The 72,089-nt window shown below is 45.1% G+C and overlaps 1 protein-coding gene across 4 annotated transcripts; it reads left to right on the plus strand.

The window, feature by feature from the left end:
* Positions 1–8,149: 8,149 nt before the first annotated feature.
* Positions 8,150–37,306, plus strand: LOC138304379 (sesquipedalian-1-like). Of its 4 annotated transcripts, none has more exons than XR_011205554.1 (2): positions 8,150–8,549; positions 36,728–37,306. XR_011205554.1 is itself a non-coding variant. In XM_069244373.1 (2 exons), the coding sequence occupies exon 2, from the start codon at positions 28,991–28,993 to the stop codon at positions 29,777–29,779; it is 789 nt and encodes a 262-aa protein (XP_069100474.1). In that variant the 5' UTR covers positions 8,192–8,549; positions 28,975–28,990; the 3' UTR covers positions 29,780–31,532. The 4 variants fall into 4 exon arrangements, 3 of the variants coding, with proteins under 3 accessions (XP_069100474.1, XP_069100473.1, XP_069100475.1); XM_069244373.1 differs by lacking the exon at positions 36,728–37,306 and adding an exon at positions 28,975–31,532 and having other exon boundaries at positions 8,192–8,549; XM_069244372.1 differs by lacking the exon at positions 36,728–37,306 and adding an exon at positions 28,975–31,532 and having other exon boundaries at positions 8,194–8,496.
* The last annotated feature ends 34,783 nt before the right edge of the window (positions 37,307–72,089 follow it).

Raw genomic sequence — 72,089 nt, forward strand, 5'->3', positions numbered from 1 at the left:
TTGGGCTGTGTGCATATCAAAAGCAGCACCGGACGCCACTCAGCCATCTGTTTTTAAAAAAAAATCGGTTTTATTAATTTCAAAACATATTGCTTGCAGCAGTTACAGAAACGGGTTGCTATGCATTACATTCCAATATCATTGTCCATTGATTCTGACATATGACGTTAAACAGTATTTGCATATATTACTATATGTTACATTACCCCGATTACATTTAGTGTATTACATGTGTAACATACCATATTCGCCACTCCTAATTTCTGGCTAACCCTTCTGTTAACAATTTTATTATATTCATTGATGTTCTTCCGTACATCCGTAAATATAGTGCTCGGATAGTCAAATGGAGTATCTCTCCTGCGTTATTCCCTCTTAACCCATTTTGGGTAGCTAGTCCTGTTGATTTCACAGTGTGCTTCAGATCCTCACAGAGCGATCCATTAAATATAGGACACTATGAGATTTCACCGTATCTTAGTACAGACTCAAATTAGGTTGATTATAGCTGAAGTATCTTGAGTAAGTGGGGGATGTTTATATGAAGTACGGTAATCTTGATTGCCATTTGTTTAATCACGGTGGACGATTATCATTTTTGACCTCTAATTTTGTCACTAGTGTTTCCCATGTGTCATAGCCCATGCATAACTGGCCCTTATCACGTAGGGATCGTTGTATGCGTGTTTCGATGCGCGTCCATTTTAATGTCATAGTACGCCAACTGGAAACCTTTGGTGGTCGAGATGCTTTCCATCTAATAGCAATTAGTCGTTTGTACATGATGAACGCCAAATCGGCAAACTTATGAATGTGTATGTGCTGTTTGGATCTAGGGCGTATTCCAAAGAGACAGGACTCTGGGTTGGGAGTAAATATATGTTCCATAATATCGTAAAAACGTCTGCCACTATTATTTGACATTCCCTTTGACAATGGGTTACATTCCCATACCATATGATAAAATCGGCCTGCAGAAAGCCCACATCGAGGACATACAGGGCATGATGCAGGGTACATGCGTCAGATATGATATGGGGATAGATACGTCTGGTGGACAAAGTTAAACTGTGTGTATCGAAATATAGGGTTACGGGATACCTTCTGTACCTGATGAAAAGCTTCAGTCCACATTTTGGGCGTCAGAGGCTGAGGGAGGTCTGAGATTCATCTGTGGAGTGCTGCCTCAGATTGTGGGCCTTCATTGCTCGATAGTGCTCTATATAGGGTGGTTATTACTTTTTTCGAGCCAATATCTGACAACAATGTATGAAGGGCATGAGAGTTGATGGGTTCCCTATCCCCTTGTCCCCAGGCAGTTCTAATTAAATGACAGATAGAGTGGTAGGTAATAAAGTGCCCCAGTCCCAGCAAAGTAAGGTCCATGATAGCTTTGAAGGACATCAAGATGCCATCTTCAAAGTATTCCCCTACTCTCTCCATTCCCGCTTCTACCCAGGGAACAATGGAATGAGATATGAGTGAATGTGTACCACCCAGTATTTGTCCGATCGTGATTAGGGAAGAATATGGGGGGACATATTTTCCACCCTGTGCATATCGTCGCCAGCTGGTGTGTGCTTCTTTCAGTAAAAGGTTGTCCCCTATTCGTTTTGGTGTACATTCAGATGACCATGTATATAAGGGGATAGCTTCCAATTGTGTCCGTACCCATGACGCCTCCGTATTCTCAGACATTCTCAACACATGTATCAGCCACTGTAATTGTGCTGCAGTGTAGTAAAGTTCAAAATTTGGGGCACCCAAACCCCCCTCCTGTAATGGATGCTGCAGGGTTGTGAGTGCAGCTTGGTGTCTACCTTGTCCCCATATGAGCACCAGTAGTAAGATATTTAGTTCACAAAACTCTTAGGAACAATTGAGGGCAATGCTGCAAAGTAATATAATAGCCTTGGTACAATCAGCATATTAGCTATTGCCACCCTGCCTAAGGGAGAAAGGGGCAATGAGCTCCAGAATTGGAGCGAGCCTTTCATTGAATATAGCGCGTGTCCCAGGTTGCCGTCCCTCAAGGCATCTGCCTTATGATACACTTGTATGTCCAGATATTTAAAGGTATCTAAGTATCATTCCAGTCGGTATATAGGGAGTGCCTCCCGGACAGTGGTTGGTAGTTTGACTAGGGGAAATAAGCAAGATTTGGACCAGTTTACCCGAAGGCCTGACACTGCTCCGAAAGTGTCCAATAAGGACATCAATTTGGGTAGCGTATCTCTTCCCTTTTCCAAATAAATCAGTGCGTCATCCGCGTAAAGCAATATGATATGATACGTCCCCATCCTGCAAACCCCCCATTGTATGGTTATCATGCATAGTTGAGCAGCAAGAGGTTCCATCACGAGAGTGAACAATAGGGGGGTGATAATGGGCAAAACTGTCTAGTCCCTCTGCCAGTTGGAAAACTCTCAGATATCAGTCCTCCTGTCTTTACCCTAGCAGTTGGATTGGCGTATAAAGTCTGCACCCATCTCACAAATCCCTGTCTAAACCCCATATGCTTTAATGTGGCAAATAAGAATTCCCAGCTTAGAGTGTTGAATGTTTTCTCTATGTCTAGAGACACAGCTACACTACTGTATGCCTCAGATGGAGTATCACAGAGAATGCTGAATAATCTATGTATATTCATAAACGTATTACGACCTGGTATGGAACCATTTTGGTCTTCATGTACCAAGGTATGAATTATAGACGCAAGTCTATTTACTAGCACCTTTCCCAGCACCTTACAGTCGAGGTTAGGGAGGGATAACGGTCTGTACGATGTTACATCTGTGGGTTGACGACCAGGTTTGGGGAGTACTACTATCAATGCCTCTCTTTGGGATGTCGGGAGCATCCTTCGGGCCCACGCCTCCTCAAACACAGATAGCAAGGGTTGGGAGAGGTGTGCTGAGTATGTGACATAATATTCTATTGGTAAACCATCTGTGCCAAGCGTTTTATCGCAGGCTATTTGAGCTATGGCCAAGTTAATTTCCTCCAGTCGCATGGGTTCCTCAAGTGCCTCCTTATTAGGTGAGGAGAGCTTTGTAAGTGGTGTCTCGCTTAGGAACAGTTCCAATTGTTAAGTATCGCATGTCGGTTGCGTTTGGTATAACACTGTGTAATATTCTCTGAATGCGTCATTGATGGCATCCTGGGAGGAAACCATTGTCCCAGCTGTCAATTTTATAGCCCCACTGGGGTGTGTTGCCGCTCTTCATGAATTAACCATGCCAGAAGCCGACCAGAGCTGTTGCCCTCTGCATGCAATTGTGTTAGATAATAATTGTAATGATGTCGACGTAGGCGCTGGTCTGCCTCATCATATAATTTGCATTCATCACAAAGGCTCTCATATGGCACTTTGTGATGTGCGATTTCTATTTCCAGTGCACGCATATCCCTTTCCAGTGTGATAACTTCCTTGTGTAGTGAACGGCGCACACCCCATGTGGCCGACAGACAATTACCCCTTATCACCACCTTATGAGCATCCCATTCCATGGCCCTCATTGCAGTGAAGCCAGTACTTAGTCTCAAGTGTTGTATAACATAACTGGCTAATTCCTCTCTGAAAGGGGTATCCATTAGTGCTTCACTATGCAGTCGCAAGGTGGGTATGGTGGAACGCAGTCTCCCCCATTGTATGGTGAACAGCAGCAGGGAGTGGTCAGAGACCATTCTAGCAAGATAATTTGAATGTATTATTGTAGAGCACATAGAGGAGGTTCCCCAGATCAGGTCTATTCTGGTATGGAGATCATGTATCAGTGAATAAAAAGAGTACTCCCTGTGTGTCGGGTGGCCCATACGCAACATATCATGCAATCCATTATCCCTGGCCCAAGATGTCAAAGAACTAGAAGTTCTCCTACTTATTGCTCCTTTTACTGGAGGGGATGAACGGTCCAGTACCACATCAGGAACACAGTTGTAGTCCCCTCCGCAAATGTTAGGAACCAGAGGGTCATCCAACAGGACAGGAGTAAGTGTCTTTAGGAATTCACCCTGTGCATAAGTGGGGGCATAGACCCCCCGCGATCGTTAGCGGTCTACTATCAAACTACCCTTCCACTACAACATAACGTCCCCCTATGTCTGCTTTCTGGGCTTGTTGCACATAAGGTACCCCTGGGGCAATCGATATTAGGACCCCCCTTGTGATTGCAGAGGAAGAGATGCTGTATATCTGACCCCAACGCTTCCTTAATTTCTGCAGTTCACTGTCCAGCAGGTGCGTTTCCTGTAGGATATCGGAGTGAACACCATGACGCTTAAGTAATGCGTGAATTCAATGTCTCTTGGCAGGTGTGGCCATCACTCGCACATTCCATGACAGAATGTTATAGCTCTCTATAGTGTTCAGCTTGTAGGTACCCATGTTTTATGAGAGTTTCTGGTGATATGTGTTTGGCATGTTCCCATCACTGGGGGTATGAATCTGCAGCTTTTTATAACATACATATCTGATCATTACATTGGACTGTAGCCCCCCCCCCCCAAAGTAACCTTAAACCCCAGAACTGATGGCACACGGGCACACCTCTAATCACCCCTAATACTAACCAAAGAAAATGCATACAACAATTACAAATAAGGGCTGTCCATGTGGAAACCATCCAGGGAGATGTGGCAGCTTCCATTGGGAATCTGTGCCATGGCCCTATGAAAAGGATAAATGTTAGCCAAGACAAAGCCGTCTGCAGCTCCTTCCATGTTATAAAACATACGCCGATTCAGTATGAATAACTCACTGTTAGTTACCAGCCTATACATTTTGTCCTACCTTCAGTTCATAGCCGGGGTGGCACGGTCTCCTGAAGTCCCACATTCACCTTCGTCCATTCAAGTAAAGGCCCACATGTTATGTCTGCATGGGTGCCGAGATCACTTTCAGAGGCGAGTGTGAGTTTAATAAATTTATATCTTACTATTATAAGTCATCTGCTGTTTGGTGAGTGACATCCGGGACCATAGTCATACCTGTGATCGTCATGCCAGAACTTCCCATATCGGAGTCTGAGTGGATCTGGAAGTTGTTTTGTAATGGCACGAAATAATTTTCAGTGTGGGTTGCTGTATCCTGCAATGCTTTCACACGTTCTGCAGCTGCTTGCATTTTCGTGGGTTTTACCTGTGATCTCTTCTGGGGCCATCGACGGCCAACTGGAGTTAGCCATTCCTCTCGATCCTCGCCCTCAGTTGAAGGTTGGACGATGCCTTTAGCATGCATCCATGTCCAGGCATCTGCTGGTGTAGGGAAGATATGGATGTGGTCGTCCATAGTTACTCGGAGTTTGGGAGGAAACATCAAAGCATATTTGATGTTGTGGTCCCGAAGACGTTCTCTAATTTTCAAGTAGGAATAACGTTGGCGTTGCACCTCCGCCATAAAGTCTGGATAAGCCGTTATGGAGGCCCCTTCGCAACATTCAGGACCATTGTTCTGAACATGTTGCAGTATCATGTCTCGATCTCTATAATTAAGAAAGCGTGCTATAAGCAGGCGGGGAGGCAATCCTGGGGCTGGTGGGCTTCCTTGGATCCTATGAGCCCGTTCTATAGAGAAAAATTTTGGTATTGCCCCTTTCAGCTCCGTGTTCTTGATCCATTGCTCTAGAAATAATTCTGTTTTTTGCCTTTCCACTTTTTCCAGAAATCCTATGAATCTTACATTGTTATGACGTGATCTCCCTTCAGCGTCTTCTGCTCGGTGTTGTAAAGTTTTCACTTCCAAATCTAGCCGCTTCACTTGATTCTGCAGTTCCGAAACAGTAGGATCCTTGGATTGTAAGCTTGATTCCATCACTGTTACCCTATCCGCCAGGGTACAGTGGTCAGCCCTGAGCAGGTTAACATCTTGGGAAACAGTGTCTATTCTGTTCTTCAGAGACAGCTTAGTGTTCATGGTAGCCCGTAATATCTTCTTGAATTGTCCCGAATGTGTTTGTAGGGTGGCTTCCAAGTCCTGCCAGGTCATTGGGGCCAATGTTCTCAGCGACATTTCAGGTTGAGTCTTCTTGCTCACACCGCAATGATGATCTGGCGGCTTTGGTTTTACCCATCATTTCTTTTGCACGGATCTCACTCCCAGCGTTTGTACATCCAGTCTTCACCCAGGAGTCCGGCCTTCGCAGCAACTATGCTATTGAAATGGTTCTTCTCACCACTCAACTGCCCACATCAGGTTCTGTGTTTTCTTGAAGTCCTCCAGCCTCACTTGTGGTTACAGTCAGCCTCCGGGATCGCTGTATCTGTGGTAAGTATGACTCCTATTTTTCCCTTCTTTGCAGTTCTTTTCATGCTGTCCTGATGCGACGCTGTGTGGAAGACGTGCTCACGGTGAGGGGAGAAGCACCCAGATCAGACTACACCCCTTCAGCTGGCCTGATTTTTCTGACTGGTGCGATCGGGAAGCTATTACTATGTTTGCGTCTCCTCAAGCTCCCCTCCTGGGCCTGGTTCTACTGTGCCAGCACCTGTAACGGGATCCGGTCCTCTGACGTGGTGCGCTCCGATCAGTAGGGCCCCTTAACACAGAACCCTAAGTAGGAGCAGTGAGGGGCTTCCTCCAGAACCCAGGCGCCCCTTCCCATCCATATGTCCACTCCAGTCCTCCTACACAGCTTCAGTGTACATCCGCCAGCCGCGCCTTCAGGCTTTGCCACCTGCGCTAGTCACCGCACTATTGGTGAGTGTGTTTTCCAAGGTTTCCTTTCTGTAGGTCTTCCCATATTATACCAGAGCGTTGCTATGTGGAGGGCAACAATGCAGTTTGAAAAGCAGTTCCGAAATCAAGTTGTACCTTTGTGTTTAGTTCACGTTCCCTCATGGTCGCAATCGAGGGCTATTATTTTGCGTGCCCCCTTCCATTTCCACCGTGCATTTCCGATGTATTAACGCCAGTCTGCGGGGCGGTTCCTTTCTCGCTGACTTGATCCATGCCGACCAACGGGACTCCTGGACATGGGGCTCACGAGGCCCTACAAGGGAGCAGTGGAAACCTGGTAGTTGCCGCCAGCCCAGACTTCGTCCTCGTTCCGCCACCAGCGGGGCGCCGCTGGCCCGAGAGTCAGACCAGTGCTGCTCCAGTCCGACCTCGCTATCGCTGTCTTCCCAGGCCCAGGCCTTGTTCCTCTCGCCTCTGCGCAGGCCGCATTCGCTATTTTCCCAATTCAGCAGTTCGGGTGTTTAGTATCTACCCCCGGATGCTCTGGACCACCTCTGCTCCATTTCTGCCGCTATTTAATTGCATTTGGCTGGTGGATTGGCGATATCTGGCAGGATTTTTTAAAAGGCCTGAGGCAGAGCTGTTTTCTAAGCGTCCGTCTCGGCTGCCATCTTGGCCAACCCCCTCCACCCCCCAGCCATCTGTTATCCTTGTCTTTATTGCCTAAGTCTCACCCTGCCTGCTATCACTTAACGACAGGCATTGTCATATTAACGGTCAGTAAAAGAGTTGACCCCCAGGAGCTAAAGCTACCAAACTCTCAGTTTCAAGGATGTGCATGAAATTAGCATAGCAGATTGAAATTAGGATGCTAAATAGTAACATGTCATTTTTTGCTGCAGATAGAGGAAGAAGGTATATAGAAGTGCTTTCGTTTTTTGCAGGGCCACTGGAATGATGTGGCAGGAAAGGACCAAATTATAAGGCAAGGTTGACCAATTTATGTGGCAAGAAAAGTCCGATCGGGCATTAACAATGAAATAGCTCTAACCCCCGCAAATGCTTGTTAAACTACTACAAAATAACAAAATTAGACCCCATCTTTACAGTCTCCGACCTTGCTTGTGGGCATAAAGCGGCACAATACAACGCAATCGTCGTGTAAATTTTCGAAATAATGCTTCTTGAAGTACACTCCATGTTTGACTTTCTAGCGTGCATCACTCCGGAAGGAATAGTTTGGTCAGAGAATGGTTTGTCTGGGGAAGAAAGGAGTTGACAGACTACCTTGAGCCCAACATCTGCAGCATTGCCATGCTTCTTTTAGGGTGCGCACAAGACACAGTGACCGATTTTCATTCCTTGAGTGAGCGTCCGTAAGAGAGGAAACGACTTATGCGAGCTCTTTCCATAGTCTTACCCCTTCGCTAAATGTATTCATCCATCTCATAGACCCTAAAAGTCGTACACGATCACACAGTGCGCATATAGTGACGCCAGGAGTACAGTATCCCGAGCACACAAGTTGGTTCTTACTGTGCCCCTGGAGCGGGAGGACTGCTGCACCCTTGGGTGCCTCCTCCTCCAGTCCTCCGAAGAGGGCGGGGGTGCTCACTGCCGTCCACGCCCAGCATACTGCGAGGTGGAGGCGGTCCTTGACGGAGCGCGAGGTCCGGTCTGTGCCAAGCGGCTCCACCACGCCCTGCTATCCTGCAGCGCACCTGTCCTGCCGGGCGAGGAACCCGGAACCAGCTCCACGACCGGGCACCTGAGCCGGGCCCCTCGGGAAACCAAGGGGAGGCGAATGACGCGCGTCCGAGGTACTTCAGAGGTCGGGGAAGCTTGTCCGCCTGCTGTCTGTCCCTCTGCTTTGGTAAACTTGCCCTGCTGTCCCTCTTGTACTTGGGATCGAGCTGCCGAAGGGGGAGGGTAGTATTTTGTGTTCGTGTGTGCTAACGCCTGTGTACCTAGTCCGGTGTGGACCGTGAAGCTTCTGGCGTCTGTCCTCCACCTCTGAGACAGGTGCGGAGACTGGAGCAACCTGGCGTGAGCGGGAACTCTTTTGAAAGTGAGTGGGAAGGTTGAGTTGGGTGACCGGATAACTCATAGTTACAAAGCCCGTGGGCGTGTTTGACGAGTCTTTTGTTGGCGAGGATACCTGGCGCAGGGCCAGAGTTGGACAGGGTAATATATAGCCGAGAGTCATGTGTTTCACATAATTTATAGAGCTCCTTACAGGAGTAAATTCATTTGAAATCTACCCTGCGCATGCCGTAGTTTCCAGCTTTTATTGAATAAATGGCAAACCCCTTGATTTTCAATAGCCAGCTCCCTGCCCACAGAAATTACCAGTGGGGAATTTCAAGGGTGGATCAAATCAAATCATTAATATTTATAAAGCGCGCTACTCACCCGTGCGGGTCTCAAGGCGCTAGGGAAAAGGGGGGGGGTTACTGCTGCTCGAAAAGCCAGGTTTTTAGGAGTCTCCGGAATGCGGAGTGGTCCTGAGGCTGGTGGGAAGGGAGTTCCAGGTCTTGTCTGCCAGGAAGGAGAAGGACCTCCCACCCGCCGTGGAGCGGCGGATGCGAGGGACGGCAGCGAGCGCGAGGCCAGAGGAGCGGAGGAGACGGGTGGGGGCGTAGAAGCTGAGGCGACGGTTAAGGTATTCCGGTCCCTTGTTGTGGAGGGCTTTGTGTGCGTGGGTGAGAAGTCGGAAGGTGATCCTTTTGCTGACTGGGAGCCAATGCAGGTGTCTCAGGTGAGCGAAGATATGGCTGTTGCGGGGTACGTCGAGGATGAGGCGGGCCGAGGCGTTTTGAATACGTTGCAGGTGTTTTTGGAGCTTGGCGGTGGTCCCAGCATAGAGGGTGTTGCCGTAGTCCAGGCGGCTCGTGACGAGGGCGTGGGTCACGGTTTTTCTAGTGTCGGCGGGGATCCATCGGAAGATCTTGCGGAGCAGGCGGAGGACACAGCGTTGACTTGCTTCTTCATGGTGAGAAGAGGGTCCAAGATGAAGCCAAGGTTGCGGGCCTGATCTGCGGGGGTCGGTGCGGTGCCGAGGGCCGTGGGCCACCAAGAGTCGTCCCAAGTGGACTGGGTGTTGCCGAGGATGAGGACTTCCGTTTTGTCAGAGTTCAGCTTTAGGCGGCTGAGCCTCATCCAATCTGCGACGTCCTTCATGCCCTCTTGTAGGTTGGTCTTGGCGCTGGCGGGGTCCTTGGTGAGGGAGAGTATAAGTTGGGTGTCATCGGCGTAGGAGGTGATGATGATGTCGTGCTTGCGTACGATGTCGGCGAGGGGGCTCATGTAGACATTGAAGAGTGTCGGGCTGAGCGATGAGCCTTGAGGTACGCCGCAGAGGATCTCGGTGGGGTCTGAGCGAAACGGTGGGAGGTAAACTCTTTGGGAACGGTTTGAGAGGAAGGAGGCGATCCAGTCCAGGGCCTGGCCGTGGAGCGGAGGCGGGTGATTAGGGTGCGGTGACAGACGGTGTCGAAGGCTGCCGAGAGGTCGAGGAGGATGAGGGCGACTGTTTCACCGTTGTCCATCAGGGTTCTTATGTCGTCTGTGACTGAGATGAGGGCGGTTTCAGTGCTGTGGTTGGATCGGAATCCGGTTTGTGAAGGGTCGAGCAGGTTGTTGTCTTCCAGGAAGGTGGTCAGCTGTTTGTTGACGGTCTTCTCTATTACCTTGGCAGGGAAGGGGAGGAGCAAGATGGGGCGGAAGTTTTTCAGGTCGCTCGGGTCAGCCGTAGGTTTCTTTAGTAGGGCGTTGACTTCGGCGTGTTTCCAGCATTCGGGGAAGGTAGCAGAAGAAAATGAAGAGTTGATGACGGCCTGGAGGTGCGGGGCGATGATGTCGTCCGCTTTATTGAAGATGAAGTGAGGGCAGGGGTCCGATGGGGCGCCTGAGTGGATAGAGTTCATGGTGGTTTTGGTTTCTTCAGTGTTGATGTGGGTCCAGTCGTTGAGGGTGATGGTCGGAGGTGTGGGTTCGGTGATGCTTGGTAGGGTCTGGTGTCCGAAGCTGTCATGGAGGTTGCTGATCTTGCGATGGAAGAAGGTGGCGAGGGAGTTGCACAAATCTTGTGAGGGCGTGACGGCGTTGGGGTTGGAGAACTCCTTGACGATGCTAAAAAGTTCTTTGCTGTTGCGGCTGTTTTTGTCCAGTCTGTCGGTGAAAAAGTTCTTTTTGGCAGCGCGGATCAGGTGGTGGTGTTCGCGGGTAGTGTTCTTGAGGGCGGTCATGTTGTCAGCGGTGTGGTCCTTGCGCCAGGCCTTCTCGAGGGCGCGACAAGTTTTCTTCGATTCTTTGAGGGTGTCAGAGAACCAGAGAGGTTTTTTGGTGTTGGCCTGTCGATGGGTGCGTTTGAGGGGAGCAAGGTTGTCTGCGCAGTTGGAGATCCAGTTCGTGAGGCTGAGGGCTGTGTCGTTGGGGTCCGTGGTGAGGGTGGGTTGGTTGGCGGTGAGTGCGGAGAAGAGTTGCTCTTCGGGGATTTTGTTCCACTGTCGACGAGGGATGGGTTCAGTGCGTAGGTGGCGCTGTTTTCAACGGGGAAATTACTGGTGTGTCTGGTAATTCAGTGTATTCTGATGTCAGTGTCACGTGGGCCATCAACGCAGGCACAGTACAAGGGAACAGACAGGGATGTTTTCAGTATGTCAGCCACAATGTGTGTACGTCCATTCTGTGTCGCTCTTAACCTGTCAACTCACCCACGTGTCTTTATTTCAGCCACTGTGTGCCCTTTCGCCCTCTCTTGTAGCTCTCACATATAGATGTTGTAACGAGGCTCTTAAGCAACACATCCTCTCTAGGCTTTTTAGTTTTTACTTTACATTATGCCACTTTTAGTGTCGTGTAATCTGTTAACAATTCATGGGTAGAAGCACCACAATTCAAAGAGAAAATCCTGGACTGGGTGAACTGCTCTCATAAAAATGTGGGTAATTGAGGGCGCTATACTGGGTGAATAGTGTGGGTGGTCGGCGGAAAGAACAGCCGTAAGCAGAGCATAGAAAAGAGATAAGCTCTTCACCATTTTTTAGATCGACCTTGAGAGCGCTGGTTCCTGTAACGTACTTCTGCCAGTTCTTTAAAAGATAAATAGATTGGGCTTTGGCTCCACCGAAAGAAGTATTCATTTCTGACCGCATGCTCTTTGCTATATGTTGCGTCATTCCACCGTCCTGGAAATGCTTCGGTTTGAATACATTAGGAATTTTACATCTGAAAAGTAGACTTGACCGTCATGTTATTTGTCACATCAAGTTCGTTGTCTTCTTTATGCATTCTACACAGAAAGCAGTCCTTTGTTTCCCCGTTTTGGCTAAGCTAAGGGGGCAGACTTTAATGGGATAAACTGTATTTCTGAATGCTTGTGTTTACACACTTTGTCACATTAAAGCGCGACCAATTGCCTTTGCCATTGCTGCTTCTTTTCTCTCATCTCTCTCTATCCTTATATAAACGACCAGTCGGTGACGAGGTCCCACTCCTTTATTTATTCCCTGGTATTACAGTGATTAATAACCCTTTCTATATCTGGTTAGCAGAATGGCAGCGCTTAACGAAACGGGGAGAACCCGAGTCTGTGAAAGACTTGGGCAGGGGTTTAGCTGCAGCCCTTGCATACTCACCCGAACACACTAAGGTGTACGTTTTTTTTAGGCCGAGTTCACCTGCCCCAGGAGAGATGTGAGGCCCACTGCAATGTCAATCCCAGAAATTAATGTTAAACCATAGTTACTTTCTTCCCTGTGGGTCTGTGGATTGGACCACGTCAATAGAATACCCTGGGAATTCGCAATCAGCAATGGGTAAAAAGAAACATATCTGCAGCTGAGGAGCAGTGGGTCCTGAAGACGGGCTGCCAATGCATTGTCCAGATAAAATGTACTTTGGGAACGGATCATATCTCTGCCACATACGTACTGGTGCACCTCAATATCATGGCTGTACTTTGAAGTTTCGACTACTAGGGCTGAGGCTGGCTGTGCTAGTTTTGGACACACAGTGAAAGCAATTCTCAACGTAGCCTCCCTATCCCTCATAATCTAGTCCCAGAACACATATCATCTGTGATGCTGTACATTAATAAGGGTAGTACCAGCAACTCTCAGTGGAAAAGGGCAGAACCAACACTTCCCAGAAGAGCTACAATACTATTAATGGCCTTTTTGATTACTGGTTATCTTCATTACTGTGAGTCCAGGTCTTCCTCGTCAAAGTACTTGTGTCAAGAACTGAAGCTCAATTGAACAGAAATAGGCTGCTAAACTAAAAAAATAAATACAAAATATTACCACTTGTTACTCATCCCTCCAATATCGTTGGCACACTTTAACTATCACATGATTTACAGAAAAAGGAAGTCAGCCCACTTCACTTCTGCAATACCACGCTGTACAGTATATTTGAAGCTGAAATTCAGGAAGGGAAAGAGGGCAAACCTCAACTGTGAAAAGAAAGAACTGGACTTGGAGTAAAAAAAAATGAAGAGAAAGTAACTAGACCATTACCTCCTCTTCAGTGTTCCTCGCCACAGCCCTTACTTTATGGGCCGATACTCGCGCGCCTATATGGGGTTAATAAACAACCCTTGCTAATTTATCTAATGTCTCATAATCTTACTGACAAAAATGGGAGAACAATGAAATAAAAATATAAGGACAATTTCTTATTTCATCATTGAACCCAAAATAGCAGTCTAAAATGCAGCAGACACAATGCCACCCCAGTTGCATTCTATAATGTTTCGTGAATGTGTCGCTGGTGGACCAGGTAGCTGCCTTGTAGATGTCCAACATAGATGCATCCATCAGTGAACCCACAAGGCCTCACTGATGGATGCATCTATAGCCATCAAGTGGCACCTTTTGTTGACCTCCTTCCTACCTGCCTCAACAGTGTTGTTTCCTTTTTATTTCATAACCTGAAATAAGTGTTTGTTTTATCCATCTACTGAGATTAGACCCTGGCAGTGTAAATCCATGTCATACGACTTTCAAATGTAAAAGAGCATCATCTTTCCTGGAATGACTGTTCCAGAGGAATAGATCGTTGGAGTCCGCTTAACATCAAAATTATGTGAGTGTTCCTCTGCTGAAGGCCGGATAGAAACAAACACAGGCAACACTAAATCCTTGCTATAATGAAAACTAAAGAAGAATTGGGAATCAGTTGATGACTGAGGCATTACATAACGTTGCCTGGTAATTTTTTTTTTAAAGGCTCCATACTTAACAATGCACTCGATTCTCCAATCCTTCAAGCGGAAGAAAGATCTACCAGTAATACCACTTTGTATGTTAGAAATTCCAACTCTGCCTCATCTAGTGGCTCAAATAGAGATTCATGTAAAGGCTGTAAAACTAAAGGCATAATCCAGGATGGAGTCAGGTCCATGCATCCTCGGTCCTTTCAGGAAAAACTCATCAACAACCTTGACACCAAAGGCCCTATATTTTGTATCTGAGGTTTTCTAAATGTTCTTATTGCTGCCCACAGGGTGTGAAATGTAGAGATTGCTAATCCCAGCATGAATCAATCCTTTTATAAATCCAGGACTTTAGTAGGCTATACTCTCAAGCCATAGGAGTGTGTCTTTCTCTACACCACTTCTCAAACAAATGTCAGTGGCAAGAATATGAACTTTTATAGAGAGAGGTCTTGACTGTTGTACTAAATCCACCACCTCCATGGAACAACCACTAGCTACTAAATTCAGATTGTCAATTGCTGTGTCAACAGTTGTAGTCAAAATAGCTTTGGCTGTGCGAGCTTAGATCTTTTCAGGGGTAAAGAACTAATGAGCTTACCCAGTTAGGCTGGACTACCAACTGTAAGAGCAGAGGGAATTAGGGGCATCACGTTAAGCATGGAACTACTAATAAAAGGGTTGCTTTGTCCTCCCTGACCTCTGTGACACCCTCATGATCATGGAAATCAGAGGAATTGTATATTAGAATGCTTTGGGCCACGTGAGTAACATTGCATCTATACTCCATGCCTCCAGACATGGAGTAATTGTGCAGGAGCAAGTAAGCTGAGCATTCTCCTTCGATGCAAAGATGATCTACCTCTGGCAGACCAAATCCTTTCACTAACTTCTGGAATACACTCTGCGTCAGTGACAAGAGTTTAAGAGGAAGCATTCTGCTCAAATGGTCTGCTGCCCAGTTCCCCCTCCCTAGTAAAAACACTGCCCTAAGAGATTGCAATTTGGCTTTTTCCCATTGCCCATTTTCCTGTGGCAGAACATTTAGGGCCAGATGTATCAAGGGGTTTTACCCATTCTGTGTCTATGGAAAAATGTTTTAGTACATCTGGCCCTTAGTGCCTAAACTCAGCAACCACCTTGATGATTGATGTAACTCGTCACTACTCTGTTTTGAACACAATGATTTAGTAGCTGTAGAGTAAACTTGAAGAATGTTGGTGAACCGATTTCAGGTCCCTCTAGTTGGACAAAGAGTCATCTTGCAAACTGACCAGTTCCTCTCTACTCAAGTTTTTTTTCCAGAGTGGCACCCAATTTCCTGCCTTTTCACATCTATAGTGACTTTTCTAGTTGGAACCACTTCTAAGAGAGATCTCTGTGTAGGTTCTCTTCTTTCAACCACTCCTGGAATTCCTGCTGTATCTGTGGATTAATTGGTACATTCTGCTTGTACTGCTGTGACCCCAAGTCCTGGTGGCTCAAGCAGTGGCTTACTGAGGCGTATATGTGTAACATGGACCAGGGTAGATTGGTCAAAATGGATGTCATTGGTGTATTCTCAACTATTCCCTGGAAGACTGAACCATGCAGGCAAGCATGGATGCTAGTTTCTTCATAAAATTTGGATTCCTTGCTAGTGACATAAACACTTGTCCCATGACTGTCGTAAAATGGGCTCAAATGAACTGAAGGCTGAGAGTCAGTCAGATGGGGCTTTTGTATGATTTAGCACAAATCTGTGTTGTTGAACAAGATCACATACTTCTTCCACATGCTGTTGGGCCTTGGGAAAAGTATGAGCCAGGCTTCCAAGCAAAGAAACACTGAATTCCTTTGGAATTTATTACCCCTATCAAAGCTGCTAACATCTTTGTAAACACCCTATATGAAGATGAAGGGCCAAACAAGCACCTGAAACTAAAAGTCTCCTCCCTGGACACAAAAACGTAATATATTTGAAATCCTGGACAGATCAGCACTTAAAGATACACATTGACTAGAGCCAAGGATGCCAGGAAATCTCTCTTTCCCATAATCAGCAAAATTTGGTTGTGTCAACATCCTGAACTTCACACATGGAATGCATGGATTCATTATCTTTAGATTTGGTACATGTCTGCAATTCCCTGACTGTTTCTGTGCTAGAAACAAAGCCAAGTAAATTGGCACTACTGTATTCTTCTGCAGCAAAGTTTGTATCCCCACTTTGTAACCCCTGTCTTTTTAGGGGATTGTCTAGAAAGGAGTATAACTAAATGAATTTGGAGGTACAATCTGGAATTCTGTTTGGTATGCCTTCTGAACGATCTGCAAAAACCCATTGAGTCTTGATAGAATGTTTCCATTGTTGCACAAAGTACTTGGCCGAGCCCAATTCCCAATGCTGTTTTGGTGTTGTGGCATAGTCGTGCTTTTGAATATGATTGTCCTGACCTATACTTAGTCTAAAAGGGCCTTATCTGAAAGAGGGCTAACCTGACCAGACCCCCTTCATTGAAAGGGCTGACTCGTGGTTCTGGAGTGGAAAGCAAGTTTAAATGCACTGTGATTTACAAAAAAAAACTGTTGTCTTGTTGACTTTTATATTGGTGTCTTAAGCTTTTTGGCTTTAGCCAACTTTTCCAGCTACCTTGCAAAACAATTTGCACCAGAAAATGGAGTCTACATTACCAGACTGTTCCGAGCTGCACCTGCCTTACATGACCTCATCCAAATTTGATGTCTGGCAGCAGTCAAAGGACCTGCCACTGATTCTGATGTTCTTAGGGGATTAGCGGCTTTGTCGGAAAGAAAAGTGTACCTGCTGTACCACCACAACTAATGCTGGTGTCAATTCTGCTCATTGTTCCAGAGGATCTGTCTGTCTTTAAAAGTCCTTAATGAGCCACTGAATTATATAGTTAGAGTATGCTGTTGGTCTAATAGAAATAGTAGATATAGGCCCATTTTGCTGCTAGGTTTACCCTTTATTGATGGATTCAGCCAGAGCAGCCTCTTCTGCAATTATAGCACTTTGATTGTCTACCCCTCCCAGAAGAGTCCACTTTCACCACTGCTGGATAATCATCTTAAAAACTCTGATTAAGATGTATGTTAGATTTGGAATCAAGGGAAAGAATATCTGTCTATTTCCACTCAGTATCCATGACTTTCTTAATTGCACATGTAATGATAGTGTTTCAGGTTTTTTCTATGCAACAGAAAAAAATCTTCACTTTCTTCCAGATGTGGCATATTAGGAAGGGTCCAATCCAATTCTTTATTTGGTTATATAATATTAACCATAAAGAACATAAATACATAACATATAAAATACAAAACATTAAAAATAGAATAAAACTCACATATTTAAAAGCTTCCAATTTCATTTACAGTTAAACTTTGAAAAATAAAAATATTTAATAATTAAAAAGGATTTACACTGTTCTGCCAACTTATAGCTCCTTTTAGGAAGGACCCCACCCCCTGACACACCAACACATCCGGGGTCATAAGCAACCACAAATAGGCTGGGTGGTACTGCACGAAACCCTTTTTTCTTAGTAGGGGGGAGTAAAAATCTTCATCTAAACAGTGCATAAAAATCACAAAACACGGTCAAATGTATTAAAGACTGTAAGGACACCCCATCACACAGGCAAGTTTGTATGGATTTCAAATCGTACTGGCCAAACCGGAAGCACAAATTACTTCTAATTACTCCTAATCAGAAACAAGTAATGAGTGACCTTTCTCACACATTTTGTACCATCAAAAGTTACAGCTCCGGATCCACCTGCCCCTTTAGCATTAAGAAATCCCTCATAATTGGTTTCCTTAATACCTCTGCCTCCCTTTTGCTCCCAGAATTAAAAAAAAAAGTTCTCCTATGCCCATCGTTTAGCAATACGTATTAAACATTGTGGGGCATAAAACATTTCTGGGTGATCAAGGAATGTGGCGACCTCTTTCATATATGCTAACCAGGGGATATCCAGAGCTCGATCACATACCAAACAGTCACGCAACATTTCCCTATTTAGGGAGGCACAATCATTTGACCAGATGGAAATCCACATCATGAGGGGCGCAGTCTTACTCCAAATTCAATTGCTCGTGTAGGCAAAACCCAGAGATATTTTGCCCCACTCCCAATAACCTTCTGCAGAAGCGACTTTCCTCTATCTTGGGGGCCGTGCTACCCGAATAGCCCCAGAGTGGTGCCCCATACATAAGAACCGGGAGGCATTTACGTCTATACACCTCAAGCAGAGGCTGAACAGGTTTATTTCCCACTCTTATTGCAAACTCAAAAGTAGCCTCTACAGTGGCATTAAAGCATGCACATCGCCTTGAAATGCAGGGCTTCCATGTTCTTTTTTTCATCAAAAGTTACCCTAAATAAGGAAATTCCTGCACACTGCTGATGATTTGGTTGTTGATCTTCAAAGCACCCACTTTGCACAGTGTCTTGCCACAGACCATAAAATGGGACTTACTGCTGTTAACCTCTAAGTCTAAATCACACATAAAATCACCATACGCCTTAACCATCTCGCGGAGACCGTTCATAATACGGGCCATAAGCACCTCATCATCCCCATATGTCAGGGCTGGCAAATTCTTACCATTTATTATAGGAACATCCTTACATCTTTCCACCAGATAATTATGCAGACCATTTGTATATAAAAGAAACAGGGTGGGGCCAAAACACACCCCTGTCTCACATCTCTTTTAACCCCTTCGCTGCCAGGCCTTTTCCCCCTCAGGTGCCAGGCCTTTTTTTGGCTATTTGGTGCAGTTCGTGCTTATGCCCTCATAACTTCTTGTCCACATAAGGGTACAAATTTGGCGTGGGTAGCTTGTTTTCCAACATGCTAGGGATCCTAGAGGCACCCAAAGTTTGTGGGTTCCTCTGAAGGAGACCGAGAAATTTGCCAAAATACAACAAAAACGTCTTTTTTTTTTTTTTTTAAAGGTTAAAAAAAAAAAGGGCTGCATAAGAAGGCTTGTGATTTTTTTTTCCCTGAAAATGCGTCAACAAAGGGTTTGCGGTGCTAAAATCACCATCTTCCCAGTTTTCAGGAACAGGCAGACTTGAATCAGAAAACCCAATTTTTCAACACAATTTTGGCATTTTACTGGGACATACCCCATGTTAAATATTTTTTGTGCTTTCTGCCTCCTTCCAGTTAGTGACAGAAATGGGTGTGAAACCAATGTTGGATCCCGGAAAGATAAACATTTCTGAAAAGTAATCAAAATCCTGCGTTCACAAAGGGGTAGTTTGTGTAGATCCTACAAGGGTTTCCTTCAGAAAATAACAGCTGTAATGAAAACATATTGAAATTGAGGTGAAAAAAACCCAGCCATTTTCCTCCACGTTTTACTCTGTAACTTTTTCCTGCGACATCAGATATTTTTAAATTAATATACCGTTACGTGTGCTGGACTCTTCTGGTTGCGGGTATATATAGGGCTTGTAGGTTCATCAAGAACCCTAGGCACCCAGAGCCAGTAAATGAGCTGCATCTTGCAATGGGTTTTCATTCTATACCGGGTATACAGCAATTCATTTGCTGAAATATAAAGAGTGAAAAATAGGTATCAAGAAAACCTTTTGTATTTCCAAAATGGGCACAAGATATGGTGTTTGAGAAGCAGTGGTTATTTGCACATCTCTGAATTCCGTGTTACCCATACTAGAATGTGAATTAGAGCATTTCTCAAATAGATGTCTTTTTTACACACTGGCTTACATTTGGAAGGTAAAAATGTAGAGAAAGACAAGAGTCAATAACACTTGTTTTGCTATTCTGTGTTCCCCCAAGTCTCCCGATAAAAATGGTACCTCACTTGCAGGGGTAGGCCTAGCGCCCGCGACAGGAAACGCAACATTGACACATCACATTTTTACATTGAAATCTGACTTGTTTTTTGCAAAGTGCCTAGCTGTAGATTTTGGCCTCTAGCTCAGCCGGCACCTAGGGAAACCTACCAATCATGCGCATTTTTGAAAACTAGATACCTAGGGGAATCCAACATGGAGTGACGTGTGGGCTCTCACTAGGTTCTGTTACCCAGAATCCTTTGCAAACCTCAAAATTTGGCCACAAAAACACTTTTTCCTCACATTTCGGTGACTAAGATCTGGAATCTAAGAGAAGCCACAAATTTCCTTCCACCCGGCAACCCCCCAAGTCTCCCGATAAACATGGTACCTAACTTGTGTGTTTCTGCTGTGGGTAGGCCTAGTGCTCCCAACAGGAAATCCCCTAAAACACTATCTGGACACATCAAAATTATCAAATACAAAACTCCCTGTTTTTGCGGGGGAAGGAGGGGTGGCACCTGCGTTTTTGGTCCTGGGCTCCGCAGCCATCTGGGGAAACCTACCAAACCCAGACATTTCTAAAAACTAGACACCCAAGGGAGTCCAGGGAGGTGTGTCTTGCGTGGATACCCCAATGTTTTCTTACCCAGAATCCTCAGCAAATCTAAAATTTAGCTAAAAAATCACATTTTGCCACATTTCTGTGTGGGATCACCACACAGGGACAAATTTCCTACCACCCAACATTCCCCTCAGTCTCCCGGTAAAAATGATACCTCACTTGTGTAGGTGGGCCCAAGTGCCTGTGACAGGGAAGAGCCAAAAACATGTTGAAATTGAGGGGGAACCAAAGCGGGCACAAAAGGCCTTAAAATATTTTGCCCCTCCGGGAGAGTGGCCCTTCCCAAGGAGCCGCTCCCCTTATGTGTAAGCATTAAAAAAAAAAAATCCCTGGTGTCTAGTGGTTTCTACCCCGCGGGGGGGGGCAGAAATGGGCTAAAAATAATTTGCCCCTTGCCTAAGGGGTCGCTCCCCACATATAATTTTTTTTTTTTTTTATCCCTGGTGTCTATGGGTTTTCTGCCCCCAGGGTGGGCAGAAATGGCCTCAAAATATTTTGCCCCCCTGGGGAGCGGCCCTTTCCCAAGGGGGCCGATTCCCTTATGTGTAAGTATGATTAAAAAACAAAAAAATCCCTGCTGTGTAGTGGTTTCTGTCCCTCCGTGACGGCAGATCAGCCTAATCATATTAGGCCGATCTGCCCTGGGGGGGGGGAGTAGGGGGCAGAAATGGCCTAAAAATAATTTGGCCCCTAGGGAGCGACCCTTGCCTGAGGGGTCTCTCCCCACACATACAAAAATAAACAAATAAAAATTATCCCTGGTGTCTAGGGGTATAGGGGGGGCAGAAATGTCCTAAAAATCATTTATCTCCCTTGGGAGCGCCCCCTGCCCAAGGGGACGCTCCCCTTATTGAAATATACACAAAAATAAAATCCCTGGTGTCTAGTGGCCATTTCTGCAATCGGGCAGCAGAAATGCTTCGAGAAACATGAAAGAAAAGAAAGGTCTTTCCTTTCCTTTCCATTCATGTCTCTCCCGCCCCACCTCCCGGTCGGAAGAGAAATGCTTTTGCATTTCGCTTCCGGGATGCGATCCGAGGTGACCTCTGATGAGGGGGGGTCGAGGTGTAAAGGGGGAGCAATTCCCCTTCCTTCCCCGACTGGGGGTGTGGGAGGGAGGCCCACAGGGAGCGTTAGCGTTTCCCCCGTGGGCTGGGCGCAGGATGAGCTGGTCTCATCCCATGCACACGGGAACCGTATGCCAGGACGAGACCACCTTGCCCCAGGCACCCAGGGGGTTAACATTTAAAATTTCCGTGCATTCCTCATGTTTCCCACATCTCACTGTTGCTTTTGTCCCCAAGTGTAAGTATCTGAGCAATTCCACAATTTGGGGCTCCAAACCCATCGAGGTTAAGCGTTCCCATAACATGCTGTGGTTTACTTTGTCAAAAGCACAGCTAAGATCCGTAAGAGCAAGATACAAGGTACCTTTCTTCGCCTGCGTGTATTTACCGATCTACATGAGCAAATTCAAACATTGCTCCTAAGTCCCCAGCCCTCCCCTTAAACCATCCTGCACCTTACTCAGCATATCATGCTCTCTCATCAATTCTTCAATATTCCGTCAAACAATTCGTCCCAGTATTTTCATGGCGGAGTCTAAGAGTGAGATTGGGCAGTAGGATTTGGGATCACTCCGGTTTCCCTTTTTGAACACGGGGACGATACACGCATTGCCACATTTAAGACATTTAGCGTTATAGGTGCCCACAACTAAGGATCACTTTTCTATAGGTCCATTGGGAATGCATCAGGGCCCGGCGCTTTGTGGCTTGAGCCATCCTGCATAGCTGCCAACACCTCATCAAGTGTAAATCTACTGTCCAAAATTGAGGTATGACCTGCTAGCTCATCCATTTCCTCCCCTTGGGTTCCTCCCAGGAAAACCCTGCAAAAAATGAATCACCCACACGTCAGGGGGAATATTGCAGCCCAGCCCTTCTGATGTTTCTGTCTCAAAGATACCCCTGTTAACTATCTTCTAGAACAGGCTTGAGTTTTAAGTGCGTGACACGCTCCAAATCCTCCCAAGGCTGCTCCTTGAGCTGCTGTTTTCTTTCCTTCAGAGCAGATTTATACTGGGCCCACACTACTCACATAGGCCTTATCCCTGGGCTGTGCCCTCAATGCCCTCTTCAGGGTTTTCCTCATCACATAACAGGGTTTGCAAAACCATCCTCCCTGATGCTTAGAAATGGACTCTTCATTTTTGGTCATGTTTCCTGATGGCGTCATTTACTTTATTCGCAGCATCAATCATTTCCATAGTTGAGGGGGATTCAGCCAAAAGAATCCCTATTATCAGATTTAAATTTTGGCTCACCACCCTCTTCACTACGTGTTGGATACCCACCTGTCTCCAACCAATTCTCTTACCCCGATCCTTTATTCTCAAACCTACCAGCCCACCAATCACTGATGTGCACATATTGCATGGAAAGTATAGGGAGACCGTGAGGGAGTTGTGATCACTAAAGGACTGTCTTTTCACCTCTCCATGCTGGACCAGACTTCTCACAGGAGGGGACACAAAGATATAATCAATTATTGACCCAGCCCCTCTCCCCTCAAAAGTTGGTACCTGTTTTTCACATGCAGATTCTAGGTCAAAAGTATTCTGCAAACCCAGGCTCTGTAACCCCTTAATATGGGACCTTCCCCTTGCATCCTGTACATCCTCAGGTGCAGGCACACCATAATCCCATATAGAGGGATTCTCAACAGTATATTAGACCCCTATCTTTGCATTAAAGTCTCCAGCTACAATTGCATGGAATTCCATACCACAGGCCTCCAATCTTCCCTTCGGTATCTGCAATGCTGAGAAAAGGGCCCTGATTTGGCAACCAGAATCCCCTACTGCATTGTAGAAATTTTACCAAAAGGATGTTATACTTATTTGGGAAAACCATCCAAATGATGAGAAGACCCTGATGCCTACAATTAATCTGGTATGTTGTAGCAATCTTAGAAATGCGAACCAAGGTGACTAAAACCCCCTTTTGGGCGACAACCACGCACCTGTTCAGCTGGAACTGCAAACCTTTGGAATCCATCCCATACCGCGGCACCTTGTGACCAGGTTTCCTGAAGTAAAATAAAATCATAGTCTGAAATAAACTTCACCCACTGCCCATCTTGCAGCTTAGCGCCATAACCTTCCACATTCCAAGAGATTAGCAGAGTCAGGGAAGACACTTCACCCAACCTTCCCAGACCTGGGGTTGTAAAAGGCGACCTCCCTGAAACTACCTTATCTTTTACCTCCTGTGTTAACGATTGCACTCTCATACCGTCAATCATTCCCTCCAGGTCCGAGGGTACAATAAATCTATTTTCCACTCTAAGTGGTTGCTGACCCTCCTGCAGTTTGGGAAGGCCCCTACCTCGGAAACCATCTAAGGGTCGGGTGTGCCTATAAAAGAAGACTAAAGGGGCCATACCAATCTTTACACTCGCCTGGGGCTCAGTGTATCGTGACAAGAGCAGACGTTGGGCTAGACCTGGGTATCTACAGTTAACTATAATGCAGTCCTCTTGTCCTTCCTTTTCCAGGGGATATTACCACCCAATCCTTCTAACAAAATATCCGTAATGTCCTTGCAGTTAAAATCACAGTTTTTACTCAGCCAATGTCCTATCTTGTTCTTTAGCTTTTCAGTGGACTCGCTTTCACCCTGACCTAACAGTGGAACATTTGTAAGTATTACCACATAGGGGGCACAGTCAGATGGGAGCTCCAAACAAGCAAGTGGGAGACCATTACAACAGTGCAAATTTTGACCCCCTCCTCCGCTCTTGAACTGTCACTGCATCCTCTCCAGTCCGGCTCCCGGATCTCCCTCTAATACCATTTCTACTAGATTCCCCTGCAGTTCTACACGAATTCTCCTGGGCCGTCTTTACAAGGTTGCCTGTATTTGGATGGTGCAGGGGACTGCTGGGTAACACTTTCCTGAATTGCTGGGTTTAGTCCAGCGGGTTCTCCTTTTTCAGGATGGGGCCACAACATTCAAGATCCAAAGTCCCACACTTTTTTGGTGCTGTACTGGGCCTCCCCATGGATTACAACAGGGAAACTGCTCCTTCCAAGGCCTGAAATTTCTCATTTACCGGCAACAGGCAAGCCTCAGCCATTTCCTTGAATTTTACCAAGAGATTCTCAAAGCCGACACTGACTGGTGCGAGTACCTTCCTGGGTACCAGAGCAGTTCAAATTTCCAGAAAGTGCCACTTTGGGTTTCCTCCCAGGTTTCTTCTGTGGTTTTCTCCTCTTGAGAGGAGGGCTACTACAGCCAGGAGAGGAGTCAGACAGAGCCCCCTTGCCCTTTCTTGGGGGATCCTCCACAACACTATTTCCAAATGCTGCCAGGGGTGATTTAAGCAATTCTACCTGGTGTACCACAGGCCGACCAACTTCATTATCAGAAAGCTCATACACCTCATCATTGGCTGACTCTCACTGCCAGTCACTCATTTCCAATGAAAGGTGTCTCTCTGCAAAATATATCTCCTTTGAGACTACCCCAACCGCTCGGGCTAGAAAAGAATCTAAAGTTGAATTTGGTGGCCCCCTACTGATTCTTCACCCTTCTGCAGAGTCCTCTTCCTGCCCATTCTGCCATTTTATCCAGCAACCCAATGCACTTCTTAAGCGCTAGACAGTTACAGTTTTGGTAGGAGGAGTCAGAAAACCCCCTCCAGCTTTGATTTGAAAGGGATATTTGAAGTTAATACTCACCCGGCATTTGCCAGATGTCAGACGGGTGGCCTAGCCCAGCCTCTTTCGGCCGCTGATTAGCGTGGACGGGCCCGCGCTTTGGCTGAGTGCATCCTGCGCTGCGGAGTCCTCTTAGACGCTTTATAGCGCTTTTTGATGTCGTGTGAGCAGCTGTGGCAAGGAAATGGCCATCTCCTGGGGCCAGAGTGCAGTCTGGGAGGTGTAGTCCCCTCTTGAGAGTCTAGCGCAAAGGATCATATTTTCAGGGTATGCTGCAGAACCTCAGTCCCTTGTAAGAACCTGCTCTTAATCTCTTCCTCCTCAGTATCCTCCTTCCTGAACTGCTACCAGGCTGGCTTTCACTCGCTCACTCCACTTAAATTGTAATATTCTCCATAGTTGACAACATGAAAGATGCTGCTGATAAAGGGATGGCCCAGGCATTAGTACATTTGGACTTATTGGTGGTCTTCGCAGTAGATCATGCTATCCTACTCAGAGGTGTCAAGGCCACATGCCTGCAAGGACTAGCATTAGACTGACTGCAATCCTTCCTCCAAGACCTCTCTCTGTTGGTTTGTCTCTCCCCATATTGTTCTTCAAAGGTAAGACTGAATTGTGGAATACTTCAGGGTTTGTTGTTATTCCCCCACTTATTTAACCTTTATAGTTGCCCACTGGTGCACACATTACAGAAGTAAGGGGTGAAAATATACAACTGTGCTGAAGATATGCAGTTGCTTTTCATTATTGATGATACAACAGAAATTCTAGAGTTCTTTCAGAACTTCTTGCTATACATCGGTAACTGGATGAATTGCCATCAGTCGAAGTTGAATTCTGACAAAACTGAAATTGTAAAGGTTAAAAATAAAACTACATAGCTGGAATCCTTCTTACTGGCCATCAGAGATAGGTCTTCCTCCCACTCCTAAAAAAGTGGTCAACAGCCTTGGGATCCCCTTTGGCAAAGACATTTCTATGAAGCCACAGGTAGGTGCAGGGACATCTTCCTGTTTCGTCCACTCGCCAACTTCACTGCATACTACTGAATGTCCGCTGCCTAGGCAGACACACAACTGAGATATGGGACCTCATCACCACCCTCGCACCCGACCTCGTCTTCCTCACAGAAACCTGGCTCGATGCCAATTCGGCCCCTGAAATTGTCACACCCTTAACCAATGGCTCCAAGATCGTCCACCACAGCCGCACCAACAAGTTCGGAGAAGGCATTGCCATAATCCATAAAGAATCAATCCATTGCGCAACCATGGAAGACACAAGCACGCCAATCATGGAGCATGCCAATTTTTAGCTCAACATCCACAACACCATTCAAGACACACTCACCTGTAGACCCCCCGGACCCTGCCCTGGCTTCTCCGACACAAACCACAGGTTATCACCCCACAAGCCATCTACAGTGAACACCACATCTTCCTCGGAGACCTACATTTCCACCAATGACACCCACACCGTCAACCTCCTGGACAGCATGTGAATTATCAGCCTCCGACAGCAAGTCACAGACCCCACACACATCGCAGGACACACCATTGAACTCATATTCACCTCTAGCAACAAAATTAAATACAGTTACACCACTGAGCTCACCTGAATCAACCATGCCATCGTCCATTTCAACTATTTCTTTACACCGGACAGAAAACCCAAACCTCCTCCCACCTCACATAGAAGTTGGAGCAAGATATCCAAAAACCAGTGGACCAGCGCCTTGAACTCCTACCCACTGGACTCCTCACCGGTCATCTGACCATACCCCAGACATCAACAGAGACGTCAAACACATAACATCCTGGATATCACATTGTGTAGACATCGTCGCCCCCCCTCAAAATCCTCCAAACCCAACAAAACCTCCAAACAAGCAAGCTAGTACATGCCGGGTCTCAGCCCTGTAAAAACTCACCTGCACACAACAAGAAAGGAAATGGCGCAGATCCAAACCCTCCAACGACTGAACCACAGTCAAGGACTCCCTCAACCTCTACCACAAACTCATAAAAACGCCAGAAAGCAAGCCCTGGCCACTCACATTCAAGTCAGTGCCAACCGCAGCAAAGAACTTATCACTATTGTCAGAGTTCACCAACCCATCAGCACTAGAGAACACCATACACCCCACAAAGGAACTGTGCGACTCCCTCACAGCCTACTTTCATGTCAAAATCACTACTTTCTACAGGAACTTCGCACCTCAGCCTACTGTAGCAGACACCATCAACCTCCTCAACCTCTAGGACACCCCTTCCAAACACAGCATCTACAAGTGGAATCAGCGCAATACCCAAAATACCACAAACATCACAAAAACTATCCACTCAGAATCCCCACAAACCCATGCCCTAGTCACAAGTTCAACATCAGCAGCATTGGCAGCCGAATCAAACGCATCCTCAACTCATCCATAAACTTAGCCACCAACCCTGACGAATGGAAACACACGAGAATCAAATCCCTCGCTGACTTCCAGTGACCTCAGAACCACCGACCAATCTCCCTGCTCCCTTTCCCAGCAAATGTTTTTGAGAAAACCATCAACCAGTAACTTGCGCCTTACCTAGAAGATGAAAACCTGCTGGATTCATCACAGACCAGTTTCCACCCCAATCACAGCACTGAAACCGCACTGATCGCCACTACGGACGATATCAGAATCCTCTTAGGCCAAGGGCACTTGGCTGTCCTCTTCCTCTCAGCGGCCTTCAACAGTCTCCCGCCAATGTGAGGGCTTTAAACTTGATTCTTGTTGCAATAGGTGACCAAAGGAGCTGCTTTAAATGAGTTGAGATGTGATGGCGGAAAGGAGTCCGCCTAATCAGCCTGGCAGCCGCATTCTGTATGATCAGAAGTCTAAGAATCTGGATCCAGGAAGAGCCAAATAAAGGCTGTTTGCATAGTCCAAACACGATGTTACGAGCATGTATTACAGTTTTTCAGGTCTTTTCTTGGAGCAGGTGTATCCATGTTTAATTTTAAAAAATTGGAATCCTTCCAGTTGGCTATGCCTTTTAAACACTCTTTAAATTTGAGGAAGGCTCCTCCTGAGTGCTCTTGGAACAAGAACAGAAGTTGGGTGTCATCCACATTCAGTCTCCAGGTTTCAACAAGGATGGCCAAAGGGATCAGGTAGAGGATGAAAAGCAGCGAATTGAGTGCAGAGCCCTGAGGCACCTCACATACCAGGTGTTTGGGAGAAGAAGATAAAGGGTGGAGGAAAACCTGCTGGAAGCGCTCTGCCTAGAATGGTTGAATCCAGGACAGAACAGTGCCCTGAAAGCCAAGCAGGCTTAAACTGTTCAACAAGGTGGAGTGTTTCCAGTTTGAGAGGATGTTTAACCATGAATTGGGGCATGCATCGAGGAGTAATTGATAGTCTTTGGCAAATGGGATTCCTGTTCGGTTAGCTTGAGGTTCTAGACTGAGAAGTGCAGTATTAGGTGCTAGGAATCGTCTTTTGAACTGCTTTTTTTAATCTGTGCTTCACGTGACCTCTGTATTGGAGAAGCTTGCCCTGTTGCTTATACATGCTTGTACTCTTAATATAGGCTAAAGGCTCACGATGTTTGTAAAGGTAAAAAGTGTGTTCTATTCAACATAACACTTCCTTGAGATCTTTGTAGCCTAACGGAAATTAATTTCCCTCAATTATTTTTCTTCCAAATCTTTCTCATGGGTGTTCCCAAAGTTTTGCTATGTCCTCTGTTACTTCAGATTTCTCCAGTGTACAGAGAGTGGGGAAAAGGCTTCCTCACTGCTGTAAGTGTTGTCTCGTCAGTGTGTAAAAGTAGCTTGCACTTCTACTGCTGCTTGTGGTATTTCCATGTATCCAGTGTTTAAAAAAAAAAAAAAAGATGTTTGTGCTCACATTGTTTTTTTTTACCCCGCAAAGGTACCGAATCCCAGCCATGAAGTTACATGAGCGTAGCGTGCATCCCTACTGCCATGGCGCCTCACCAGTGGACAAGGAGGGCTACTTGAACAAGAAGGGCGAATTGAACACCTCCTACCAGCGCCGCTGGTTTGTCCTGAAGGGGAACCTGCTCTTCTACTTCGAGCGGCGGGGAGAGCGTGACCCTCTGGGTCTCATCGTGCTCGAGGGCTGCTCTGTGGAGCTTTGCGAATCAGATGAAGAGTTTGCCTTCGCCCTAGTGTACAGTGACCCAGGCCTACGTATGTACAAGATGGCGGCCGAGAGCCAGGCTAGCCTGGAGGCCTGGATCAAGGTGCTCCTGGCCGCCAGCTACGACTACCTCAAGATGTTGGTTGGTGACCTGAAGGGCCAGTACGAGGAGCTGTGCCTGCTCTCAGGCAAGGCTGCCCTTCCTGGCATTGCTCTGCTGTCCCCGGCTTCCTGCCTCTGGGGCCCACAGGGTGATGGTGCGGTCAAAAGTAATATGGGCCACATGGGAGGAGGAGTCCAGGCCAAACCCCCAAAGAGGTCGCCTAAAATGTGGGCTAAGAGAGTTCACCCAGCACCCTGTGGGGTCAGACAAGAGTCCCCTGGCGAGTTGGTGGGGGCAGGCACTGCAGCGTCTTTTCCACGGGGCAAGGAAATCGATCTGGAGGACTTTGCACTGCTTCACCGGGTGTTTGGAGAGGAGGTGGTCCTCCTGAGGAGGGCGTGGCAGGAGAAGCATGCTGGGCCAGACATAGCAGACGGAAAAGATGAGGACTTGATAGATTTGGGGCAGTAGTTCTCGTTTCTGGCAGTGCCCCATAAATTGACGTAGTTAGGACGATATTTGTTGAAGATAATGGGAACTTTCCTGCCAGCTGTGTACTCGGAGGTGGTGAGGATATACTATTTGCACACTCCTGAACATTTCTGTATGGGGGACCGTAAGATAAGACTTTGTCCCAGATATTTGTATTTAGTAGAAATTAACGCATTTCGAGCTGGTGAGGAGCAGGGGAGATTTGTAGGGAGTAATGATAGTGGACTGACTGTACTATTTTTCCTGGTGTGCTCACACTGCAGCGATTCGCTACTGGGAGTGGTGTGTGTGTGAATATTTGCCATAGTGTAACTCAGCTGGGAAGTGTCACACCGGGATGGTAGAGTTGTAGCTGCTTTTGAACAGAATCTAAGAAAGAGCTCGCTGGATGAAGAGCTCTGAATGCCTGCTAGGTCCTTGGTGCCGAAGGAAAGCTGTGTAGACCCAGTGTCCTTACTCCCTTCAGGTACCTGTACCTGTCGGTCATGGTCCTGATGCCCAGGAGTCCACTTACCTTTGAGAGCTTAGTAGCCCCATATGCCACTGGCCTCTCAGGGAGGGATGTATAGGCCAAGGTCCTATCGTCCTTCAGGGAGCGCTCTAAATGCCCTAGTTTCCCTCGCCCCCACCACCGCCCGGTGGGTAGCAGTCCATTTCGATGACCTACTGTGCCTTACTTTAACACGCAAAATCTGAAGCCTGCCTAAAGGGAATAAAAACGAACTATACCATTAACGGAAAATGCACCAAGATGGCCATAAAAATGAAATGTTTCAGTTTTCTTCTTCTTTCCAATGAATGAAGTCAGATGGTGCCGAGGAGGGGAAGGGGTGGTGATGCTCATGGCTTGTGGTTGTACATAATGCTAGCCTCTTTGCTGCGGCACTGTCAGAAGCCCACCGATCCCTGCCCCTACCCCCAAACCACCTTTTTTGCACTGGGACCGTCACACAGGCAACCCACGCCATTTGTTCAATTTCAGCGAAAGGTAAGGGAGCAGGACACCGTGAGGAACTTTCTAGCTTATTTACAACGCATTTCTTCGTAGAAATTCGGAATACAAACGTGTAATCTGCGCCTATCCCCTTAATGATCCATTATCTGTTTTTAATGTACACCCAAGTTGCACTTTTCCAAAATTGACTCCTCGCAGAGGCATTATTGGTTGGGAAGCTATTGTGAGGCTAGACACCACTTGCAGTCAGCAGGGGAGCATCATTTCCGAAGCAGCAAGGGCGTAGCTGCAGACAGACGTTTGTTTTTGTGTCTCTTTAGCGGACTTTGTTTTTTAACATTACAGCCAGAAATCGAAACGCAAGCTAGAACTATTGGCTTTGGCAGAACTTTGTTTTTATCAGATTTTAGTCCTTTTTTTGTATGCGGCGTTCTGTAACTTCTGAAAAATGTGTATCTCTGGCGGCACCGCTCATGTTGCCAAGAGAGACCAGTCTGCAGAGCCCATTCTTTGCCATAATGAGTGGCCTTCATTCAGGTACCGGAATCCCAAAAAACAGTAACATTTTTAGTTTCTTATAGTGCGTGACAACATTGGAGTCAGAATGTTTCGTTTTTTGTCTCGAAACGAGGTACAGCAACTTTACTAATGTTATAGTTTCAGTTATTGCTGAATGGAAATACACATTGCTTTGTAAAAGTCGTGTCCGAAATTTTCAAAAGATGCATGTTTGTATGATGTTTTTATACTGTAACTAATTAAAAGCACTTGAAACAACGGTTGTGTAAGAAAATATCATGCCAGGGTGCAACCACTTTGGTCCATAGATCCTAAACCTCCCTTTTCATGTTCTTTATAGTCCTTCAGCACCCGGTACAAAAGGTATGCTTTACAATAGTTCCTTAGAAAAGAAAGAATCCCAGATTCACTCCAGCAGGACACTGTGCCGATCATGTCCGCTTACTGGACATTATTGAAAAAGATTCAGAGGGTCACTACATCTACTCGCTGAGCGTCCTGGAAAATTCAAATTTTTTTAAATGATGAAACTGCATCAGAACTGGCTGAATATTTCAGGAAGAAGCGCTCAGCATTTACACTGTGTCTGCCATGGCACAGATTGCGGAGTACACTACTGATATCCCATTGTCCGGGCCACTGGAAATATGCGGCAGGGAAGGGACAAATTATGGCGGCAGGGTTGAGTAAATTATGCAAAAAGAAAAGGCAAATTATGCAGCGTAGTGCGGCACATTTTGTGATAGTATTACTTCATTATTTTTCCTTTTTTTTATTTTTATTTTTTAATACTTGTTAACATTGTATTGGCCGCACCTCGTTATGAGTTTAACACCCAAATATATCCATAAACATCAGAAAAGTGGCTAGTCAACCTTTGCAAGGGGGCATTCCATTGCACTGCAACACGTGTTGCTGCGATTATGATAACTGTTGAACTGTTTAAGCAGGTGATAATTTTTTTGTTAAAATATGCAGATTATGCAGCAGAGGAAAGATTATGTTGACAAATTTTTAACTATGCAAAAAACGCTGTGGCCACACAACTGCATTATTGCAGTGGCCCCACACGTAGCCGAACAACCGGCACAGATTCCTTCGAAAAATTGCCTTGAACGGAACCCAAGAAATTGCAAGTTGTTGGTTTAGTTAAAGCTAGATAACAGATTAGTTTACAAGCAATCCAAAAGAAGGCAGTGATGAAACAAGCTTAGCTGCCTGCCAACCTGTTTAACCTACAACCACCAGAGGTACTTGTCAACTAAAGCAGTAGTACAATAGATTTACACGTTGTAACCCTGCAACTAGAGAGTAAAATCCAGGAGACCATAGCGCCCTCAGCAGCACGTGCTGCAATCACCCCTTGGTTACAGAGATGCTGTCACTTTTAGTTGGGTTTCCAGTCATATGCTTCCGTGGGATTCTAACCAAACCCTCTCTTCGGCACTATTTTCTTGGTGTAGTACCACCGACATTGGATCACCTTGTTACTCTCCCATGCCTCCGGAGGAACATCGGCCAGCACAGATGCCTTCCATAACCTATCACCTAGGACCTCTTGTTAATGACAACCATTCGGCTCCAATGGTTCTTGTAAGTCCAGTAGGACATTTTCTATTTGTATCTGTTATTTGGACCCCATCATCCACAAAGTAGCCGTTCACTTGAATGTTGATGAGGTTGTCTTATGACATTCAGGCTCCTTTCGACGGTCCGAGTGGTGCTGATCAGACAATCCTGCGCACATTTGTCAGTCTGAGTGGACGACCTTCAGATCAACACCCGCATTGAAAAGCTTTATGTGCATTACATCCATTTGAATGCAACGGGCCATACATGTGTTGCTGTGCTTGGATTTGTCCACCAGCTTGACGCACCTTGAGGCTCCCAAGAATGCTAGTGCAAAGGCAGCTGAGAACGTTGCTGCTTCTTAAGCTGAACAGGTTACTATATAAATACAGCTTGTCCTTAACCATCAGGAATTTTTTTGGGGGGGGAGGGTAGTGGTCCTACTATCTGGCTCTCTGCATTTGGACTTTGACTATCTTCTCGCAGGGGGGAAGGAGATTGTGGGGTCAGAGTGCCTATGCATTTTGGAGTGATTAGCCAATGTTTCTACCTGTGTAACAATCCAAGCATGAGCATTGGAGCAACATCCTAAACAGTAGCCTTTAAATAGATTAGGACTCCACTGTGCCTGGCTTTGGAATCCCTGAGGAATGTTCTGCTGCTGAAATAGTACCTCGAGTAAAAGTGTGTGCAAAGAGTGCGTGATAAATCCCTGAATCGAGAGCTCCCTGCAAGAGATCTGCTGAGAAGGGTGCTATCTTCAGGCTTATCCAGGCAGCTGCAAACATCGAAAATAAGAGAGTGCATCAGCCAGTTCTGTCCACTGATGTAGTACCAGGAGGCAATTGGCAGAATACCAGTAGCTCGCCTGCACCACTGCCATGTTATCATATAAGAAGAGGCTACGTCTAGTGGACCAGATGTAACTCAATAAATGAAAGGCAATCGCTATGGGGACTAGTTCTAGTACTGATGTCTGAAGTGATCTTCTTCACCATTTACCAAACCTCTCCATCCAGCAAACATCTGAGAAGAGAGCTGTGGGCTAGAAGTCCTTGGTGAGCTCCAAATGAGGGAGCCTTTGTATTTCTAGAGAAACTAGTGTCACATCTTCCTTGAAGCCTATGTTCTGCAAAATTGTGTTTCTTCATGGTTACACTAGAAGTAGCTTGGGCTATCCTTCTGGCAAAGGCTGCACGTGCAAGGATGCATTGCTGTGAAGCTAAGCTGACCCAAAAAGACTCTTAATCGCTGCCGGTATTGTCTCCTCCCAGCCAGTATTGAACCTTTTAAAGTGGCAATCTAGAAATATCCCTGAGTCTAGCTTGATGTCCGAGCACGATAGACCAACTTTCTAGGTCCGGGAGGCACTCCAAAGTCAGAAGCTCAAGTTTGAAAAGGCCCTAAGGCAGATTGGCGTTCCGCTGTGCCAGCTGTGTCAAAGAACAGGACGTCATCAGGTAATGAGCTACTAACCCAGTTGTGTGCAACGGACAGTGCCCACTGCAGGAAGGTGCTAAAGGTCTGCACATGCGACCAAGCAGCCCATGGATGTGCATCTGTTCAAGTAAAATTTGCCCCCAATTTCAAACCAAGGAGGTGAAAGCTCTGAGGGCTTACTGGTAACAGTCTAAAGGCTGCGTTCCTGGCGAGGAGGGCATGTTTACTGGCTCAATGGACTGTTTATATCACCTCATCAAAAGAACCATAGACGACTGAACAGGCTTCGTAGTGTAACCAGTCACAGATCGAATTGTCCCTTGGGTATGATAAATGGTGGATTAGGTGACATTTTTCTACCCCCTTTTTGTGGATCACACCCAGTGGTGAAACTATGAAACCAGGTGCAATAGCGAATCAAATGGTCCTGCTATTGAGGTTGGTTTCTCCTTGACAACCCAGCAAGTTATTAATATTCCTGAGAACCGGGATATCAACATTGGGTATCACTGTGACCTCAAGAAGAAATGGAGGTCGCACATGGGAACTGGTTAAGAAAAACCCCTGTGAATCCTCTCTGGAAATAACCTCATAGTGGCCAGGGAGGGATCGGCCACCACCCACCCCCTAGAGTGACTCCTGGAAATCCCATCATGGCTGCAGGAGGCCGGTAGAGGTTGCTCTGCAGGAGGATGCTTTACTACACAACTGTCAGCCTATCTTGTCTCACCCCGTCGAGATTCTGAAAGTTTGTCTGCTGTTTAATAGGTTGCTGAGAGTCCTGATAGCCCACAGCTTGCTAAACATTCGATAAGTGGTAGCCTGCTTAACACTCTGGGAAAGAAGCACTTCAGAATTTTTTTAAAACAATGTTTCACAAGTAGGATGCCATCCAAACAATAAAAGGCATTTCCGAAGGCCACTTGCTTTCTGAGTGAGGGACTGCAAACATTACAGCACATAGGTCCAGCGCACCGTGGGAAGTGGGGGAGGGGGAGGTGGGGGGGAGGAGAGAAAGAGGAAAAAAAGACAAAGCTAAACAAGCTAATTTCACAGATGCTACACAGTAGAGTAGCCCGTGTGTCACGGGCCTTAGTGCCAAGAAGGAATTTGGTACCTGGGCCACTGAATGAACTGTTGAATGCATCGATAATGTGGGTTCAGTGGACCCCTCAGGCCCCTGGTGCCACTACACCTGCTGCACTAATGGAAGCCACGCTCCTGATGCCACAGTGTTTCTGAACCAGCTCTAAGCCTTTCAAGTGTGAGCCTATCATGAGCCTTTTCGTTCTGTCTCCAGGCCGGCGTACCTCTTTAGATGCCCACAGGCTCAGCTCTTGTTGCTGGTGCCCACAGAGCCCACTGTGGGACAGGAGGAAGCTGCAGGGTGAAGGCTGGCTGACAACCGCAGACAAAAATATCACACTTGTCTCGTGGTTCACGGAGCTGCCAACAAGCTGACAGGCCGCCTTCCCTATATGGCCAGGCCACTGCACTGTGACATGCAATATCCTTGTAACGCACACCGAGGAGTACTACAGCCCACAACTGCGAGTGTGTTCAAAATATGTACCTCAAACGCTATCTCTCGCCCGCACAGTTAGGTTTATCGTGTACAGCAACCCAGATGGGGTCGGTTCTCTGCTTTGGAATGGCAGAAAGTTTGGCAACAACATGGCTGTGGACACCCACGTGCTTAAAAGTACTGGGATTCTTTTACTTGGTGCTCACACACTTGCTTACGTCACCATCCTGGGCTTTGGCAAGTGCATGGCCGCACACGTTTTAACAGCCCCATTACTTCAAGACATGAATATTATTGGAGCCATAATGCCACCCCTCTCCCCCGGAAAGAACCGTGCTCTTCAGCAGCTGTCAGCACAAAGCACGAGATGGGGTCACTGCTGGCTCCTAGGACACTATCGGTTTACTCATATCCCCGGGACCCCTGCCTCCCTGGCTGCATGTCTCTTCATTTCTAACACGTTTTCAGATTAGTTTAGGTGCAGCAAGTGGCGTTTATGCTTCAAATACGTTTTCTGTTTGTTAGTTTTGTGTCCCCTTTTTTATAGTATTTCTGAAACTGAGTGGAAAATTATTTGAAATTTGATGAAGTGGCCTGGTGATAAACTGTCATTTTTATGTGATTGGTAAAACTTTTTGTTCTGTTAAATTCACTGGTAATTACCCAGTTGGTTCACATATAGAAATGCATGTATGTATATTAAATAAGTGTTCCAGGATCCCAAGTGGTGGCACGGTCTAATATTTATGACCATCAACAAAGAACGTGTGACGCAGAAGATCAGTTTAAGTGTTTATTTTTACAATTAATCACATTCTGAACCTAACCCAGTACTTCAGTCCAGATTGCACCGAAAATCTATCTTTGTTTCTTTCCTCATTATCTCACAAAAACTAGCTATTTTTTTTTTTTTTTTTAGAATACGGTGATGGAGGAACTGAAGTGTGCAGAAAGGAAAATACAGGCAGTTTGACAAAGGCTGATTTGACATGGATTTGCCAGACTGAAAACAATATAGGGCACAGTTTTAAACATGGAGGACAAAAAAGAAACAAAAGTGAGGCCATCCAGTCTGGTTTGGAGTGTGTCACTGGAATGTGACTTAATAAAAGGCAAGCTGATTGATTCTTTTTTTTTGGGTGGCAGAGAATCCGCAGATGCCATACTTTTATACCACGCAAAAGATTATAGAGCTAAGTTTCCCTCACTTGTAGGCCTGTTTCCTACCTGGTGTTCTTGCTAGAACCACTGGACAAATTCGTTGGCTTTTTCCCTTATGTTCTTGAATATGCGGACACAGACAAAGGAAACCAAAGAGGTCCTGAGCCTCATTAAAGACCTGACATTTGATCCAGTGACCCAAACACTAGTAAACTTGAATATTGAGTCTTTGCATTCATATCGTTCGGAGGGTTAAGCCTCCTATTCTTAGAAGAATCATACAAGAGACAAGAAGGGGTGTACAGTATACCTTTGTTATTCATAATAAATTGTGTTGAACAGGTATTCACTTGTAATTTCTTCTAGTTTGAAGAAGAGCTCTTCCTACAAGTAGGAGGACCTTGAATGGCACTCCTCTTTCTCTTCTAGTCCAGCAAACCTCTACAGCTAGTTTTCTTTTTATCAATACATTCAGTGCTGCCAACTCCTTTCTCTGACAAGAAACAACTTTGGCAATGCTACCATGGATGACAACAATCTAATCTGGGAAAGTCATCAACTTTAAACCTCAGCCTTCCTTTCCTACATTCATGGTCAGGATAATCAGTTGTGGTTTACATTAACCTACAGTAAGACCAAACTAGTTTTCCTAGATCTACTCATCATACCACACAGCGAGGCTCTAGCAAAAAAGTCAGTGTGGTTTTCACATTCTGGAACACAAAAATAATATCAAATGTGTACACCATAGTAGTAGTAAAAAAAATCACACACAAGACTGAAAGAACACTCTTAAGAATAAGTAACGTGCATTTGTAGAAAAAGTAATCCTAAATAGAGATACCAACTGAGCTAGTCACACTCCAGGTCAAGAAACAAGATGACTGGCTTGTGCTGATTTTTGGTTTGTTTACAACTACGAGCATAGTACTGTTTGTTGAACTTCACATTTGAGTTCACCACTAATTTCTTTAAAATGGGGAATTTAGGAGCAATAAAGTTATTATGCATTTGCCTACCCAGTTGCCCCAGCCTTCGGGGCCTGATATGCTGATAATATATGCAGCCTTCTGTAGGATGGACAATAATCCTGTGTGACTCTGGAGAATAAGGTGGATGCAGTAGCTGTGTCAATCAACTTACTAAAGTCTGTGCAGCGTATACAGAGGGACAATGTCAAGGACATGAACTACAAGTGCACAGTTGGCATCTGAAGTATAGACTATGTATAAGCAGATGAAGGAACTGTTGGGGAGAATTAGATACCTCAAGTCTAGGGACAAGAATGTGAAAAATCGATCCAGATGCAACAACATCTATATTGTTGGCTTTCCAGAGAGGTCATGGGTTCCCATCATAGAGCCTTTTCTAAAGATTAGATTACTAAAGCCATTGCACATAAGAGCCCTTTAAAGTTCTTCTCTGTTGATCTTGCTCACCAGGACATGGTGCCACCACCCCTTCTTGGACTTTATCCTAGGCCAATGATAGCCAGAGTATTTAAAAACCATGACTTCATCTTTCAACAAACAGGGTTCTTGTGTCCCATTGGTTTTGAGAACACTGCTTTCTTGATCTTCTCAGACTATCCACAGTCTGCGCGGCATGAACACAGCTCATTTCTGACTGTTACTGCCTGAGAGAACTTAATATCAAGCTTATGCTGCTCTTCCCTGCCAAGCGTAAAGGTATGAAAGACCCACTTCTTTGAGGATGCCTCCTCTGCCAGGGAATAGGTGAATATGAGAAATACAACCAGCAAGGTCCCTGACCACACACAACCAGCAAAGCGCTGACATAAACTGAGGTGTGGCAAGTGCAGAAGGTCAACTCTCACATGGACTCAAGCAGAGCATTCACAGTTGTTTAACTGAATGCCATGTGCTCCGAATAACCTCTCAGGCAGAATGTATGGATGGTGGTCCTGCGGCTCAGTGTTGATTAGGAGGGGGTCAACAGTGAATTCATCCTCTTGCCTCCGGGTTATGGTGATCATAGTGGACAAAATCTGAATTGGTCTGAACTTGTCAATCTCTGGGCTAGTTTGTGACCTAAAGCTTGTCAGCTGAGATTGTACTCAACAGCTCCATCTCGTCGGCACTTTTGGTTTCATTGTGGGTTTGTGCCTCAATGTAGCAACAGCTGGTCTGAAGTGGGGAAAAAACAAATTGCAGCCGTAGAGGCTTTCAATATCTTTTAGGCCCCCTATGTTTCCTTCCCATCGTGCTCAATAGAGCTGACATCTACCACTGGGGAGACTGCACATCGAATTCTATACACCTTTCTTGCAGTGTATTGATCTGGATGTGTTACAGTTACAAACTCAGTTGCTTAAGAGAGAAAATGCTGGTCAATGCCCTTGAGAAAATGCTGGGCAATTTCCTTGCAGCTACTGCACTGGGTGGGTTTGGGTTTTTGGCAACTTAACAGGTCTGACAGGTTCAACTTGTACTCCTCCTTACTGATCAATGGATGTAGAATGAAATGTGATCATATGTGGAGTAGATATAATTAGTTATGAAAATCAGGATGTTTGAAGTCCGTTGCCTGAAAAGGATATGCCTATCATAGTTTCTTGGCACAGTCAACGTGTAGATTTTGCACCCCTAAAGGGCACACTATGTAGCATTCTAATGTGAAATTTCAGAGGTATGCCAGGCCCTATGAAAAGTCTAGAATCCCTTTTTAGATTCTTGCAGGAAGCTCACTTGGATGTTGGGGAAGTTCAGAAACAGCAGAAAAGATGGAAAGGGTAGGTGTTATGGCACTAATTATTCCTCTTTTGCTGGGGGCGGGGTGTGTGTGCTTATCCTAACTAGCCCCTGGGTTCCCTTTTGTTGTACAAAAACTGTAGTGGACCGAGAGGGACAGTTTTTGGTAGTATTGAGCACAGTAGTTTAGGAGCTAATAGCTTTAGTCTGTGTTAATGCTCTGAGTGTTCACCTGAGACTTTTCTGACCAAAGGTATGGCTGATTTTCCACTAAGCCTTAAGATACCTAGGATATGTGGATGACTTTAATTGTGTTGGGATGCTGTATGGGATAGATCTTTTTCCTATTACCAGCGTCAACCAGAGAAAGTGGCAAATGGATTCAGAGAATGGATACCTAGACTGTTCCTTGACACTTCGAGAGACTCGCACCATCCAATCAGTATTTTTTTTTTTTTTTTTTAAAGTGTATAAGTTGCACACTAAGGCCCTCATTATGAGTCTGGCGGTCCTGAGACCGTCAGACTCACAGTGGCGGGCGGACCGCCGCGGTCCGCCTGCCATATTATGACCATGGCGGAGCCACATCGGTCGAAACACTGCCACCGCCAGGCTGCCGCCAGCCAGCAGCCTGGTGGTCTCGGCATTTGTAAACCCCCTAGGGATTATGAGTCCCCTTCCGCAAGCCTTTTCATGGCAGTTTACACCTCCAAGGAAAGGCTGGCGGAATGAGTGACTCGGGGGCCCCTTCACTGCGCTTGGCATAGGCAGTGCAGGGGCCCCCATGCACAGCCCGTCGCACATTCCACTGCCGGACTTGTGGGCAGTGGAATATGCAACAGGAGCTGCTACACCTGCCGCTCCGCCAATTGCCTCCAGCTCCTAATGGAGCCGGCGTCTATGTAAAGTACCTGTTCACTGCAGGGCCGGCGGGTGGAAACACTGTTTCCACCCACCAGCCCTGCAGTGAATGCATAATAGGACCGGCCAGGGTCATGACCTAAGTTAGACATGTGTCTGACTACCTGCAAACTCTTTGACATGAACCACAATGGGGAAATCCTGGATAAGACCAACCACTCCCTGCTGCTGTCTGTATCCCAAAGAACATAACTCACCTGTATGCCTTTCTGAAGGTTGCAACCTACTGCAGAGCAGGATTTTGTATTTTAGAGATAATGCTAGCTCAGTGGGAGACCAGGGCACTGAATGCAAGTCTTTTAAGGTTATCATCAAAAGGTGTACATTAGGACAATAAACGGGATTGGGGCAAAACTGACCCAAGATGAGAGCTTATGATGGGGTGATAGGGGATTCAGAAAAAGGAGGCCTGCAATGGTGCCAGAAATATTATATTCAAGAGAAAAGTATGATATTCTCTTGGAAAGAATATGTTGCTTAGATTATTGTTAATATTTGGCCTGGGTGCAAGAAAAAAAGGGACTGTTTGGGTTGTTTGCTATCACAACTGGTCAAATCACCAATAAACACAAATAAACATCATGGAGGAGCATGCAAGAGGAAATTCAGTATATACTCAAGTGGGTATTAATGATTTTTTTGCTGAAGCATTGTACTTAAGTCCCCCACCCTCGGGCGTGGCAAATCTTCAATCCCCGTTAGACAGTTTTGTGCTCTCAAAATTTACACCAGAAGCAAGCAAGGAAAGAAATGGGTGTGCAGACTACTGTAGGGGAGGCCATGGACATGCTTAAGTTCCTATGTGGTGGCTAAACTCTGGGAACAGATGGCCTTCCTCCCAGATTATATGCTACTTTAAAAAAAACTGCTCTAACCTCTAACGTGTAATTCTTCATTTGAAAGAGGCAGTTGATTCTCGCCAGAGAGGCCTTGCTGGCAATGATCTCTAAACTGTATTGATGCTCAACACATACTTCAAAATACTGGTGAAAATATTGCCAAGCAGATTACTCCTGTCTTTGATTAATTCTGGTCACAGCAGGTCTTTGTCGGCTGCAGCACGTTGCCCACTTTTTATACCATGTGATACACCGGCTCCTGGAAGAGTACTTCATGTTGCAGTGGCTTCTTTGGATATCGAGCAGGCGTTAGATACGATGAGGCCTGGCTAGCTTCGGGTTGTTCTGCAGGCCATGAACTTTGGACCACAGATGATGTGATGGATGCAACTTTTATGGGCTAGACTGACAGCTAATGTCCTCATACTCCAAGCAATGTCTCACAGCTGGCAGGAACAGTGTGCCAGCAATCAGGGTTGAACTGTCTACTCTGCTGTGCTGTTGGCTATGGAGCCACTAGAAATGGAACCGAAGATACTCTTGCAGGTGATAGTATGCATTACAAATACACATAACATGCCAAGTCCGATGTCTGAATGAAAGAAGGGGTAAAAGGGTTTTTGACATGTTAGATATCTGTATGCTGAGGATGTCCTGTTGTACTTGGGAGACCCCCGGAAGGACTTGGCTCTCATGATCAATCTATTTCAGAGTTTTGCTGAATTGTTTAGTTTGAGGGCTAACTTGAATAACTCTTTCTTATTCCCTTTGAAAAAAAGGCATGAGGGAGTGTAGTTGTGTTCCCCCAGGTGTTTGACTACGCTTGGCCCTTGACATGTTCAAATGTTAGAGATTTTTATGTGTTTTATTTTTGTGCATCATTAACAATGTGCAGAATGTATTTTCACACTTAATTACACATGTTCACACTGATGCAATACTGTTGCTTTTGAAACTAATTCTCTGTGATGTGCAAAAGTGTGTTTTATTGATCCTTGATAACTAGGCCTCAATTTAGGTATAAATGCCATCTTGTCGAAAATGAAAGTCACACGTCTTTTCCCATGCAAATCTCTGTCACTTCTGCAGCATGTAGTCGAGCAGATTATTTATATTTATTTCTATTGTTGTTATTCCTGCTGATTTCAATGACCTTCCTCGGCACAGTCATGAAACTGCAACTCTTTTTTTCAAGGTCTTTGCGCTAGATCACTGTGCCCTATTCGTTCATAAACCAGGCTGCATGTATCAAGTTTGTAAAATAATTATTCATTTAGTGGGATTGTGCTTAGATTTTAAGCAGTATCATGCCTAATTTTACTTTATTCAGATTTTTTGATGAAATTATACATTTGTTCATACCACAAGTCTGCAGTTCGGTTAACTTCATATGTGAAAATAGTGTAGAAGCACCCTTTTTTTTTTTTTTTTGTGGGGGGCAGAAGACTTTCTTGTTCTACTAAGGATGCTGTCCATTTCTTTCCTGATTGTGCTGCCCACTTGGGCTATAGAATAATTTCTGATTTTGCATTCCTCTATATTACTCTTATAATTGAGAGTATTCATGGTGCCACTTTACTTTTGAATTTTGTCATGAAATCCTTTAACTTTTCTACGCATCTATAACTCAGTTATTGGGTGGGCCTACAATGTAGTTAACCCATTTCTGATTTATGATTAAGGCTCTCTGTTTTTCATTTTTACAGATACAGACAGAAACCCATTTATTTTTAAATGTGGATAATAATGGAAATTAGGTTGCTTTGAGTGATTCTAAATACCAATATGATTGTCATAGCTTTGTGGATTGATAGGTAAGGGGGTTAAAGATTTTAGTAAAGAGGCTTAAACAGCATTAGATAATGCACAAGATTTATACTGAAATGTGCATATTTTCACATAAGTGCATTGATTTTTTTTCTGCAGGTGTTCATATCACTGAAACCTGGCTGGCATTCAAGCAAAAGTGCGTATTTATCAGTTAAATAAACAAGGGAATTTACCAGTTTCAGCTTAATTTGTTTTCACAAACCCCATAATAAATATGCATAAATACAGATACAATTAACAAAAAATAAATATGTATAAATACAGATGGAAATGTAAAAAAAAAAAAAAATACATAAAACCGGGAGCCTTATTACGATGTATTGGGAGGTGTCTTAACACAGGATTAACATTGCCTCATGAAACTGAGGTCTAACGCCATCTCCAGTCCACTAAAAGCAGACATTCTGATTTCATTTAATTTTGGAGTGTCTGAAATTTTGGGGTACCTCGCGACCACACTAGCTTTGGAATCGGGATCAACTATCTGGACAAGGACCAGTAGGAGGGCAGCCAGGGAACATATTGCTCATGTGTCCTGGAAGACTTGTTTTAAGCTTCTGCAATTTAATTACCAGCACAGATATATTTGACACAGAAGCACTTTAAAAGGATGCACTCTGGTGTCATTGTGGATTGTCCTGGATGCAAAGCTGGAGGAGGCGAACATTTTTCATATGACTAGCAGCGATGCCCGGGACATATTGTTTGAGGTCAAGGGCAACAAGTTTTCATATTTATTTTGTCCTTGGGACAGGTGGGCCCAGCCCACTGCAGAACGAGCCCTTTGGCTGCCAGTTTACAGAAAAGGGAACTGTCTGCAGTTCAGGTAATGTGTGTTATATTAATGCTGTCCAAACTTGTATTTATGGCTCATTAATTAAAAGCCTTCATTATTAAGGTGAGCGCTGTACATAAACGTTTTAAGGTCACACTGCACTACTGGCAGTGGTTCCAGAAAAAAAAAAAAAGTGTACACATGTTTTGAAAAGTTTAACAATTTGAGGCTATGTATAATGCTCCCAGAATGCTTTCTGATTAGATGCAAATGTTTGCCGAAGCTTTGCTTTCAAAATAAAATGTTCAGAAAAAAATGCAAGTAGGAAAGAAAAACGTTTCGCTGCTATGAAATGTTAGGTGCTATTTCTTTGAATTGTCAGTTAGAAAAACGTGTCGATGCATGCTAGCATTTCCCAAAAATATTCCTAATGGAAAATCAGTATAACCATTTTAAACAAGATTATGGGAAGCATGAAAATAAATCAGCACTGGCAAAGCCAACTGATCTGAGTCTTTTGGATTCATCAATGCATGTTTTTTTTACATGGCTTTCAAAACACTTAGGGGCATATATAAGAACCACCTTTCTTGGGTCCTTTAAGGCCCCCATACCGCCACCATGTGTGCGCCATATTTAAAATACATCGCACTATGGCGTAGGGTAGAAGGCAATAGCATCATTTTTTATGACGCTATTGATGTACTCTGCAGGAGTAGCACCAAAACCTAGGCGCTACTCCTCCAGAGTACATCGGGCCCATTATAAATAATGGTGTGCTCCCATTTAATGCCTGCTCTGAGCAGGCGTTAAAAGTGCCAAAAACAATGGCGCAAGAAAATCTCTTGGATGTCCCTGTGCCATTTCCCCCCCCCCCCCCCCAACACCCTCTTGCATACATTATAAGTGGTACAAGCATGTGGTGCAAGGGTTTACAAAGTGGTGCAACGCATGCATTGCGCCACTTTGTAAATATGGCGCAGGGATTTTGGCCATCTAAAGAAACATTAGTATCGAATAAATGACGCTAATGTGTCGGTAGATGGCGCTAGGGGTTTTTAAATATGCCCCTTTATTGTTGTGGGAGCTGCCAGGCCCTCACCACTGTAAAAAACACTGGCGTAAAGAAAAAAGGTTTTTGGTTCAAAAAGCACACATTGCCACCAGTGGCGTAACAAAGGCCCTGCAGCCCCCCTCCTGGGGGCCCCTCAGCACAGCAACTGCCCTGAGTGAGTCTAGAGGGAGGGTGCTCCATGTTCTTTGTAAGGGGGCCCCTCCAGTTTCGGTATGCCAATGATTGCCACAGTAGTTCCTGGCACTGAACAAACCTACTTTGTGTGTCAATATGCTCTTTGTGGAAGAGAAGAATGCGATCACTCACAGTAAAGCCAGCCGATAGAGAGAGAAATAGAAGGTTAATATAAACAAAATGACTTCCTTAACACCAGACATAATTATGGACCATGAAATCGTACTCATAGAAAACATTTGTGAACTGTATTTTAGCATGAGCAAATATGCATGTGCAGATTTGCTCATGTAAAAATCTATTTAGCATTTACAAGTTTACTTTCCCTCCACCCACTTTTTTCCCAACCCTGGAAGAACGTCTACTTCTGCCATTGTCAGGAGTAAATTTCCAATCTTTCTCATTATTGGAAAATATTAGAGAGGAGCTGGTGAAAATCCTTAAAACAAGCAAGTTAGTAGGTTTGCAGACTCAAAGGCATTCCAGCGCTGGAACTATTGCTTACTGCTTCCTCCAGCCCAAGTATGTAGATTTGCGGAAGGTGGCAAAAAAAGGAAATTACTATAGTAGGGATTAAAATCACAAGTATTCCAGCCCTACTATAGTAGTGGTCCTGGCATAATCGGAGAGGCTATTATCAGAGCTCTTACATAATGAGATTGCGGCTATAATTTGTTGCCGCACTACATGGAACCAAAGGGACAAGTTGATTTTTTTTACAGGACAAGTAGATATTTTATTAAATTCCACACCCCTGGTTAGGACCTGTCCTAGGATTGATGGCTCCCTTCTGTAGAGCAGTGACTTACAAAGTTGGCCTAGTCTGTTGTCCTTAACTTCTGTTTGCTTGGAATTATCCTGTGGCCCAAATTGTGAGTAGTGTTGTAGACCTAGCAGTGCTGCTTACAAACATAAAATAGTGATAGCTGGGAAATCTAATAAGGTTCCTGCAGTGAAGTGTCGGAGTGCCGATGGGGCAACTTGGACAGATTCTGAGAAAAGTGCTATACACTCCAGGACAAGAAAGCAAGAATCAGCACTCTCCTGGGACACACTTTTGATGAGTTGATCTTCTAAGAGATACACTTCCCCAAGACTAGATATTCCTAGTATTTTGCTTTGAGCAGCACCCTCAGGGTAGTACTTTCCACAATACAGATAATAAAAAAAATAACAATTGCTTCCTCATTGACCAGTGGTTCTGTTGTTTAGAATTCTAGTAGGCAACTTTATATATTGTGACAGTTTTAGTTGGCTCAAACTATAGGCCTCCAATGGCCCCAATTCCTTTAAGGAATGAGTAGGAACTGTTATGTCTCCATATTATTCTGAGAAGGTCAGTGTGAGAAATTGGACTGTCGGTTGAGTGGGGTGTTAACTCTGCAGAAGGAGCAGCCACAATCCCTGACAAGGTGAGCCACAAAAGTCACTAAAGTAATCCGTACTTAACCCTTTGGTAGCTTGGCACAAAAGCAGTCAAGCTTAATTTAGAGTCAATGTGTAAAATATTTATGCAGTACACAACCAGTAATAAAGTGAAAACGCAACACAAAAAATCCCATACCAATTTAGGAAAATCATAACTATCAAAACGCCAACCACGGACTTCTAGCCATTCCAGACCAAGTCTTACTTGAGACATATGGCCTACAGCGATGAAACGCAAGTCTGATACAAAATGTGGATTAAAATCAGTAAGCGTTAACCTTTGGACTTGGAAGACATTTCAGTAAAAAGTTGCTTGAGAAGGTAAACATCAGTGGGGCAAGGCTGCAGATGGTGTCCAGCAAGGAGGTGTCATTTTCTGTGAGCTGCTGGATAAAGTTGCGTTGAAGATTTCTACATTTGGACTTAGGGGGTCATTAACGCCCCCGGCGGACGGTGTTAATATGGAGCAAAGTACTGCCTACAGTCTGGCGGTACTTTTCTCCATATTAAGACATTGGCGGTTTGGCTAAAGCCAAACCTCCAATGTGCCACACCGACCGCCACAGCGGTAACGACCGCCGGGCTGGAGACTTCAGTCTCCAGCCCGGCGGCCTTCACCTGCCCGCCTGCGGGATTATGAGCCTGCCTACTGCCATGGTTTTCGTGGCTTCCTTACCACCACGAAACAATGGCGGTAGGTACTATCAGTGACAGGGAATCCCTTCCCTGTCACTGATAGGGGTCTTCCCCGCACTCCTCCCCCTCCCCAGATTCCCCGCACCACTCTTCCTCCCAGGACTCCCCCACTACATACACGCACCTTCATGCACACACTCATACACACACTCATATCCACATTCATCCATGCATGCATACATCCATTCACACACACATCCACACACAATGACATACATACAAGCACACACGCATTCACACAACACAACATACATGCACTCACACATCCATCAATGCACACACATACAACATGCATCACACACCTGCATACACACACGCACAGACATACACACACACCCACACACACAACACCCCCTACCTGCCTCCCCTGTCGGAGCACCCGACTTACCTGATGTCAGGGGGTCCTCCGGCAGGAGATGGGATGGGGTGCTGCTGCCAGCAGCAGCGTCCGCCAGCAGAACACCGCCAAGCTGTATCATGGGTCATGATACGGTCTGCGGCGGTCTACTGGCGTGGCGCTGCACCTTACTGCCGTTTGCCGGCATGGCCACAGCGGGATTTCCGCCATCCTTCTTGCAGAAACCCGGCTGTGGTCATAATCCGGCTAACGGTTGGTAGCCGGGGTGACTGTCTTTTGGCGGCTGTTACCGCGGCGGTAGCCGGTTTTTACCGCCAATATCATAATGAGGGCCTTTGTCTCTTTTTTTTTTTTTTTAAAGTCAAAAACCTAATGGGGAAGGAAGCTGGAGGCAATTGCTGATGAGAGCTCGATGTGGCCAGATACCCCCGTTTGGGGAAGGACTACTGAACAGGATTTGCTGCTTCAGAGAAGTATGTAGCTGGAGTTACTGCAAAGTCGGGTCGACTGGCGTTGCACCTTGAGCAGATAGGCCAGCAAGTTGGTCCCGGTCTCCTCTCGATTATCATTTCAGATCGCATCCAAAAAGTTTCCTTCCAAGTCCTACGTTTTGGATATTGGTTTTCTGGACACCTTTAACACCACTACCAAGGGTCCAGGACTGGAGGGGCATTACTTGGGGGCGTAAGGACTCATTCAGGCTGGATCCAGGTGCAGGTCCAAGATGGTTGGAGCCTTTGCTGTCCCTGAGGCTCTGATCACGACGTCTGCCAACTAACCCTTGGGGGTCACTCTAGTAGTCCTGGGTTCAGCAGTGGCATAGGGCTCAAGTAGCAGGGTAGACCTCTGAGGGTTTAAGGCAGGCTTCAGACAGCAAAGCAGTCCTTCCAGGTGCAGCAAAGCAGTCTACACAGCAGCAGGCAATCCTCTGAGCGTATTTCTGCAGGCACAGACAGTGAACTGAAGAGTGGGTCTGAGGTTCTGTATATTTTAATATACAGGCTGTCTGATTTGAAATAGAAGTTTCCAGAGAATTCTCTTTGAAATGCTTGAAGTTGACCCCCCTGCCATGGCTCCAAGCTGGCTGCATGAACAATGCAGTTGTGACAACTCCTTTGTGTGACGGCAGGGCTCATCTAATTTGCAGGTGAGGCTGTGCCCCTGTCCAACCGCACCTTATCCTACCAGTGATGGCCCAGCTCTGCACACCTAATCTCTTTGGTGTGGCTGTCTGGGAGGACAAACAAAGTCCATCTGCCAACTACATCTAGACATGTGACCCAGTAGCAGGCCATAGGCACCAAATAGCTAGGGCAGGAAAACTGGCAACTTTCTAAAAGTTGCATTTTCAAAATTTTAATTTAAAGTCAGACTACCATTAAAGAGGATTTTTAATTTCAGTTTCTTAGACACCAAACATGAAATGTTGACCTGTTCCCAGTCAGTTCTTATATCCAACAGTGCCTTTAAAGTGGGGGAGACTTCAAAGAGAGGTCTTTGAAGTGGCAGAGTCCCTACCTTGGCTCCAGACTCACTACAGGGGGTTATGCAGCCCTTTATGTGAGGACAGGACACAGGCGATTCAGGTGTGTCAGCTCCTCCCTCGCATCCTGACTAGAATGGCCCACCAGTCACACCTAAGCTCCCTTTATGTGTGGCTGTCTAGAGGGAATGCTCAAAAGCCCAGCTGTCACCCACTCCAACCGTGGATTAAGAGACAGGCAGAAGGCACCAGATGGTTAAAGTAAGAAAGTGCCAAATTTCTAAATGTGTCATTTTCAGAATTACAATTCAAAATCAAACTTCACCATAAGATGTGATTTTAAATTGTGATGCCAGAGACACCAAACGTGGGGGTCCCATCTCTTCCCCATTGGAAATTACACTTATAAAATGCAGTAATGCAATCCCAGTGCTATCCTATGGGAGAGAAAATTCTTGCAGTAGGAAAAAACTAATTTAAACGTTTTCCCCATTATGACATGTAAAATCAAAAGTACTTGTCATACTTTTTAAATACATTGCACCCTTCCCTTGGGCTGTGTAGAGTGTACCTTAGGAGGTGACATATATATTAAAAAGGAAAGTCTGGGTCTTGCAGAGGGCTTACTTGCCAGGTCGACATAGCAGTTAAAAACTTCACACACAGGCACTGCAGTGGCAGGCCTGAGACATGTAGAAGGGCTTCTGAAGTGGGTGGCACAATTGGTGCTACAGGCCCACCAGTAGCATTTTATTTACAGGCCCAGAACAAAGGTAGTGCACTTCATTAGGGACTTATAAGTAAATTAAATATGACAATTATGGATAAGCCAATGTTGCGATGGTTTAATCCGGAAGCACATGCACTTTAGCACTGGTTAACGGTGGTAAAGTGCCCAGAGTCCTAAAAACCAACAAAAATGAATTCAGCAAAAAGTGGAGAGAATAGGCAAAAAGTCTGGGGATAATTTTGCAGAAAGGGTCATTTCCAACAATGAGCTTTTCATGGCAGGAAAGTAGATCAACGGCACTACTGACAGAATATTTTCAGTTTGAAAGCATAGGATATTTTTGTGCATTGCCTTTTAATTTCTCTTAGGATGTCCACACATGCTTTAGTATTAAGAGTTGGAAGTAATAGTTTCTCCAATTATTTTGTCTTTGCTTTCCCAAGGAAAGAGCAAAACCTTTTGGTAGCTAGCATGTCCTTGCAATGGAATATATTCATGAAAGAAACACTTAACTGATGCTATTGGCCCAAAGAACAGAACAAATAAGAACAAAGCCAGAAGCAACCTAAGGTAGAAAAAAGTGCAGGTACAAAATCAGGATATATGTGGAAGAAAAAGGCCTAATGAACACGTAACAGGGCTGGAGAAGAACAGAAACTGCATACCATGTGAAGGTGATGAATCCACAAAAAACATTTTGAAATTGGTGCAATTCAGTGTAGGAATAGTTCAGCAGCTTCGTATGCCCTGAAAGTTAGAAAGTAATACAGGTAGCATGTAAGTATTAGATACAGCGATAATGAAATGCTGGCCAAGGCCCCGCAGCACAGTGTCAGAAACTGAGCCGCCACTCAAGCATGCTCCCTAAGAAGCTGCTGCCCAACAGAAGTGCACTATCGACCACACATGGTGCCAGCGCTGCCAAAAAATCACCACCAGCTCAACTAGTTCAGGAATTCAATGGCAGCATTGAGATGTGAGGCACTGGTCCTTGGTTGTGTGACAAACCTTTATACCAAGCCACCAGAGTAGCCAGCTTATCACACCAGGTGAGCCACCGCCATTTCTGCAAGTGTTTGATGCTCAGGTATTTTCACTTAACCATATTAAACTTGTTCAGGAGCCATACTGCCAAAGTCAAATATGTCACAGTGGAGTGGTGCAATCATCCCTGTACATGGACAGAAGAGTCAGTTTGCACCTAAGCCAGTGGAATGAATTCATGGTTAAGTGAAAAAAGATCTGAAAACCATCACAGTCTCGGACATTCAAGGCAATCAAATTATCTCGGTTGCAGAATGCTTCAGCTTGAGTAGGACAGTTGCAGTCCGTGGACTTGGTGGAAAAGTGTAGAGAAAGTTCTGTACAGTCTATCAAATGGGGGATTGCCCTTCAAGCCTGGTTCTTGAGCCCTAAGGGCAAAGGTAGGGCATTCTGCATTTTGAAGAGATCCATTTCCAGTCATTGAACATACAAGGAAGTACACTTGCAATAAATCACAACAGTTTCTACAGTATCGTATAAATATAGATATTTAACAATTTAGATCTTTACCAGTAGGATCTATTATTCTGCATAGCTTGAAAAACATTGGTGATTAGACATCAAAACAGCATATATGATTCATCTCTGCAGACTGGATGTTTTCAAGGCTGTCATAACAGTCCAATGATCAATCAGCCAACGCCATTTCAAGCACACTTGATGAGTAGAGTTGTTATATAGTTTTTGCTACTGATTTTGTAAGGCAAGTGGAAATTAGGCCTATGCTGAATAATATTGCTAAATGCAGGTTTATAGACTAAGAAGAACGGAGTGTTCAAGTACAACTATTAACATCTACAAATTGGTGAGAAACTGCACCTGTGGTATAGTACATCAAACCTTGTTTTCCTGATATGTATAAGTTTGGTTCTGAACATATACATTCATGTGAAATATAAAAAGGACAAGTAGGCATCTGAGCCTTTCTAGCTAAGTGTGGCACTGACCGTCTCTTTGTGGACATCACCAATCTAAGATATTTATTAACATGTCGCTTTCTATCTCATGACTTTGTTTGTGGACTTTTCCTTATAATAACTGCAAAGAAATTCTGTTTTTTCTGGAAGATATACAGCTTGGATGGACAGATTCCTCACAAAAAGCCAGTGACAGATCATTTGAGCTGCGATAAAAGTGTCCTGGACCGGGTGTCACCTTGCCCGTTGAAGTATTGCATTATGTTTGTGCTGTTCATCTGGATCAGAATCAGGTCGGTCACGTGTGATGGAAGGAACGTCTTAGGGCTGGGTGATCTGTGCTGAACTCCAGGAGAATGATGTAGATGGTTGGTGCCCAACTCCATGAGGTTAATGTGGTTTAGGTGCTCTCTTTCTGATCGAAGGACCTGCACGGCCAGATGTTGAAGTTTAACCACATATCCCCAGTGAATCTTTATTGACAATTGTTTCAGTTGGGACCTTCTAATGAAAAGCAACTCTTTCTTGATGGTTTTTCTTCTTGCACTACAAGTGTAAAGATGTTTTCACTGCTAAAGAGAGAAGAAGGCTATAATCTTAGCTGTCTTCCAATTGCAACCCTTGATATTCCAAACACATAGAATGCCAATGAGTCTGGGAGAGGTGATACTCGTCAAGCTGTCGAGGAAGGAATGCACAGAATTCGATGGCATTTCTGCAAGATTGTAAAAATTCTCTCTATTGATGGCTAAAACGCAGGTATAAAAACGGGCCATTCAGAATGGGAGAAATGGACTGGCTGTGTCCCTCAAATCTCTACTATACTTATACAGAGACAGTTTGCATTTCAATAATAGCAGTGATATAATAGTACCTGTCAGAGACACTGGGTTTTCCCTTTCCCCTGTAGAGCAGACACAAAAAATAAGAAGCATAGGTAAAACATTTAGAGCCGATATAGAAAAAAAAGTATTGAATGAGCAAATATTATGAACACAGACAACATACTACATTAAATGTATTACTTTTGTTATCAATCCTGGCCAATGACAATTAGCACTGAAAAGATTTTCCATTGGAAGGGTTGCACATCATTAGTCCCATATCTTAATGCCAAGGTAAATAGACGAGCTATCTACATGGACAGTTTATTTTGTTGAGAAGACCGGATGTACTCAATCTGCAGCCTTAGATAGAAAGGCAGGACAAACAAAGAACCGTAACGCACAGGAAAAGAAGGCCTTATAATTTCTAAATAGTGACCACAGCATCTCCATAAAAGAAGCAGATAAAGGGGTTAATGGTGGCTTCTTGGCCAGGGACACTTGCATTATAGAAATAGACAACCTATGGATGCAGTGGCATATGTGGCACTTGGTGAGAACTCCATTCTGGGTATCACCAAACTCATTAGCCACAGATATTTCGAAATGAAAGACAAGTATCTTGTCAAAGAGGTTGAATAAAAGTATTTGACAAAATCATTCCCTAAGTACCCTGTGTATATACACTCTCCAAGATACATAAACGTGGACGTTTCCTTCCTGGTGGACTAATAATCTCAGGAATAGGTAAGGTAATCTTTATTTGCATGATTAATTAAAACTATTGTAATAGCATTTACGTTTTAGAAGTGTTACGATTGAGCATCATCAAAACAGTTAAATAATCAAGCAATAATCAATAAAGCAGTCAATACTAACCTAACTATATTAAAGTTAAAAACTAGTTTCACACAAAACTCCTGACTTTAAGGAAAAGGCAAAAAGGATGCACAAAGTTCTGAGTGCCGTTAGTGCGTTCCCGCCTAATGCTAAAATGCATCCTCTGCTCCCTGCAGTTACCTGTGTTGCCTTCCAAGTGTGTCTTTATTGTGAGTCTATTTTCGACACTAGTCAGGAATCTTGCTAGGTGGCTCTTTAGCTGTATGTCCTCTTCAACAAAGCAAGTTTTGACCACCTGCCTGCACGTTCATATTCATTTAAGGTTTAAAACTGGCCTTAACAGTGTTCTGCGTCCACTCATAATTTCCTTACAAATGCATAGCAGGTAATCAATGTCCTCTCTCCTTTCCCCACACAAGCGGCAGCTAAGTGGTAAGGAAGGACACTTTCATGGTGGTAGATAGAAGGCGGATGGTAAAATGCAGTCTCTTAGCATCCCCGTAATCCTAGTTGATCAATTGAATCTTTCAGACAAGCTCTTGCAACGCTCTTCTCCTTGGTCCACACTTTGATCCATAAATGAGCACTTAAGGACCCTGCCTCTGCTCCCTTGATCTTGTGCCAGCATTTGATGTAAGATCCTCCGTGAGCCTGCTCTTGCCTCTGTAATGGATGAGGCCGCCCATCTTTGGTGTATGAGAATCACACTTATCCAGTCTGACTGTCAAGTCTGACATAAAAAGGGAAAACAGGGTTGGGGATAAAACACAGCCCTGTTTGAGCCCAATTGTGGTTGGAATCTTTCTTGACAGATAGTCTTCAGTTCCCAACTTCATTTGAACCCATGTATGTGTGCGCAGAAGTATCAGCAGTTACAAAATAGGAGAGGGTATATTCCATTTGGAGAGTTTACACTGCAGTTTACTTTTGTCAATGCGATTGAACGCCGAGCTGTAATTGGTAAAACAGAGATACATTGGATGCTTTGCGGTTATTGTGGCATCAATCAGCATGGAAAGAGTTCGTATATTAGTGGTAATTCCCATATGCTTTCTGAAACCTGTTTGATTAGGTGGAATGATTCCGTTGCCTAGGATACCAAATCCTCCAAAATGAGGCCTGCGTAGTATTTAGTCTCATTAACTATCAGAGCTACCAACCTACAGTTTTTGGCCTCGTCTTTTTCATCCTTTTTATAACTTGGGGAGATGATCGAACCCCTCGAGGAAGCTGGTATTGACTCTAGTTGTGCAGCTCTTTCAAAAAAATGGTTTCAGTGCTTCCGCCCAGTAGTCACGATCTAATTTGAAAAGCACTGGGGGAATCCCATTTGGGCCTGGTGCTCCCTCTCTTCTGCCTTTAGCTATCCTCATAGAGATTTGGTTAACAGTGATTGTAATCATTGGGGTTGCCTCAATATTGCATGTGTTGTAAGTTCTTTCTTCCTCTGTTGGTCCTGCTATGACTTCTGCATTTGTATTGCTATGGAGTTTGTTGTTAAACTGGTCCTGGAGAAAGCTTACCCAGGCCTCTTCTGTTAGGTGTGAGCTGATTACATACACTGTGGGATTTTGTAGCATGTTGACCGTGCGCCAGAACCACAAACTATTCTTACTCTTAGAGTCATGAAGGAGCCTGGCCCACAACATCTCCTCTGCCTCTCTTTATCTGCTACATTAGCTTTTTCCATGCTGCTTTTAATTGCCTCAGCTCCCTTTGAACATCAGCATCCTGCCGTTTCTTTGGAGCTTCGGCAGTAATTTATTTATTGCTGTCTTGAGTGCCCTGAGTAGCCTGTTCTGTAGGGTGGCGGGCCTTCCATATCGGCGTTCTTCAGTTGCCCTTGGACGCGTCTGCTCCTTCTGAGAGAGCTGCCACTAATGCCTCTGTGAAGCTTTCCCAGCCTGCTATTGCATCCTGTCCTGTCACCTGAATGTCTTGCAGAAGAGTATTAGCTGTGGCCAACAGCCTTTCTGGTTGATGAGTTTTGCATTTGACTCTTTTGTTGTTTCAGCATGTATGGAGCCGGGGACCTCTGCTAGTTGTGTGGGAATTAAAACTTGCAGTGTCATTGTGATCTCTTGTGGGAGGTGGTCACTAGCATCTTGTGCCCTTAGATGGAAGTCTGCTGTTTTGCAGAACAGAGGAAGAGTTACAAAAGTGTAATTGATTGTTGCACTGGTTGACGCAGTGTCAAAAGTAGCAGCAGAGTGGCGGTCCACTGGAAACCGGCCATTTAGAGCACGGAGCCAAAGATGTTCCAGGTCCCCTAATAACTTCTTTGCTAGCATAGTTTGCCTTCCCCACTTATTTCTGTCCTGTGACGGGATTTGCCATACCAGTAAATGAATTCCCGGTGCATTATCCTTGACTATTGTTCCCACCATATGCAAGTTAAAGTCACCAATTAGAATAACATTTGTGCATCGTTCTTCCGTTAATAACCTGGCTACATCCTGTCCCAGCTGGTTAACCCACTTTGCCTTGTTTTGTGGGTGCAGTTATATATTTGCTAGAACCAGCTGGCAGTCCTTATTAGTGCTTTGAAATATCACTCTTAGAGCATGTATCGCATTTGCCATACTTAATTTGGTATCTGGCTCTTTGACTGCGTTAATACTCACTATGGAGGTATAGATTGCAAGTCCTCCTTTGAGGTGGCCAGAATTGGCACTTTTTGTTGCTGGAAGATGAATTAACGTTACAGGTGGTATGGTTGATCTAACCAGGTCACTTGCAGGAGTATAAGGTCGAAGTACTGTAGATACAACAGCAGTTGCGCATCCATAATTTTATTCCCCATTCCATTTACGTTCCAGGAACACAGGCGTATGGCATTTTAAGCTGCTGGTGTAAAGTTTTTTTTAAGTCATGGGTGAACCTCCGTGCATTTATTGTGCCACTAACCAACCCCAGCCTTGAGATAAAAGAGCACTGGGTGCAGTTGGAGTGGCCCCCTGGTGAACTGTTTTCTCCTTTTGCATTCTGATGTGCTCTGAGCCTCCCTTAGCACAGAATATGTCCACGTCATGGTATTCTCGTGGCAGGGTTTTGAGTGATTGTTTTGCCTGGCTAAGAGAGATTCTGGATATCCTGGTTTTTGAGAAGGTGTCAATTTAATTTTCCATAAGATTAGTTGCACTCACTCTTCTAAAACCCTCCTAGCTATTCCTGGTGTCGCCCAAGGTGCTATTGTTCCCTCGTTCCGTAAATGACTTCTATATTCCACAAACTATATGGACTTCAGGTTAGTTGATCTTAAATCCCCCAACCTACTAATGCAAGTTAACAGTTGTAGGATGTTCCTCATGTTTGGAACATATTTCCGTTTTTTTTATTTATATTCCAGTAGAAAAGGGGTGACAGTTATTTCTGGTTGCACCTGCAGACCTCTGGGTCTTTTACCTCGATGTACAAAATCCCCATATTCATGGGGATTCCGTCAGACTGTCTGTTTGACTTCTACGCCACATCCAGGAGTTAGCTCTAGATCCTCGCTACGGGGTACCCCTTCCCTTCAGGAAGTTCTCCCTTACTCCCCTGTCTAATGCAGTTTATTCTTGTTCTGTATTCCCCTCAGTTCATTAAACCCTCATCAGTTGATACCATACTGTCAGGTGGTATGTCAGCTTGCACGTCTGAGGTAATATCTCTAGTTGTCCCTGCTGAAGTCCCACTGGTGATTGGGATCGTGAAGCCTGTTAGGAAGTACATTGATAAGTCTGGCTTTCTTTTCCTTCCATTCCTTCTCTGTTTCCGATGCTGCTTTGAGACAAATAGAACAGTTGACCAAGAATTTTTCTCCTTACTTTGTGGCGACTTCCTTGCATTAGGTTGCACTTCCAAAGTGGGAGTTAGTTGTCCTTGGGACTGATGGTCGTTATTTCTCACAACCATCTGAGCGGCCACATTTGGAGTTTGTCTACCTTATCAGCCCTGCCCTCTCGGCTCCTCGTAACTGCTTGGTCAATTACTGCCTTCGGTGCGGGAATGTCCTTTTGTAGCACCAGTGTGGATTTTCTGACTTCCTTTATATCAAAAGATCTCCCATTGCAGATGATAATGTTGATAATTTTTCTATGATTGCAACACAGGTGCAGCCTGGTTGTGTGTTCTGTTTCCCAGCTTGAGCCTGTCTCATCAAATTGCTAAGGTCAGCCAATTTGGCATTCATTTTTGAGACATAGGTGGCAAGTGACTTCAGAAGTGATAGCTGTATATCCATTTTGTCAGGTTGATATTGCATCATGTTGACTGACAGCTGCATGGTACTTAATAGTGAGGACCAAATGTTGTCTGTTTCTTCCTATTTATCTTGACTGTTGGTATTTTTAGTCTGCTTAGTATTTCTCTCCTGGGTCACATCTGGGGTATACAAGGCTGCCAGCTCTTCCCATTCCTGAGTTGTTGGGTAGGACATATCAAAGTTTGTGCTCTTGGGGGCATATTTATACTCTGTTTGCGCCGAATGTGCGTCAAAATTTTTGACGCACATTCGGCGCAAACACTGCCCCATATTTATACTTTGACGTCCGACGCAGCGGGCATCAAAGTTCCACCATGTGCGCCATTTTTTAGAAGGGTGAACCAGCCTTGCGTTAATTATATGCAAGGTATGCGTTCCCTTCTAAAAAATTACTTTAAGGCCTGTGCCCCATATTTATACTGTGACGTCATTTTGGCGCACAGGAGGGGGCAGGCCTTAAAAAACGACGCCAAGCCTGATGGGCGCCGTTTTTTAACGCCTGGGTCAGGGCAGGCGTTAAGGGACTTGTGGGCTCAGAAGGAGCCCAGAGGTGCCCTCCCATGCCCCCAGGGACACCCCCTGCCACCCTTGCCCACCCCAGGAGGACACCCAAGGATGGAGGGACCCATCCCAGGGAAGTTAAGGTAAGTTCAGGTAAGTTTCTTTTTTTCGTTTTTTTTTTGTGGCATAGGGGGGCCTGATTTGTGCCCCCCTACATGCCACTATGCCCAATGACCATGCCCAGGGGACATAAGTCCCCTGGGCATGGCCATTGGGCAAGGGGGCATGACTCCTGTCTTTGCTAAGACAGGAGTCATTTCAATGGGGGTTGGGCGTAAAAAAAAATGGCGCAGATCGGGTTGAGGCCAAAATTTTGCCTCAGACCGACTTGCCCCATTTTTTGACGCCCAAGCTCCATTTTCCCCTACGCCGGCGCTTCCTGGTGTGAGTCATTTTTTGTTACGCACACCAGTCCGCAGCGCCGGCTAACGTCATTCAATAAATAAGGCGCCCGCATGGCGCGTTGGAATGGCGTTAACATTTTTGACACACAACTGCGTTGGCGCAGTTGTGCGTCAAAAAGTATAAATATGGTCCTTGGTGTCTGAGGCATGTGTCTCTAAAGCACTGTCAGAAGTACTGTGAAGAACTTTGCTTCGGGAGTGAGATGCAGGCCTCTGTGATTCACCAGTTGCACTACCGTAGGGGGTTTCTTTTGCTTCTGACTGTGAGGGGATTTTAGGTGCTGGCGATGTCCTTGTGCCAGTGGAGTCTATAAGGACTTGCTCATTTTCAAGTGAAACTAGCCCAGCCTCTGCTGGGTGGATCAAGATTCTACAGGGCTCCTCCCACAGCTGCTTGCTCGTTGTACTGGTGTAAGTCAGTGCATAAGGGGCTGTCGTCTAATAATGAGGTACTCCCAGAGCATTTTCTTCCAGACACCTCAGAGCCCCTGATCATAGTTTCATTTACTTAGCTTCTATAAGTCCATAGTAAGGGCATTTCCTCTATGACCGCCGCTATCTCCTCGCTTCTCCTTTTGGAGGTGGGCATACTGGTGAACTCAGAATTGGTTATGTCCTCTTGTCTTGGATGTTCCTCTGAGTCAGACTGGCCATCCCCCAACACCTCTTCTACCATGCTTATGTTTCCATCCTTTTTGTGAAGAGGCTTCCCATACGCAGCTTTGTGCTGTTCCACAATCTCTGGTTGCAGTGGAGAGGGGAGACAGTTAATCCCATCATTACTCGAGCAGAGCACTGCCTCAGCATCTTTTGTAAAGGGAATCTTTGTATAAACCTTGGGCTGATACCCTGAAGTTGTGGCAGGTTGCATGCCCACCGAGCTTGAAAGAAGTGGTGAGGCTAGAGGGCATTCCTCTCAACGATCTCTGTCTACCCTATTAATTTCTTTGCTCAACACTTTACAGTTCCTTTTTCTAGTGTTTGGCTTTATTACAATCTGTTGCCTCACTCTCTCTATCTCATGTTAGACAGTTTTGCTCAAGCCTCTTTGGAGTTTCTTTTCTCGAATTGACACAGTCACCTTGGGAGCACCCTCCTTTCCCTCTCCCTCTGCACGTGCTTTGAGACTCTGCTTGCGCTTGGCCTTGGCTCCCTCCAGGTCAGGGACCTCTGTCCTCAGTTCTTGCTCGAAGGGAAGAGTTGCTGAGGTAGTGTCACCAGAGGCAGGAGGCACAGGCAGAAGGGGACGGCAGGCGCCTGGAGTCGATGGGAGGCAGACAGGGAGTAGCACAGCAGCAGACTACGCATCTCATTAAAGTGGCCGCCTCTGCCACGCGCCACTCACTCCCCTCAGCAGCGGTAGCCCTACTGGCCCCTGCGCTAGATGCTGCGCTAGCCCCACTGGCGCCTCCCCCTCCCCAGCAGAAGGTATCCTGCGGGACACTAGGGCACGGGCGCGCCGCACTGGGAGGTGAGCGCAGCGTCTCATGTCTTCGGTTGAATTTGAGGGATTTGACAGGGAGTTTTTTTTTGTTTTTTTTTATATGTTTATTGAGAAGTACATGTCAATATACAGACTGTGTTAAATAGAGAAACAATACATCAAATTATGGCCATATATGAAAAATATTATGAAATATTAACTTCTCAGATTTCTAAACACAAAAAACAAAAAAAACAAAAAACATTATACATATATCAGTAAATGCAATATATGAGATTATTTATAAGGCATCCAACTGTGCATTAACTCTTAGAAGTAGACCTATAACAGAAAATCTGGAAAGAAAGAATTATGCAATATGTATTAAACCATATATTATAGGTTGTTAGAAGACAGTCGAGATAGTAATATCATGCAAATCCACATATATAACATTTCAAATGGAGATATTCCTGCCAATTCAACAGTGTTGAATTGGTGAACAGTAAGTCCTACTTAAAATAACAGTGTTAATGGGCGAGATGTCAATTGTCTTAATAACAGCATGACTCAAAACAATAATAAAAAAGTCTTAATAAAGATAGGCGACAAAGAATGAGAAAACGTTTACGTGTGAATATTAATAGAATATGTATTAGCTAGAAAGGGTTTCCAAATTTGGATGAAAATCCCAACATTATCTTGCAATCTGTAAATCAGCTTTTCATATGATGCCATGTTATACATTTCAATAAGCCATTCATCATGTGTAGGACGTTGTGGTGTTCTCCAATGTCGTAATATACAAATTTTTGCTACAGTGAGTGCAATAGCAATCAATCGTCTTGTATGGTTTGTTAGATTTGGGAGATCAGTAACATCATGTAATATAACAAATTTTTCTGTTAAAGGAATGGGCACATGTATAGCTCTGTGTATAGAGGAAGGTATAGAAGACCAGTATTCCGTCAAAACTGGACATTGAAATAAAATGTGTAGGATATCACAGTCCTCATGAGGACACCTCCAACAGGTAGAATGGTGTAGTAAACCTGCTGCCTTGAGTTTTTGTGGTGACCAGTACCAATTATGAAGAATTTTGAAAAGAGTAAATTTCATTCTTGCCTCTCTGATTCCTTTATCCATGTTCATAACAACATCCTTCCAGTCCTCATTGGAATACGCTACATTAAGTAATCCTTGCCATTTGACATGGAGTTGTGCTAGTAATGGTGATGAATGTAGTTTATGCACAATGAGATTATAAAATTCAGAGACCGCTCCTTTCAATTTCCCCCACGTTTTTAAGTATTGTACGACTGGGGAATCCTCAGGTATCCACGGAAATGGTCCAAGTCTACTAAGTAGAGCTTGTTTCAATTGTAAGTATTTCCCCTTTTGAGAGCTAGGGAGTTGAAATTCTATCTGAAGCATCGTAAAAGGTTTTAAGCTTGCCTTCTAAAGTGAATAAATGATCCAGCATTAGAATACCTGCTCTCTCCCATGTATCCCAGGAAATTGTCTGTTTCCCTATTCTAATATCATATGGGAGCCTTATTATGTAGCCTTGGATTACTCTTAAGGAATTTGTGGGAGTGTATCCAAATCTTAAGCATAGACTGAATAATAGGGTTAGAACTTTGTAAAGAAGGTGATTTATGAGTATAAAACATTTGCAAACCTGAAGATACCTCTAAAGATTGCTTTTCAATGAGAACCCATAGTGGGGGGTCATCCTGTATTGGCCAAAGATAAACCAATTGAGATAAATGGAGGGCTGTATAGTAATGTTCAATGCATGGTAAACTAAGGCCACCAGATCGCCTGTGAGCAATCAGTTTGGAGATTTTGAGTCTAGGTCTCAGAGATCCCCAAATAAAGGTTTTAATACCTTTGTCAATGTCTCGCAGTATTGATATTTTAACTGTCAAAGGTAACATACGTAAAACATATGTGAAACGAGGCACTATAATCATTTTCACTGCCTGGACTCTACCCCAAAAGGACAGGTTAAGATGGGACCATTTTTCATATTCTGACTTCGTTTTAGCAATGAGTGGATCTAAGGTATCTTGAATCATACGTTCGAAACCAGTGTTGATATAAATACCTAGATACTTCAGGCGATCCGCTTTCCATTGAAAATTGTAGCCTAAGATAGCTGCTTTTGTTGTGCCCCGGGACAATGGGAGAGCTTCACTCTTATTCCAATTGACTTTGTATCCAGAAATGTTTGAGAAGTGAGAAATAGTAGACATGAGTGCCGAGAGTGAAGTAGGTAGATCTGTAAGTGTGAGTAATATGTCATCCGCGTATAGAAGTAGTTTTGAGATGCCTGCTGGTGTAGGAATGCCTGCTATTTGTGAACACTGTCTTATTGCTGCAGCCAGTGGTTCAAGTGCAAGAAGAAATAAGAGGGGCGATAAAGGGCAACCCTGGCGAGTACCTCTTTGCACTAAAAAGGTTTTTGAAAGGAAACCCCCACAATTCACGTGTGCAGATGGTGTCTTGTATAACCATTTAACCTTAGAGATAAAATCATCACCTAATCCCAACCTATGCAATGTACGGAACATATAGCTCCATTCAATGCGGTCAAAGGCCTTCTCTGCATCTAAGGATAATGCTACTCTGTCTTCTCCAGCATCCTTGGAAAACCAAAGTATGTGAACCAAAGTGTGGAGATGGCTACGAGAGTTTCTGCCTGGCATGAATCCAACTTGAGAATTATGTATGAGTTTAGAGATAACTTGTTTGAGTCTTTTGGCAAGTTGACAGGGAGTTTGAAGGGAAAAGTAAGAGGCGCCCGTGTAAGGAGGGCCCTCTCAGGTCCTCTCAAGTCCTTTATCTCATACACCCTTTCTCAAGGCCCCCGTACCCTAAGGAGTCACCTGACACCTCAGGGAACGAGGTTCAAAAGTGGTTGGTTGCTCCAGCGGTTAAGTAGAGCTAGTCAAACTTCCTCCTGTGTCCTGTGACCGAGTTGCTCCACTGTGAGGCCCCAGCACGTAACGTGGCAGATCCGTGAGGCTGCACTCCATCTGCCACTCAACAAAGAAAGTTAGTTAGTGCCCCTCTACCTTCCTGGGAACTCTCTTGTCTCTTTCACCTGCCTGCCATCCTGCCCTGCCTCCTCCCTAGGCAGGCGGGCTAGCGGGAGCTAGTGTGACCAGGACACTAGGTCCGTCACATGCACCAAGAACAAGTATTCCACAACCCGGGGGGGGGTCTCGGCGCCTCAGATTCCCCAACTGATGGCTGTATAGGTTGCGAGGGTCACGCAAAAGTAACGGATGGCCGGAAACTAAAGGCTTGAGAGCGGAATGAGAGAGGCGAACCGAGGCTAAGTCGCATTCACCTCAGTACTCCAAGCGCGCACTCTCAGCACGCACCAAAATCCCTGGAATAGTTGCTCCCATGGAAATGATCTTCAGATACACAGATCATTTTTTCTATTCTTTACAACCCTTTGCCTATAATCTGCCTTCATACATCCAGGACACCAAAGGTTATACCCAATAAGCTCAAAGCTATGTCATGGTCACAAGAGATTGCCATGGTCACCATAGATGTTTCTTCATTACATTACAGCATTCCAGAAAAATGATGGCGTACTAGCAGTTAATCACTTACAACCAAGATCCTGTTAGACGTGATCAGTCTGGTTTTTGATAACAGTGTCTTCATGCATAATCAGGGATGGTGCGTCCAAGGACAAGGTGTAGCAATGGGCTCGAGATTGTCTTCATATGCTTATTATGCATTGGATGATTGAAGAAACAGACATTTTAAAGCGCACTGCCCACCAACATACACAGAACGCATCTTCGACTTCTGTAGCTACATAAATAACAACTTGATGCGATGAGTAGGCAGTATTAACAAACTACAGGAATTCTTTGAGTACCTAAGTGCCTAAATAATAATCTACAACATCCAAGACACATCCACCCACGGGATGGCATCTATCAGGTATTTATTTAAGTTTTACCCTGTACACATGTAGCAATAAAACTGCTTCATATTTCCCCATTGATGCTAGATAGGTTCTATACCATTTTGCCACGGCTACGCATATCCCTACCACATAGTTTACACTTGAACTGTCCTATGCAGCAGCTCCACCATTTTACAAGCACTTACCTCGGTAGAAGAGAAGTGACAACGGGGGCCCATCTTATCGTAGCTGTTATTATAATTGACAGTTCCCTATACCTCTTGTTCTTTGTCACGTTAGACTGCTTGGTGTAGAGTGAAGGTTTTGTGTGCCATCGGATTAGCTCTGCTAGTGTCCAGGTAGCACTTAATCCCTCTGTAGTGCTACATGCACTACGTGCAAGATAAACAATGGTGCAGGGTGTGGACCATTGGCCTCTGCTTTCATTGGCCTTCGCTTCCATTTTGGTTCACGACTCCATTTTGTCGAGTCTGGTTCAGTGCGTAAGGCACTGTTCTGTTTTTTTCCACAAGCTTCGGCAAGCTGGAGGGTGGGGTGTTTTTCTGCTCAACTTCGCTCCATCTGCCTGATACGAAGGGCGCTATTTACATTCCACGAGCTATCAGTTAGAACAACAGGGGGATGTGCCTGTACACAAGGAGGAATGCAAGCTGCCTGTACACAAGGAGGAATGCAAGCTTCACCTTGGAGCCCTCTCCTGGGAACTTGGTCCGTTCTGAGGAGACGTCTCGAAGGGTGAACAAGGTACCGCCGATTGCACAATTTGTAAAGGAGGGGGTCTTTTTCTAGAAAAGACTCCTGGGCGTTAGTAAATACTATAAAGGTTGGGGGCCTGGATGGACTGGTTTAGGAACTCTCTTCTGGGTTGGACGCAACGCCAGGAGGACTGATTGTCCCGAAAAGAGGCTCCCTGTGCCAGCTGATTTGGGTTCCCCAGCTTTGTGTACGGCGGAGGGATGCAGACGCTCTTTTCGGTGAAGCTTTTCAATTTATTAAGTATATTGTGTGTGCGTGCGTAATATGCACTTATTCTTGCAGTCATTTTCATGCTATTGAGCATTGAAGTATATTGTGTGTGCGCGCGTAATATGCACTTATTCTTGCAGTCATTTTCATGCTATTGAGCATTGAAGTATATTGTGTGTGCTTGTATTATATGCACTTACTCTTGCAGTTATTCACAGAGTGCTTATATCTTCATCATTATTCTCATGTTATTCTCCTGGTGTATATATATATATATTAGTGTGGTTTAGTTTTTCTAGCTGAGAACTTGCCCCTTAAATAAACTTGATTATTCTACTTACGAAGGTGTCTGAGAGTGACTGCTTTACATTGTGCCTTAAAATATCCTGAAGTGCATAGTTCTGATATTCTGAAGAGTAAAGCAACACAAATTGGCGTAGTCAGCAGGATTCGAAAACAAAAAAAAAGGGAAAATGCTTAATAAGATCAAAGCGAACTCAAAAGCAAGTTCTCATGTAGCAAATCCAGACATAGAAATACCGGGGTGGGAAATGGCCCCGTATAAACTTTTAGCTCAGGAATGGTCACGTTGTGCTGGTTTGTGTGAAAATTGGAATGCGTGTATGTTAAATGCAGAACCTGAAGATGTTCTTACATGTTTACAAAAGGTATCAATTGATAAGGGAAGGGAGATTTGTGCGTTGGGGAGGCGAGGCTGGATCTTGCTTTCTGCGTACTGTAAGTTGTATGAAAAATGTTTACAGTTACAAAAAGACCACGGGCAGCTGGAGAAGGAGTTAGTAGAAGCCCGAAATTCCTCTACCATGCTAGCTTGTCAAAATAAATTATTAAGTGATAAGCTGGAAATGTACCAACTGGTTGCAGAGAGAACGGCTGTTAGCGTTGCTAAATATAAACACAAGAAACGAAGAGGGAAAGTTAATAAAAAGAAGGTGCATTTAGCTATCTTTCAGGCAGGATTAGCCTTTGACCCTGAATTTTGGGATGGAAACATCTGGGATACATCTGATTTTTCAGATGAGTCCGGGGGCGATGACTGCCAAGATGTTAGACAGGAAAAGACAGAGCGCAGGAATGTTGTCCGTGCGCAGCCCATATATCGGCGAAAGTTACAGCATAGTCCAGCTAATCCTGGAGGGGTGATGTTGGATGCCCTGGAAGATTATACACAGCAAGAACTAAGTGATGTGATAGACAGATTTCGACAGAGGTCTGGGGAAACATTGCTTACGTGGGTGGTGCGTGTGCATGATATGGGTGGCCAGGGGGTCCGATTGGATCACGGTGACGCCCCGAGGCTTTGTATGTTAAGTACAGACCCGGTTATCCAAAATGAGTTTAGAACTTATCCAGGGAATGGTCCCATGACCAATTTGTTGGAGTTAGCTGCGCAAGGGTGTGCTCAGAAGTATCCGACAGAGTCAGACTGGCCGCCTAATGATAAACCTTGGTATACTTTGAGAGATGCAGTACAGAGATTGAAGGAAGAAGGGATGAAAACAGCTATCTTTATGGGTAATGCCCATGATTTGATGAATGGAATTTTAAGTGTGTCTGTGCGAAACCGGTTGATTAGGGCCGCTCCTCCTGCATATAAGCATGTCATCATGACTTTGTTAATTAATCAGACGGGTAACCCATTGTCTCAGGTGGTAGAAGCGGTGCGTGAGTTAAGTGACTTAGGAGAATGGGCTAAGCCAGAGAGGAATTCACGGTCTGAGAATCGTACTGATAACAACAGGGTGACAAGGCGAGACATGTTTCAGGCCTTGCTGCGAGATGGGGTGACCAGGGATGAAATTGATGGGATAAGCACCAAGGACATGTAGGAAATGTACCGCAAACGCGGTTTGGATAAAAAGGAGGGGAGCAGGAAAGGGAACAAGAAGGATAACAAAGTGGTGAACCAGAGAAAGGCAGGAGGGGAGGAGCGTGAGGGTGAAAAGGGAGAGAGAGGGAGAGAGCCCCACAATAGAGAGAGGTCCCCAGATGATGGAGATTGGGAGGAAGAGCACCAAAGCTCAGAGGGAACCCGGAGCAGGGAGAGAGACCGGGAACTGACAGGTTCTGGGAAAACTCGAGGAAGAGAGTGGGAGAGGGAGCTGGTAAGCTCAGAGAGGTTGCGAAGCAGAGACAGGGAGGAGGAGTTCCCTGAGAATTACCGCAAGCTGTATCCAGATCTGACTTGGGCAGACTCTGATGTGCGCAGAGTGAAAATAGATTAGGAAACAGGTCAAACTCCGGTGCAGGGATGGGCTCGCAAAGATAACAGACCTCATGTTAAAGTAGAAATTTATTGGAAACTTGGAAATGTTCAAAAAGTTTGAGCCCTCGTTGACACCGGAGCGGAGGCCACTTTGATTCATGGCAACCCAAGAAAATTCAGGGGACAGTACTTCACCATTACGGGATTGGGCGGAAAAACTCCGGCAGTGCAGATAGTGGTTCCCATGAAAATAGGGGCACTTCCAAAGAGAGAATACACTGTCTTGATTGTGCCCATTCCCGAGTACATTATTGGAATTGACATTTTGAAAGGCATGACCCTACATTTGGAAGATGGATGTTATCAATTTGGTTCCAAAAGATTTATATCAATAGCCGCCGCAAGGGTGGGGCTGTTGAAGATTCCTCCGGTAACACTTCCCCAAGCTACTAAGGTGATTCAAATGAAACAGTACAGAATACCGGGAGGACATGAGGAGATTAGCCAGACTATACATGATTTACTGGAGGCCGGGGTAATAGTTCCCATCACCACTGCGTGGAATAATGCCCTCTGGCCTGTTCGTAAAAGTGATAACAGTTGGAGGATTTGCATTGATTATCGCCAGTTGAATAAACATACACCTCCTCTGACTGCAGCGGTCCCAGACACCATTAACTTGATTGAGAACATACAGAAACACAGTGGGACTTGGTATGCCACCATTGACATTGCCAATGCGTTCTTTACGATACCAATAGCTACTGAGAGCCAGCCTCAGATGGTATTCCAGTGGGCGGGGCGTCAGTACACCTTCTGTAGATTGCCCATGGGGTATTTACATAGCCCCACTATCTGCCATCGGCTGGTGGCAGAGCATTTGGATGAAGTACCAGTGGTTCCTGGAGTGCAAATTTCTCACTATATAGATGACGTGATGATGCAGGGAGAGACACAAGAACAGGTGCAGATTCAGCTAGACAGGGTGGTGGAACATTTGCAGAATAAAGGGTGGGAGATTAACCCCGAAAAAGTGCAGGGACCGTCTCAGAGCGTGAAATTTCTGGGCATTCAGTGGAATCAGGGACACAGAGAAGTGTTGCCAAAAGTGAAACAAAAGATTAAGGAATTTGCAGTGCCGCGAAATCGGAAGGAAGCCCAGAGTTTTATTGGACTATTCGGGTATTGGAGACAGCATATACCCCATTTGTCTCAGATTTTGGCCCCATTGTACAAAGTTACACGAAAGAAAAATGCGTTTGAATGGGGAGAGCAGGAGCAGCGCGCGTTTGAATTGGCGAAAGATGCCATTCAGCATGCTTTGGATTTGTGGCCGATTCGGGAGGGAGACATTGAGTTGAATGTGACAGTCCAGGGGCAGTATGCCAATTGGAGTTTATGGCAAAAACAGGGAAGGAAGAGGGTGCGCCTGGGGTTTTGGACAAAGAAGTTACCCGAGGCAGGAGAGCGGTATACTCCCTTTGAAAAACAGCTGCTGGCCTGCTATTGGGCCCTGGTTGATACTGAGCAAATTACACTGGGACACAATGTGATTTTAAGGCCTGAAATTCCCATCATGCAGTGGGTAATGAGTTCCCCTAAAACTCATAGAATTGGACATGCGCAGGAAGCCAGCATTATAAAATGGAAATGGTATGTCCAGGACAGAGCACGAGCGGGTCCAAAAGGAACCGCCGTTTTGCATGAGCAGGTAGCGCAGGCTCCAGTGGAGAATTCCGAAATGTTGCATGATGTACCTTCAGTGTGTGAATCCCCAGTAGGGTGGGGCCAGCCGTTCGCAGACTTCTCTGCAGATGACAAAAAACATGTGTGGTTCACAGATGGCTCAGCAAAATATGTTGGAGCAAAAAGGCACTGGAAGGCAGTGTCCTATAATCCTGTTACAAAGAAGCTTTTGACAACCACAGGACAGGGAAAAAGTAGCCAGTTTGCAGAGCTTTATGCCGTGTATCAGGCTTTAAAACAAGAGCTACCCGGAAAATGTCACATTTATACAGATTCCTGGTCTACCGCCAATGGGTTAGCTACTTGGCTTCCCACGTGGCATGCACATCAGTACAAAATCCATAACAAAGAGGTATGGGGGAAGGAGTTATGGCAGGAGATCTGGGAAATGTTACCTCAAAGCACCGTGACTGTCTATCATGTGGACGCTCACTGTCCAACTGATTCATTGGACCAATGGTTCAATTGTCTTGCAGACGATCGAGCCAAGATTCAAGAGGCTGAAGTGGAGGCGCAGAATTCTGATTTGGTGGGAATGGCTAAATGGGCACACCAGAAATGCGGACATCTTGGAGAAAAGGCTACTCACAGGTGGGCCGAGATTAGAGGGATGCATCTTCCCCTAGATTTGATTAAAACAGCAATCATTGAATGTCCCATTTGTCAGCATGCAAAGCTCAGACCGGTCCCACAGGTGGTGAGAGGCCAGCTAGGCAGAGGTAAATTGCCAGGACAGATTTGGCAGATTGATTACATTGGACCAATGCCAGTGAGCAGAGGGTGTCAGTATGCCTGCACTGTGGTAGACACTTACTCTGGTTATCTCATAGCCTTTCCCTGCAAGCGCGCAACTCAGCAGAGCACCCTGAAAACATTAGATCTGTTGATTCTCTACTATGGAGTGCCGCTCCAAATTCAAAGTGATAACGCCAGCCACTTCAAGGGCAGACTAGTGCAGGACTATGGTGCACAACACAATATTGAGTGGATTTTTCACATACCTTACTACCCACAAGCAGCGGGACTGATTGAGAGAATGAATGGGTTGCTGAAAGAACAATTGCGTAAACTGTCTGATGGGACACTGAAGGGGTGGAGGGATAATTTGTACGATGCTTTGCAAATTTTGAACAACCGACCCCTTACAAATGCCGAGACACCTCTCATGAGAATGCTCACACCTGCTTTACAGATTAATCCGTTTACAGCAAACAATACCATTGTGTATTGGGAAACAGCTCCAGGAGCTTTGGCCCCATATCGAGCTACACCAGAATCTGCAGGACTTGACTTACATGCTTTACACATGCATCGATTGAAGCCTAGAGACATCACTCTGATTGAAAGTGGGGTGGGAATTCAGATTCCCCCTGAGCATTACGGTCTGATCGCCCCTCGATCTGGGCTTGCCCTGAGAGGCATCCAAGTTTTAGGAGGTGTGATAGATGCAGACTACCAAGGCGAGTTAAAAGTCATTCTTTGAACAGTGGTGACACAGACCTAGTGGTGCAACCTAGTGATCGCGTTGCCCAAATTGTCATCATGCTGGTTCATGGAGGTGTTGTTAAGAAGGGGAGTGCCCCAGCTCTTCTCACTGTAAGAGGCAAAGGAGGGTTTGGATCTACGGACAAGAACCCAGGGGCCAAAGTGTGGATTGAATCCCCAAATAACGCTCCTCAACCCGCTGATGTAATCGCCACTGGACCAGACAATGTCCTGGTAGTTATGCGACCTGGTCAAGACAAATGGGAACATGTTCCCGCTGACAAATGCTATCTGCGAGAATGATAATACGTGTTTTGTCCTTTGTTCTTTTCAGATCATCCTGTGGAGTGCCTGTGCCATGAGTGTGGTGTATGGAGCCCGTTCGGGAGACTCCACCGGGGAGCGGGAGGGGCTCATAGCCCAAAAATTCAACCGTCAGCCGCAGATGCCGACGCTGCTGCATCAACCGAACAATGTTTGGATTCATCTAGCGCAGGAAGTGCTGAATATATCTCACTTCTGTATGAGTAACATGCAAAGCGTTCAAGATCTGATTACCACTTGTCTAGTGGCAGTGCCCACTCCTGCTGCTGTATTATTGCACATCTTTAACAATACAAACCAGGATGGAATGGTGGATGTGAGTGACGTTCGTTCCCATCTGTCACTCTATGAATACTGCCGTCATTGCCCGGAGGTGGGCAGGCGGTTGTGGAGGAACATGACATCTATACTCACGTTTAACATCTCAAATGGGGATGTGTGCTATTCATTGACCTGTGATCCTATGAAAATAGGTAAATGTGCTCAGCTCAAATTGGAGAAAAGAGACAAAAACTTAACTGCTGCACAACGGACGTTGTGCCACTCACGGAATGACCTGACCTGTTTGAATGTAAATAATTCAATGTTTTGCCAGTATGTGGTGCCTGCTGCCAGCCACATTCAAAATTTTAAGTTGCCTAAAGGTTGTCTCTTTTCTTGTGGTAACCTTTCTTTTACTTATATTCCAACCAATCTAACCGGAGGGCCTTGTGCCTGGTCACGCTTAGGCTTTCTCATGTTTCCTATGGATACTGCTCTACACCCTTGCTATACCAGAGACACTATTCAATTACCTACGGACTGTGATTCTGAAATTTCATTGCTTTCCAAAACAGAATATGTTAGCTTAGCTGGTTCTATCGTAGGGGTGCCAGGACTTGCAGTATATAATACCAGAGTTATTAATAAACTTGCATGTTTAGTAGTCAAGAATATTAACTATACATCAGCTGCCTTAGCTGAGCTATTATTAGATGTACAGGGAATTAGAAGAGCTGCTTTGCAGAATCGCGCTGCTATTGATTATTTACTGCTTAAACACAACCATGGCTGCAGTGATTTTGAAGGGTTGTGTTGCTTCAATTTATCCGACCACTCCATATCAATCAACTCCCATATAGAGGCCCTGCATAAG

Source organism: Pleurodeles waltl, chromosome 7 (assembly GCF_031143425.1).
Source record: "Pleurodeles waltl isolate 20211129_DDA chromosome 7, aPleWal1.hap1.20221129, whole genome shotgun sequence".
Classification (NCBI taxonomy): domain Eukaryota; kingdom Metazoa; phylum Chordata; class Amphibia; order Caudata; family Salamandridae; genus Pleurodeles; species Pleurodeles waltl.

What these genes read in the sequence shown, in the direction of transcription:
- LOC138304379 (XM_069244373.1), top strand. Translation starts at nt 28,991, where the DNA reads ATGAAGTTACATGAGCGTAGCGTGCATCCCTACTGCCATGGCGCCTCA.